At 32.4% G+C, this 63,076-nt stretch overlaps 8 protein-coding genes across 8 annotated transcripts; 2 read left to right on the top strand and 6 right to left on the bottom strand.

Moving 5' to 3' along the window:
* The first annotated feature begins 5,358 nt into the window (after positions 1 to 5,358).
* LOC137921685 (uncharacterized) lies at positions 5,359 to 6,813 on the top strand. The gene is made up of 3 exons (XM_068764496.1): positions 5,359 to 5,653; positions 6,407 to 6,533; positions 6,642 to 6,813. The coding sequence occupies exons 1-3, from the start codon at positions 5,359 to 5,361 to the stop codon at positions 6,811 to 6,813; spliced, it is 594 nt and encodes a 197-aa protein (XP_068620597.1).
* Positions 6,814 to 7,761: 948 nt separating this feature from the next.
* Positions 7,762 to 12,256, bottom strand: LOC137921653 (ejaculatory bulb-specific protein 3-like). Its single transcript, XM_068764457.1, has 4 exons — positions 12,170 to 12,256; positions 8,693 to 8,888; positions 8,360 to 8,486; positions 7,762 to 7,840 (listed from the first exon to the last, which is right to left on the bottom strand). The coding sequence occupies exons 2-4, from the start codon at positions 8,886 to 8,888 to the stop codon at positions 7,768 to 7,770; spliced, it is 396 nt and encodes a 131-aa protein (XP_068620558.1). The 5' UTR covers positions 12,170 to 12,256; the 3' UTR covers positions 7,762 to 7,767.
* A 5,511-nt stretch (positions 12,257 to 17,767) lies between these two features.
* LOC137921673 (uncharacterized) lies at positions 17,768 to 28,304 on the top strand. Its single transcript, XM_068764483.1, has 5 exons — positions 17,768 to 17,871; positions 17,979 to 18,172; positions 18,924 to 19,116; positions 25,457 to 25,647; positions 28,114 to 28,304. Exons 2-5 carry the CDS (start codon positions 17,980 to 17,982, stop codon positions 28,302 to 28,304), a joined length of 768 nt encoding a protein of 255 aa, XP_068620584.1. The 5' UTR covers positions 17,768 to 17,871; position 17,979.
* Positions 28,305 to 30,832: 2,528 nt separating this feature from the next.
* LOC137921658 (allergen Tha p 1-like) lies at positions 30,833 to 31,915 on the bottom strand. Its single transcript, XM_068764463.1, has 3 exons — positions 31,874 to 31,915; positions 31,617 to 31,800; positions 30,833 to 31,142 (listed from the first exon to the last, which is right to left on the bottom strand). The coding sequence occupies exons 2-3, from the start codon at positions 31,798 to 31,800 to the stop codon at positions 30,940 to 30,942; spliced, it is 387 nt and encodes a 128-aa protein (XP_068620564.1). The 5' UTR covers positions 31,874 to 31,915; the 3' UTR covers positions 30,833 to 30,939.
* A 4,685-nt stretch (positions 31,916 to 36,600) lies between these two features.
* LOC137921657 (allergen Tha p 1-like) lies at positions 36,601 to 38,011 on the bottom strand. The gene is made up of 3 exons (XM_068764462.1): positions 37,948 to 38,011; positions 37,678 to 37,862; positions 36,601 to 36,884 (listed from the first exon to the last, which is right to left on the bottom strand). Exons 2-3 carry the CDS (start codon positions 37,859 to 37,861, stop codon positions 36,682 to 36,684), a joined length of 387 nt encoding a protein of 128 aa, XP_068620563.1. The 5' UTR covers position 37,862; positions 37,948 to 38,011; the 3' UTR covers positions 36,601 to 36,681.
* Positions 38,012 to 41,383: 3,372 nt separating this feature from the next.
* LOC137921659 (allergen Tha p 1-like) lies at positions 41,384 to 42,390 on the bottom strand. The gene is made up of 2 exons (XM_068764464.1): positions 42,207 to 42,390; positions 41,384 to 41,586 (listed from the first exon to the last, which is right to left on the bottom strand). Exons 1-2 carry the CDS (start codon positions 42,388 to 42,390, stop codon positions 41,384 to 41,386), a joined length of 387 nt encoding a protein of 128 aa, XP_068620565.1.
* A 4,231-nt stretch (positions 42,391 to 46,621) lies between these two features.
* On the bottom strand, positions 46,622 to 48,075 carry LOC137921662 (ejaculatory bulb-specific protein 3-like). The gene is made up of 2 exons (XM_068764471.1): positions 47,871 to 48,075; positions 46,622 to 46,877 (listed from the first exon to the last, which is right to left on the bottom strand). Exons 1-2 carry the CDS (start codon positions 48,055 to 48,057, stop codon positions 46,690 to 46,692), a joined length of 375 nt encoding a protein of 124 aa, XP_068620572.1. The 5' UTR covers positions 48,058 to 48,075; the 3' UTR covers positions 46,622 to 46,689.
* A 4,831-nt stretch (positions 48,076 to 52,906) lies between these two features.
* LOC137921654 (ejaculatory bulb-specific protein 3-like) lies at positions 52,907 to 53,910 on the bottom strand. Its single transcript, XM_068764458.1, has 3 exons — positions 53,851 to 53,910; positions 53,584 to 53,770; positions 52,907 to 53,156 (listed from the first exon to the last, which is right to left on the bottom strand). Exons 2-3 carry the CDS (start codon positions 53,768 to 53,770, stop codon positions 52,954 to 52,956), a joined length of 390 nt encoding a protein of 129 aa, XP_068620559.1. The 5' UTR covers positions 53,851 to 53,910; the 3' UTR covers positions 52,907 to 52,953.
* Between the last annotated feature and the right edge of the window lie 9,166 nt (positions 53,911 to 63,076).

Raw genomic sequence — 63,076 nt, 5'->3', positions numbered from 1 at the left:
AAATATGCAGAACAAAATAGAAAATCTTTTGTAAAATAAATCATGTACAATAGTAAGTCAAAAGGCAGTATTCTGAGAAATATGCTTATTTATATTTTTACGGTCACTGATCGCACAAGTTTAAAAGCAATATAACAAGTTGCTTGAGTTTGTAGTCGGCAATGGATATACTATATGTCCATATATACAATATAATAAAAAGCAGAATTATAATTTTAGCATAAGCGGGGACGAATTGTAAAATAAATTGAGTCGATCACAAAACATGAATAGAATTTGGATATTCAGAAATGTTGAAGTCACACCTAATACAGAATAAGAGACTCTTTTTTTATTTATTTACTTTGTTGGACATAAACAGTAACAAAAGGCAGTTAGAAAGTACAAACTTAGAAAAAAAAAACCACACAAAACAAACTATTGATATAGATAAAACAGAAATGTTTTATTTATGTCAAAACAACCAATACCGTTTACAAAAGCTATATGCCATCGATATTCAAGTGCTATTGACTGTTTGAGGTATTTAAGGGGCTTCGAAGGAGGGTACGATTGACAAGATGCAAAAAGATATTAGAAAACAGGCGGCTTGACATTTGTCTATCTCAACCGTCCTTTTGCTCATGTATCTCTGGAGCTGTTTTTTAAATTTTAATTTGTATCACAAGGGTGGTTTGCTTACAATATATTATTAAACAATGTATTCGAAGTCACTTCCCATGCGCAACAGATCGTTCTTCATTATGGCTCCCGTCGGGGACATCTCCTTCTCCCTATCCTGTGTTGTAGGACAGGGTACGGTATTCTGATTTTTTCATTTACTTTTCTTCTTATGATCTATTTTTCCTCTTCTTTCATTCTACAATTTTCTGTCATTCTGTTTCATATTCATTTCCGATCATTCATCACCTGACTTCCTTCGCCTCGTTCCTCAAATATCACATATCCGGGATATATCACATTTCTTCAAATTTAATTTTTATTTTGTGCTATTTTACATACTTATTCAATATAATCATTTTAACGAATAATCACAGTTTCCAGTTGTTATTGTTCTTGGTTTTTGTTATTTCATTAAGAACTAGGATTCTTATGTTTCTAATTTTATTTTTACTTTCTCTACCTCCTGCGAAGACCGTAAGATACCTTAAGGTTCAAACTAATCTGCCGGCCCAGCTCATTAAAAGATTCTGCAGTAGATTCTTCCATGAGGAGGCTGGGTTAAATGATAGGTGTTATTAAAGGTTACGTGGTGACATTTTTTTTGAATTCATTGGTAGGCGTTGAAAGGTCTGTATTGTGGAGCTGGTTGTTGAGCTGTGGATTAGAGCAGCAGTAATAGTTGTCGTAGTAGTAGTAGCAGTAATAGTTGTCGTTTATTTTAAAACGGTGCAGTATCCATCCCAGCTTAGCAGTTGCATATAATGAAAAGTTTTGATGAGTTTGTGTAGTTTGGTTATGTCGGAGAGTTTGGGAAAGAGTCCAGTGTATCGATCCTGAGCAGAGTTAGCACAACGTGTGCATTTTATCTTGATGCGCTAGAAACCTAGCTATCTTCTATATCTTACGGCGTCCAGGAAAAATGCCGGCACAATAACGGTGTGAAACTGTGGGATTTTAGCCGGTAGTAGTCCGGCATAATTGTTTTATTGCTTCTTTCTGTATCGGTTTTCCTATAAGAAAATATAGGGTGGTTGTAGTACAGGACACGCTCAAAGAAGTTTATAGAAGTCTTAGTATAAGTTTCTGTGGGCACTATAAGGAGTATATTGAAACTATACGACACGTTCTAATGTTACGCTCTCTGAGTTTACAGTCACGGTCTTTTGAGAATAATTAACAGAAGACTTACAACTATTCTACCGATGGTCAATACACCCAACCTGTTTTATGCTGTGGATTAAAACGTTTGAAAATAATGACCCAACAAATTACAGATAAAAATACAAAAAGGTATTTTTTATTCGCTGAGTAGAGACTTCATGTCTTTTGTGAAAATAACTTTTAGCGTTAAAAAATACTAATCGTTAGCATGTTGAAAAATAATGTAATAAAAAAATGTGTCAAATTGTGGTCAATGATCTGGTCTAGCGATGATTGTAGTTTATATTTATATACTTAAAATATGGTCAGTATGTATGGCAATTATATTCTAATTTAACTGTAATATATCAGTTAAAGACGGCAGAAGAACAGGTTTGAAAATTGAAATGTGGCTTAATTATACAAATACAAAAGGCGTCAGGGATAAATTACAAAAACGTCGTAATAATGTTTTTTTATATACAAGGTAAAGTTTGTTCACTTATTCTACGTTTAATCGAGAAGTATGAAAGATATAATTTATGGCAATAAGGTTCAACGGATGTACTCTTAATTGAATCCACCTACAATGTATATGTCACTCGTCAATAATAAACCTTTAGCAATCCGACTTGAGAGCGTTCGAGAGGGCCGACACCGCTGACACGACATTTGGTTATCTTGGGTAGTAATACAACTATTGAAAACGTTACTGCTTGAAAAAGTGGTAGAAGAAACCACAGCAAAGCTTCTATCTAGAATGATCGGAGATTGGCAACCCCTGTGATACATGAGCCGACCTCGTTTCCGACGTGGCCGGTTGGGTTTCGAACGGCTGTGAAATATTTTGTACGATGCCTATGTTAAGGTCGTCACGTCCTTTAGTGACAAAACGGCACGGAATTTGAAGGTTTTGTTAGTAAAGAACCGATTAACATTGGTTCGATTGGTGCTAATTCTACTTGCAGGTTTTAATTACGCACATTTCACTACGCGCTCATTACCCTGCGTCGAATGATTTGAATACTGTGAATGACACGCGGGCTTGCATGCGCGAAGCCCATGCTGATTGTGAATGTGAGTACGGGTCTGACTACAGCTTTATAGTGTCACTTTATTTGACAGACATAAGAAAGTTGAAAATCCTTTCCAGAGAAATGAAAATCCCACCGAGGACACTTTGTCTTATCAAACAAGACTTGGGTCTAGGAGCTTACCGGAGACACACAAGACATACCTTAAATTAGGCACTAAAACAAAAGACAGCCGAAAGATCAAAATAGCTGTTAGTTCCATACGCGGACGAAAAACCAAAAAATTCTCTTTACCGATGAAAAAATTTTTACAATCAAAAAGCACTGCAACAAACAAAATGATCGAGTGTATGCACACAGCTCTAAAGAAGCTTCCGAGGTAGTGGATAAATTTCAGCGTGGCCATCATCCAGGACGCATCATGGTTTGGTGGGGTGTCTCCTACCAAGGGATTACAAAACTCTATTTTTGCGAAAAAGTGAAAACTTCAGCCAAAGCGTATCAAGATACCGTCTTAGAAGTGAAGGTTAAACTTCTCAACAACACCTTATTCAATAACGAAGTGTGGACATTCCAACAGGATTCAGCCCTGGGCCATAAGGCGCGCACTACCTAAATTTGGCTTGAGAAAAATATTCCACTTCATAAAGACTGATGTATGGCTTTCGGCTAGCCCGGACTTAAACCCTATGGACTATAAATTGTGGTCTGTGCTAGAGGACATGGTCTGCTCTAAGCATCACCGAAATATTGAGTCGCTCGAGGAATCTTTGGAGGCAGCAGTGACCAAGTTTCCATTGGTAACCGTTCGTAAATCAATTGACGAATAGCCCGAACGGGTAAAAGCGTGCGTTAAAGCTAAGGGTGGCCACTTTGAATGACTAGTTTAGTACGTTAACATATCTTTTTCACTCTAAATAATCATATATAAAACTTTAAATAAAATTATTATTTTAGAAATTATCGGATATTTTCTTTGTAACACAACATATGGCTAGAATAGGTAGGACTTTGCTTGCGTTCTGGAGGCGTTTGATGATGATCATCAAGTTGCGATAAGTTGCGATGATAGAAATATATATGCAGGTGTCGTCTGTGTATAGGGCTAGCTCTCATGCGTGCATCTCGCTCTTTGGTGCAACAGGTCAATAACTTCTGGCAGTTCAAATTCAGCAGGAACAGATAGTAAACAATTTTTGAATAATATACATAGTGTAATAATTCAGAAACCATTGAGTTCTGGATAAGGTGTTCCATAGATTAATTATTGACAGCAAATGAACTATGTACTTGCCTCTTAAACAACTCTTTAAGAACTATGTATTTGCCTCTTTAAAATCTTTAAAATTCTGTGTAATATTTGCTATATAAAGAAAATATATTTGATAGTACACTTACAAAATTGAAGTTAACGATTTGTTGTAAAACGCGTTTGTGTAAAACAGTGTTGTAAAACAATTTGTTGATCTGGAAGTTAAAGAATTTTGTCATATTTTATAAGCATTGATTAAATTACCCGTGTTTATTGTTTACTGCAATTAGTATGGTTGTTGTGTAGTTATGAAGGTTGTTTGATTACCGCTACAGACGTGCGCCCCGAATACGTAAATATCAGGGGTTATGAACATTCGTTGGCATATTCTAATAAGTAACACTTGATTATGTAATAAAGATATTCATCCCTGAATAACATTTATAACTACGTTATTCTCATGAAATAGTTAAGTAATATTAAACAAGTGTGTAATAATTCAACTATTATAGTCATTGCATGTTGCTTTTAAGACAACTTGAAATGTGAAGTAATTGTTAACAGTAAAAAGTTATTTATTAAATAAAACGTATACTTTTAATTTTTCTTTATTAAAAATTCTGATTTGAGCTATTTACCATCAACTTGAAATGCTGTTAAAAATGTTTACTCACGTACTGACTTCATTGACCTTTTTATGATTTTAAAAATAGTTGATTAGAAAGTTTGTGTAAATGCCTACTTGAATAAAGTAATTATGAATTTAATTTTGAAAAAATACTAGATAATGAATGTTCAAATGTTTTAACTTACCCATTTGATGAATTTGTATTATATTGAAGCGGCGCATCACCAGACCATAAATCAAAAATAATTTACATTTTTTAAATCGCGGCAGAGTGAAGACTTACGAAATGTCTTTCTCATAGGAATTAGGACTGTGTTGCGTAATTCTGAGATATTGTCGCTGGTAAAGTGTAATATTTTTAATATTATGTTGTACTTTATTCATTATATTATTAAAACAATGTGATGTTCGTAGTCGCTGATATGTATCATATGTTATATATTTAAAGACAATGCCATTGTGTCTACTTTTAGTTATGAGATAAGACGTACGTTCTAAAAGTTGTTAACCCCTGGTACTTTTCACCAACCGTTTACAACAGTTGCTCTTAAAAGAATAGGTATCAATCACACTTGTTGCAGCACTGTGTATTACCTCGTCAATTGCGCCACTTTTCTTAGTACGAAATTGTAAATTTCAGAATGTGGAGAAAAATTTTAGTAATTTCATTCCTGTTCAAGACTATATTTTCAGAAGTTACAATAGGAGGCATAGATAGAACGATGAGTGAAGGCGTTAAAAGTCTTGGATATAAAATAATTTACGGTCAGGATGATATAGAGGAAATTAACGAGGTAATCAAGGACACCGAGAGAATGAAAAGCTTGAAAAGCAAAGTTAACATTAATGAGGCGGCACCGCCACTGCCGCCCCAAGACGTTAAATGTTTGATGTCAACTGACAATTACTGCACCAGAGATATGTTCAAAACTAAAGGTACGTTAATTTCCAAGGAAAAACCTGCATATGTTAACGTATATAGAGTTTTACTTGTTGTGCTGTTGTTTTCAGCACGGACGTCTATTGTTTATCGCGGTTTGATGGCCTCGTTACACTGCTGATATATTCTTCAGAACATTAATGGCCAAAAACGTTTTAAATTACTTATGATAAATGTTTCAGTGTTTTATTGTCAACAGTAAAAGATGAAGTGAACAAAAATATTTTTTGAACACTGTCATTTATTTTTAACAACACACTAATATGAACATTGTATCTATTGATTTTTCCCCGTTGTTACCAAATTATGCGAATTAAAGACATGATTAGTAGGACTTATATAGTATTAGGTAGGATAGCCCAGCGGTAGAGGACTAAGACTTGAAAACGTTGGTTGTGGGTACGGTTCCTGTGATACCATCGCATATAATTCAAAGCGCATTGCATTAATTATATAGGATTGCCACTGCCCGTAAATAAGTTTCCAGAGGATAGGCGACAAAGTCCTCTGCGTACCACAATACGATCGGTAACCCGTCTGGCAAGTGTAGCGATTGTGGCATATTCCCCTAAGATATCTTTAGAGGAGGTCTACGCCTTGCAATGAACGTTTATGGGTTGAAACGACGACGACGATCTGTCTTAAAATGATTGAAGTTACAACTATGAGAATATGATCTACTCACTTTTTGATACTGGTGTCAGTGTAATAAATCTTCATAACCATTTGTTCTTATTTTAAAATTTTAGGAATTCTTATTCAAGCAATGAAAAACGATTGTGCAAAATGCTCGAAAAAAGAAAAGGATCGTGCCGGCAGAATAATTGCTTCAATGATGGCCCACGATCCTGTTGCTTGGAAAATGTTTCTCACCAGGTATTACAGTCGGCAAAAGATTGAGAGACTAACAGGATAGAAACCTTGAGGAGACATAATGAATTCATTACTTATGTTAATTTATCTGCGTTATTTATCAATTTTTAGGTATGCAATAATTACGAAATTAGATGTAAAGCCTGTATATAATCACCCAAAACAGGAACCAGTAAAATTTAAGCTTATTGGATATCCAGAAGAAATTGAAAAATCAGAAAATAGGTTCATTTCCCCGGGTGCTTCAGTAAGAGTGAAGAGATATTTAATGGAGAAAGTTTAAATTTCACAGATACTAAAATGTTTGTTGATAAAATTTGTTAAATAAAATTTACCATATATGTTATATGTTTAGAAAAATCATATGTATCTGTGTATTCGTAAGTTTGTTATTTTGTTTCTAGGTTGTTTATAAATAAACCAAAATGAATTTGAATTATCTACTTTTATTCGTATTAAGTGTAACTATTGTATAATTAGTAACACTTGTGTATTACGTCATCGGCAATTCAATCACCCACTTAACTAAACTGATTTAAGGATTTTTAAAGTTGCTAAATTATGTAGCTCGTTTGTCACCAAAAACCTTTAAATCTATAACACACATTTCCAATGATCTGCATAAAGTGATCACGCTGTGACTCCATCGGTATTCGATAGCCCAATAATTTTGGTAGTAGAAAATCTGATAGTAAACATTAATTGATTCTAATGTGTAGTAATTCGAATTTTGAACATGCTTTTTCCTACTTTATTATTTCTTTCTCAAACTATTGATTTCTGGAACAGCCTATCCACAGAAAATTTGCTATCCATTTCCTCTTTTAAAGATTTTATACCTTTAACTAATCCCGATGTACAAATTGGCTAGAATCTTTTTGCCACTATGACTGTCAATTTACTACATAGATTTTTCAGGATGAGTTCTAAATTGGTCCTCTTTTTAAATGCGTTTTCCCGCTAAAGTATATGCATCATGAAGTTTGAGTTTATAAGGTGTGAGATTTTCGCTTTGTTATTGCCAAAAGAGATAATTAAATAGATTTTATCGTTAAATATCTTAATACAAAAAACGTCAATACTTAAATAAAACCAACACTACTTGCTTGTTATTATATTGTAACTTTTGTTAAAATTAAAACCATGTTAAGAATTAAATCAATAGCGTAAGTGAGTAAGATAATAGTATAAGTGATTTTTTTATGATCAAAACATTTTGTTCTTTGTGTTTGTCTCCTCATGCTTCAGTACTGTTCCTTTTAATGACGCTTTCTAAATACTGCTTCTTGTATGTGCCATCAGACTGATATCTGAAATACGCGACGTTATATTAAAATCTAGGGGAAATGTTACGTAAAACGAATGATAAGTGAGTCATTCTACTCTTGCATTGAATATTTTGTTTATAGTTATTTTTTTCTGTATTAGGTTTTTATGCCTATATCTGTTAGTGGTTCATCCACTTAGTGCAGGTTAATTATTTTTTGGTAAAAATATCTAAAATTGGTTATTTTTTGTTTATAATATAGGAATTTTTACTTAATTGCCTTCATGTCAAAACAGTAGTATATACTATTTAAAAGTATCTTTAATTGCTTTATTCAAATTTTACCCGAGTTTTCTTAATACTAATTTGAATTATGAATATTTTTTTACTAAGAGTTGTTGGCTAAGATATTTAAATGAATTATTTCAAATTAATACAATAAAATATCACTTTTTTGATTATCATCAAATTGTTAATAAATATCGTTTGATATAAAAGGCGAAGGAATAGTAATCAGTCAAAACATTTGAAGTAAAAATCAACGTAATAGAGTTAACTATACTTTTGCTCAAGCTTTTCCCAGTCGTCCGGTCTGTTGTCAATGATGTGATGCATTACTTTGTCAGCGCCATCTCGTTGACGTTCCGTGCAACTTTTGCAATTATTGGCTATTGCATCAGGTAGGTTAGCTGCAAAACATGTTCAGTTTTTACCTTACTTGAAATTATAATTAGTTTGAAATATTCTTGGAGATCAACTTACGTACAACGTAAATTTTGTTACTTTTGCAAGTTAATTTTCTGTTTACGGGAATAGTTATTTTTAAAGATTAATAAAAGTAAAAGATAATTTTTGGGGCTAAAATTTTTGGAGAATAATTTTAATAGTATATTACTTTTTAACTCTTTTCCGTCGGGTGTGCAAGGTCCCTGATCCAGAAGGCAGTTTATGTACCCGGAGAGCAAGCGTTCATTGGAAACGACTTCATCTAAATTCACATTGTCGTACTTGGAAGTGTAAACTGGGCTTGAAGCGCTTAAGTGGTAGCAAATAAGGAATATAAACAGTAGATTGAATATCACTGATGCCATCTGAAAGAATAAATTCAGTCTCAGCTTAACCCGATATTATTAATATTTTATAATTTAAGACAAACATAGCAATGTTTAGTATTGATATATTGAAAATCGTGCCTCAAAGGCGCTTTCTATAGAAAAGTTTGTTTCATTACTTTCGGTTTTTGTTATAATATTTTTATGATTAATATATTATGTGACTATGAGTTGTTAACTACATTACATACGAATGATACAGTAAGCTGAATAATGGAAATATTGGCATTAGGGTAGGATTTTGGAATGTTTTGTATGTAGTTTTCATTAGAATGATTAGGTTCAATTTTATGATATTGAATATTGTGAGAAATATCTAGATTTGCAGTCAGAATTATGTCACATATAAGTAATTTAACTTATGTCTTTCAGAAGATTGTGACGGCCATATTTGAACCTTCTTATATTATCCACCCAATTGCTAATCCGCGTGTTCCGATACCGCGATACTACACAGCATGACACCAATCAATAAAAGTATATTCTTCTTATTGGCAGACGAAAGATTTGAGGTAACGGCTATAGTGCAACAGGATTAAGATTTTAAATTAAATTATGACAGGAAACCTCTCTTTACCCCTAAGGTTTTATTTATTTAAAATAGCAATATTTATTATTGACATATTAATAACCGAGTTTTGCAGGCGCCTTTAAAAGAAATGTTTGCATTTATGACATGTTTAAGAGTTGAAAACATTTTTATTTTAATATTTTTTTAATACCATGCAGTGACAATATATGTTGTTAAATAGTTGACATGACGTGCAGATGATATAAGTAGCTATATTATATAGTGTCATTGTTGTTTCTCAATTTTACATGTAGCTGTTAACTATATTCGGAAGAGGAGGCATATAGAGAGAAAGATGTGTCTTGTATGTAACTTTGTCCTTACGTTATTTACAATCGGAATTATGTTATATTTAAGTGTAAATTGCATTCTTTTGATATTTTATTTCTTAGCTTATCAAAATACAAAAGTACTGTGGATGAATTTCAAATTTATAATAGAGAGTGATTGGTTGCAGCTGTAAAAGCTTTAAAGGATGAATTCTACACTCATTTTCAATCAACCTGTATTAAGTGATTAGTCTGAAAATGTTGCGTCGCTTTATTTTTTTTATAAGGGGTTTAGATTTTGGCAGTAAAAAGTCAGTAAAGACAGATAGTAAACAATAATTGATTTTAAAAGTAGTTATTGGATTTTGTAAACGTATGTTTTTAATTACTATATTATCATTATGTAACTTATTACTTCTGAAACCATTGATTTTTTCAAGCATTTACACCTATAACCAATCATCCTCTAATGTGTCAGATATTGTTTATAAGTAAGAATTGAACATATTGGTGATTTGCGTTTTGAAAGGTTCTGTTGATGGAAAATTTCGTTATTAAACAAGCAGAACCATCCTATTTTATGATCTTGTCAGCTGCAAACAATGTGTTACACAAGATTTTGAATACCAAAACCCCTGGTAGCGCCATATTATCACTGATAAAACCTAATATTAGAGTGAACATTTGTGTCGTCAATTTATTGTGTTTGAAAAATAACAATTACATTATTCTCTTCTAACGAATCCTTTTGGTCATAAATTTAAATAATTTGTGTATATTTTACATCATACCATATCACAGTTTTCTGTTTAAATTTGATAAAATTACTAGAAATTATCCGACTAAATAGACAAATGCTCGTTTATGTATTGTGAATAACAGAGCATACATTTCGCAATAATTCTTCGAACTCGCTATGTCAGTCAAGTAAATATTTCTCGAGTCGTTCTTCGACGTTCTGGAGTTTGATTATGTAAACAAGTACCGACATACGTTTTGTTTTATTAGCATTAAAAGTCATGATTTTTTCTTAATAATTTGTCTGGTTATTATTATACATTTGGTCGCCAGAGTTTTTAAGTTTTCATATTAAATTGTACATGTACCATATATGTTTTCATTATATTGTTAGCCGCGGATCATTAGCTTGATTATCAGTAACATCTAAGTTGACTCATGTTTTATTTACATTGTATAAGCATCTAGTAAATATTAATAATATACGACATTTTTGTAACCAAATTATAAAAAAGCAACAGGAAAACCAAATTTTTGGTTAATTAATTGCAAATAGAGATCATATGATTTGCCTAGTGAAGTTCCATTTCGGCAATTCATTGTTAATAATGGATAAAAGTAATGAATTTAAAATCTCCGAACAATCTTTTAGTAATAAAACATAACAGAGCGCTTTTTAATTAATTTGTGTTAATAAAAATATTTTCCTGTTTATAAGTAAAAAAAACCAGTCTGGAACTCGATAGTTCATTACGAGTTCAACGTAATATAAATTCACACAATACAAAAAGTTGATTGTTGGTTATTAGAGACAGGTTCTGTACTTTTTTGCTGTACATAAAGTCTTCGCCTTGTTAATAATTAAAGGATATAAAATGATTACAGCATTAAGTAAATTACTGTATTTATTTTTATAACGTGAATTTTATACGAAAACAATCGAGGTATTGTTCAGTAAACTTAAGTATACACCGTTAAAACAGTAAGGAGTTAACAATTATTAATATGAAATTCCAATATTTCTTTAAAAATTTTGACTAGACACTTTTTTATAATAAAAAATTATAAGGTGGAAAAATATTAAGTGGAGAAAATATCGGCGGACTTATGGATATAGATGCTTATAAAATGTACATTTGCCAATAGAATTGTGAAAAATGTCGTATCATTTCGTTCGGTTGTCAAAATATGGCAGTACTTGATTTGGAGAAATTATTATTAATAATAATGTTTATTAATAATATTTACTCTTAGTCTTGTTGAAACAACTTGTGTCAAAACGTAATAGTTTCTGAACAACATATTTAATACTTGATAGAGCTATTATGATTAAAAAACATATTTTAACAATTTTTGAGGTTATTTATGTTAGTTGTTATACTATAATACATGTTTATTACAGCTGCCAACATTATTTCAAAGTTTTTTTTTCATCATAATCCATAGATATGAACTAAATTAAAAAGGTCGTATTCGTAAATTTTTATTACAATTTATATTTTGATGTATTATCAGAAACCTAATTTTTAGGATTCTCTGTTATAAAATTGTAATGTTCGAATTTATTCATCCCAAAAATAACACCGTATTAGTGACAATGAAAGTATTACAGAGATATTATATTTTAAAGGCAAATGTTACAAATTTTGACAGTTGTGGAATCACACATATTATTTACTTACGTTTTAATTCGTTGACATAGATGAATATATTCACAAATACTCTACCGTAGAAAATACACACAAATATTGGATGACTCTTTATTTGCTGTTATATACTAGGCTATGAAATTTCCAGTAATAGGATAATGTTGTAAATTGTATCAATTTATTTGTTCAAAATTGTTTTCAGACACGCAATCTTTAGGGGGAATCATTTCACAGTTATGAAAAACGAGGATAAAACTGCATATAATAATTTTTGGCGTTTAATTTATATTATATAACATCGATGGTCATAGCACCGGTCAGTAACGTTTAAAATAACATATATCAGTTTATTTGATTTTAAGGCAAAGATTTTTTATTGTGATAGGATTTTCATTGCCGCCCGAGCGGCATTTGCAGATTCCATGGTTTCTTGCTATGAGGAGGGCCCCTAGCCTAAGCCCTTTTTTTAAAGCAACGAAGCTTTAAGGCTCTTGATGGGCCTACGGCTCGAGCCGCTACAAACTACTATTATTAATTAGTATTTCATCGGATTGGTACCAAACATGTTTTTGAAAACTATTAAAAAAATAATGACGTCAACTCATCATCATAATTTAAGATATTGACTTGAGATGACTGGTCTCTGTGGCAAAAAAGAATGACACAGTGATTATCAGGCTTCATACGTTTTGTATTTATTTTTTACAACAACATTTGTTAATTTTGTTAGATATAATTGTAAAATGTGATTTTTTTACACATATAACACAATGACTTTTATTTTATTCCCAGGCGTAGTTCTCAAGCAGTATTGTGCAGAATTTAAAATTCAAGGTTTAAATGTAGATATATTGAATAATGTTTTCTTAAGAAGCTTCTATACGGGGTCATGTTAAATTTGTTACTGCTTATGTATTTTAATGGATGATAAGTTTTAAATACATTACATACGAAATAAATTAAAAGTTACTTAGTTTATTTATTATAGATAATTGAGGGGCTACAAGGAAAAGGCTGGGAAATGAAAACAAAGATTCACATTACAAAGAACGTAATTAGCATCCTCAATGACTTGCGAGTGCACTACAATTATTTTGATATAATGTAATGTAAAAATAATTATTTAAAATATTTGAATTAAGTTCTTAGCCATTTCCTACACGGAGTACATGAGAGTCTACAATATATAGAAGAAGTTACTGAAAAACGAGTATGCTTAAGAACCAGTCGAGCTGTGGTTTGGCCATCTTTCACACAGCTACTCGTACTTCAAAGACACGTCGGTCTAGACAACAGCTGTCCAAGATAAAAATTTCTTCCCAGACGCTGTCTCGGCCTACCGCGCGCTCCGCAGCATCGAGCTGGATACGGTCTTGGCTCAGTTCTTTACAGGGCACGGGAGATTCTCCGAGTACCTTTACCGGTTTAAGCTAAAGGAGAGACCGTAGTGCATCTGATAGTCGACACTCCCGTATTTGTAGAACCTCGGTTTGACACTGAATCCTAGTTGACAAGAAAAATAGAAGAGACGAGCATTGCTTTAGTAATAACAGATGAAGGATATCAGAGTAACCTTCATCAGTTACTGCTGGAGAGTCACTGAAAATGTAATTTGGAGTAATGTAAGTTAAAATTAATGTAGAGTCAGGTAAACAGATTAACATAAAGATTAAAAATGAAGTGTAATGTAGTGTAAATAAAAATTTAATCTTTAGAATAAGAAATATTGTGATAAACTGTGATAAAAACCCAGTACTGTGATAATTGAAGACAGGATAAGAGGCGAAGGAAAGTAAGAATAAACGAGAATGTAAGATTTTGTGATGTGTGATAGAAAAATTAATGAATGATAATATGGAGATCTATAGAAGAAACAAGATAGTAAAAAGAAACGTGAAAAAATTATTAAAGACAATAAATTCCTGTTCCCCAAAATAAAATAGGGTATACGAGAGGTCACCAATAACGGAGGCCATAAAGAAATCAAAATTTTGCACGTTCCGGTGGACTCTCTGCAGCCACATTTCTATACACGGTATGATAAAAAATACGCCGACTAATTTTGTTGTGAATAACGTATTAAGTTTACCTGGAATTTAATTAATCTCCTACAAAGTGTTCTCCTTTGCTAGCGATGCACCTATCCAAATGTTGATTCCATGATTTGAAGCACTTCTAAAATGTTTTTTTTTCTTTTAGAAGAGTAAGAAATCGCATGACAGTCATATGTTTTTTGTTGAAAATTCACGATTCAGAAGCGACATGTGGCATGGTGCTTTGTCGTGATGGAGGGGGAAAACGTTGGCTCCTTTTCATACATCATATCGCAAACGTTTTTGTAAGCCCTAGTAATATTTTGAAGATCACATTTGTTCATCTTGATACGAGTTCTGATCGCACTATGTCCTCACTATCAAAGAAAATAATGAGCATGGTAGTCGCCTTCCATTGGAAATTCTGCATATTTATTTTAGGGTTAAAGCCATGTAACCAAATTTCAAATCCCGTTATAAATTTGCTCATGAAGTTAGGATCTGTCCTTTAATTCTAAGCAAATGGACACACGATTTTCATGATATTTTGTTCACATTTTATTTTTTGATCACTCGATCACATTTTTGCTCATCACTATCGAAGACAGATAAATTTTAGTGGACTCCCGCTTACAAATTGAAAAACTCCCACTTTTTTGACACGCCAACGTAGACACCCCGTCTACTTTCCCGTGAATCCCTGCGTTCTTTCCATTTAGACCACTTCTGAAGTTAAATGCTTAGTTGAGTTGTTTTGAAGCTTATAAACAGTGCGGAGAATATAACGTAACAGTCCTAGTTAGTTGATGTCAAGAGATTTAGGGTTTTGTAAAAATATGGCCTTTCATGTCTCCTTATTTGCAATTTTTTTAGACAAAAATCTGGTTTCAACTCGACTTTAATTAAAAAAAAAAACAATCATGTAGGACTCGTTGGAATAGGCATCCAGCGTCTCGTCCCCCGGATTGAAAGGATAGCGGGTGCCATGCACAGACTGCTGCCTAATCTCGGGAGACCCACGGAGGATGTCCGCCGCCTCTATGCAGGGGTCGTACGGTCCGTGGCCTTGTACGGGGCGCCCGTGTGGGCAAAAAGGCTGGCGATTCGACGCTGTAGAACAAAGATCTACATCGTCCAGCGGAGGATGGCCATACGGATCGTACGCGGATATCGCACGTATCGTTCGAGGCGGCGACAGTCCTGGCGCGCCTTCCGCCCCTGGACATTCTGGCGGAGTCGGATGCGAGGGTCTACGACCGAGTCCGCACCCTCCGCCGAGACGGCGGTGGCGAGACGGACCGTGTGCTCGAGGCGGTCAGACGGAAGGAACGGCGCAGGGCGCTCGTGACGTGGCGCGCTAAGCTCTCGGAAGAGCGCCATGCGCGCAGACGCGTCGTTGGAGCGATTCTGCCCGTCTTCGAGGCCTGGATGCAGCGAGGAGACGGAAGGCTCACCTACAGGCTTACGCAGATGATCACCGGGCACGGTTGCTTCGATGATTACCTGTGTAGGATTGGACGCGAAGCGACAGTGAACTGCTTCCACTGCGGAGGGGCTGCCCAGGATTCCGCCTTGCACACGTTTGCGGTTTGCCCGGCGTGGCAGTCGGAGCGGCGAATTCTGGCGGACGAGATCGGACAGGACCTTTCCTTGCCAGCAGTCGTGTCGGCGATGCTGAGGGGGTCATCGGCGTGGAGGGCCGTGGTCTCTTTTTGTTCTCACAAACCGTCATGGTCCAGAAGGAGGCAGCCGAACGGGGTCAGCAGAGGACAAATCCCGCTCGGAGACGACGCTGTCAGCGCAGAGACGTGCCTCGCGACGGCCCTCCGATGAATGGTGCTCCCCTACCATAAACGGAGCCTTCGGCGTCGCGGGAGTTTAGGGTGGGGGCCCTAAACTCCCACTAGCTTCGGCGACTCTGAGGCGGACGATGGTTCGACGTGGTCTCGAACCATCGTGATAGCACCACGAGGGTTTCGGGGGTAGCGTATCCACGCATACCCCGGGACGGGCTATCGAAAAATAGCACGGCGCGGGGGAAGACCGCGTGGCGATCCCAGACCGGGAGATACCACGGTCCCCTGTTTAGCGCAGAGGGAGACCACCAGGGGGGGGGGTTAGTGGATAGGAATCCCACATACCCCTATCCTCACCCCAGAGGCAGGGCATCTTGAATACCGGAAGATTTCCCCCGCCGAAACAAAAAAAAGGCATCCAGCGTCTTCCGAAAACCTTGACACGGTCATCAATCCGTCGCATGTTTCTACTCCAGAATCTGAAGGCTCCTGCGGTCCTCCGTTCTACGCGTTATGTGGCTGGCCTAAGGATCTTGTTATTCTAGTAAATAAATTCCATTTTCCTTAATAAATATGGGTTTTTACATTGTACGCCACACGTAAACACTTTACATTTCCGAAGCACGACGCTTCAGAAAACATTAAACAATATCAATTATATGTTCATCTTACTGCTTGTAATCTTGATGTATTAATTCTTCCGTGGAAAAAACTTCTTACTGGAAAATATTATGTGACACTTTGTAGGAATAGACACAACCAGAAAATAATTAATTACTAATTGGCATTAACTTTATCTAGCGCCAAGATATGTTTGTGTACAATGTGTTTTATAATCATAGCAATAGAGGCTGGGTTGTTATTATCAATAGCCTTGTTGGTTAGTCATCTCTTAGAAACACAAGCGCTATGCAGTACGATGCCCTTGCACTGTCCGCGGCTAAGGTCGGGTAGCAAGTAATTTGTGTTGAATTAACGGCCGTAAACAGATTACCTTACAAAAGAGTAATGCCTGCAATATTTCCTTAAGCCTATGTTTTATTAAACATTGTATTATTAACATGTGATTTTATATTTACACATTGACTATACTTGAAAGTTGTTCTTTATTATTTTATATCGCTTACTTTTCGTATACAAGTTGCTGAATGATGCCAACGCTACTATTCGTATGATGTGTGTTTTACTTTTATTTGATTAATAAGACTAGTCAGTTTATAGCACAAGAGGATAGTATAAAATTAAATTATATGCCAATTCGTTGAGTTACATTATTGCGATTGCATCCAGTATAAGCACAAACCTTGACTATACTATAGCGATACTGTTTTGGCAAAAATCAATACACCTTTTATGTTGAAACAGACAAGTTATTGTGGATTTTAAGAAATACTTAAGATAAAAAGTTCGTATGTAAGCATATAAAACTACAAAGTATATCTTGACTGGTATTCTTTGCTTACAATAAAACACAATATTTGTTAAATATGTATAAAAAGATTTCACTTTAATTAATACAATGACGAACTAACGTAATAAAATTGTTAAAATAACATACATAAACATACATTTGAGATTTTTCTTGCGATGATTTATACAATTAACACCATGAATATATTGAAAATGTAGTGTCTCAAATGATGCTTTAACAGTAATATTAGTAAAAAATATCGGATCGGAAAATAAAATACGAAGAAATAGTGACTAAGCGTTTAGATCAATTAACGTCAAGAATGACGAAAGCAGGTTCTGCAAGAAGGCTTCAATTACAGCCAAAACTAGTTTTCGTATTGCCCAAAAATATATCCTGTATCGGTATAAAAAGTAAATCATCTTCGATCGACCAATACATCGTCGAGAGATCATTTAGCAACGAGTTGTCTTACATTTCTATAAAAAATTAGAGGTAAACATTTTTAAAATCATTTACAAAATTAATATATATATTTTTTTAAATGACCAGTACAAATGTTTATCTGGATTATTATTTTAAAAGAAACTTTTGCATTACAGAATGAATAGTTTTGTGGTTATATGTCTTTGGGTTGTGGTGGGTTTGGCATCAGCTATTCCCACAGATCAATACACTGATCGTTACGACAGCATCAATGTTGACGAGATCCTGGCTAACCATCGACTCCTTGAACCTTACATAAACTGTTTACTTGGCAAGGGTAAATGCACCGCTGAAGGCAGGGAGTTAAAATGTAAGTATTAAGTTTTTTTTAACACTATTTCACATACTTAGGTAATATTATTAATTTTGTTTTTAACTGAATAAATTATATTATAAAATTTAACATAAAATTTTTGTAGTTATGCAAACGTCTTTGTTAGGTGCTTTTAGCATGATATATTATTATTTGTTACGGGACTAGCTTATATTTTTGGCACCTAGCCTAAGACCTTTATTAAAATAGCGAAACTCGAGAGCTCCCGGGAGAGACTCGGCTAGGGTCGCTACACAAAACTATTATAACGGGTTGGGAGACCGACTAGCTCTTAGATCACTTAGTCGGACGGTCCATGAAGTGACTTGGCTTAAGGGCCCCCACGAGTAACCTTGACTTGGCATGTCACTCGTCGTAAGTTCGTAATCATTACATTTACACGCAAAATGTAATCATCAAAGTATTATTAATTAAAAAGTAATTTTTCCCGCTTTAATTTACTTATGTCAAAATAAATATTTTTATTAATGTTAAAAAATATATATTTATTCAATATCTTTTGATTATAGTTTAACATACACTTAATAATAGTTTAATATTCCACAAGATATCTAAGGTTTTTCTTTTCTTAGTTTTAAATTTAAAATTAAATGTCTATAATTAAATAAACCTTATTACAGCATATGACCTGACCTTATAAGAGTATTAAGAACAATTAATCATTTAAAAGTTTATGTAAATGGTTGTTGGATTTGATTTTCAATAATTATATTGTCATAATTTTTAGCACATGTGGTTGAGGCGATGGAGAACAATTGCGCCAAGTGTACTCCGGTGCAGAGGACTCGCTCACGACAAGTCATTGGTCACCTTATTAATCACGAACCTGCTGCTTGGACTGAATTGTGCCAGAAGTTCGATCCAGAAAACAAGTTTTCGCATATATACGAAAAAGAATTGCGCGAGTTAACAAACGCTTAGTGATATCGTCAAAATCTAGAATAGTATCTATTTTTTCTTTTAATTTTTGTTTTACAAAACTTCACCTACAGTTTTGAATTTTACTTGGAACACCTATTATTAATTTAAATTCAAAATTAAATAAATTATTAACATCATAAAAGTTCATTTTACTTTTCCCAATTTACGATAAGCTAATATTACTATAACTACCATTATTGTTATGAATAAACATTACTTAGATTATACATAAATAATAACTTTCATGTTATTAAATATCTTAAATTAAATTTAAATTCGTCGTCTGCAACTGACACCGCAACGTCGCCTTCCCTGAATATATCTATGGGGGAATATACCATAATTGCCACGCTAGGCAGAGTGATATTATGATACGCAGAGTACGCTGCTGCTTATTCCTTTGGAAATTTGTTTGTGAGCAGTGACAATTCCATAAGATTAGTGCACGAAGTCTAAATTATATAAGACCGTACCCCATGAATCAAATCGAATTTTTATTCTATTAGTATATTAGATTTAAATTTAATTTCAAACTAATATATAAATTAAAGTTACAACTTTGTTATCTATTTGTGTAAAAGAAATAAAAAAGTAGAACAAGTTACTTGCATTCTAATTGTATTTAGCTCTATGGTTTAGCAGTGTTTCATTTTAATAAGGATTTATTGTTTCTTATATAAACAGCTACAAGGAATATTTATTTCTAAGAAATTGGCATTGAGTAACTTTTGTGAAACGATTAACCTTAAAGTTTATTCCTTTTGCTCGTGTTCAAATAGACGTCAATATCAGGTTTATGAAACAAGCGTAAACTTGAAATTACACATAATTAACAACTTTGTGTCATTGATTATAAGTACATTTTTAATAAACTCATTAAAATGGTAAGACGGAAGTTTTGGCTTAAAGTTAATGGCAGGCGTATCAATTGAATGTAAAACTTGCGCACAAGACACTTGGTATTATCTGTGTAAGAAAAAGTTCGTACGTATCTATTTCTGAGAAAATAAATAAATAATTGTAACTAAATATAGAAAGCGCTATTTTTATATATTTATAAAGAAAACACAGAGGTAAACGTGTCATAGGATCGTGGGAATATATCAAAAACATTCGAAAAAATTATTCAAGAAAAAAGTTATGTACTTTCACAAATTTAAAGTAAAATACGCAAGTTCTCGAAATATGGGCAAAAGTCTTCTGAACAATCCGCTATCCATAAGGCGGGCTTAACTTACAATGACAACATATAATGTTGTTTTTAATCTTGATTTTCAAATATAAAGAGTTGTTTTCTACCCTTAGTGATTAGCGGTAATGTATTATTATTTATACAGTGTGCGCTACATTGGGGTCGAACCTGGCAGATACAATCGCGAGCTAGTTTTCAACATCTAGATTTGTCCAAGTGTAATATTATCTTATTGCACTATATTACAAGCTTTCAAGGTTAACTAGCTCGTTGGCAACAAATTCAAATTATTCTTTCTTTATGTTTTCATAATACGAAGGATTATGTTAATTAATCGTTGCTATTTGCATTGTAACTATTAACTGTTAAGTAAACATATATTAAGTTTTTTTTTTATTTAATACATTATAGGTTCTAGACGCTTTTTTATTAGCGTTATGAAGTTAGATGTCGTACAACTTATTTCATCCTCATCATCGTTCCAGCTGCAGGATGTCCACTGCTGGACATTGGCTTCACCCACATATTTTTCACAGGAACTGTTGGAAACAGTGTCTTTCGGCAAACTTAACAAGGTTGTTTGTCCATTTTGTCGATGTTTTACGTTGGGATTACCTGTTTGTGGACGGAACCTTAATGTCAAACATTTTACGAGGAAAGACCAATCAATAATTTTGCGGTAATTAAAGGTAACTTTTTTGTCTCGGTTTTACTTGTAAATAGAGGCTATTATATAATTTTTATGACAAAAATGTCTCAGCCATCGCTTCGCATTTGTATCTCACGAGTTGAAGGCGCAGAGAATGACGGCGCTAAATGCACATAGTTATTATTTAATTACTGTATCAAGGTCTTCAGACACAAGGTTTTCTGAAGTCAAGTGAACTCAGGCCTAGGATTGATATGACATTTTAAAAATGAAAATAAACAATTTGCTATATTTAGACGAATCTTAGTATTATGATCAATAATAAAAATTAAATAATACCATTAATATAAATTACAGAAGATTCCACCAAACATACATTTTAGGCTTTAAGATTTCATATATTGTAAAGGTTGAAATCCCTTGACATATGAACAAAGAAAAAAAATACTTTTAATATGCGGCTTTTTTTGGTTTCTTGCAAACGTCAAGAGCAGGACTTAATCAATAATTAAAAATACTTCAATCTTTCTTTGATTTGATTACATTACTATCGTCTTTTAAAATCAAAACCAACTATACTGTCCGCAAATCTTGTTAGAGGGTTTGTAAAAATAATACCAATCTTTTCACAATCTTATAACAATGATGGGTAGATTCTAGTTCTTTAACCACAAAAATGGTGTAATTTATAAATAATAAATAGTTTTTCTTTACTAAGGGATGAATGGAAGATTCAGTATGTATTTACTGTCAAAAAAATTGTTATTGTACTTTCGCTGTATTCCGTAATAAGTCGTATGTGCTTTATAAATAAATATCTAAAAACTCGGATAAATTTGAGTTCTCCAAGTGTACCGTGATAAAAAGACAATACGAGATGTACAACTGCTCACATGTCACATACTTATCTACTTTTGTGATTTATGAGGTGTTGTAATTATGATGTCCTAGCTAATTTAACTCACGGCTGTAAACCCTTCTTGTTGGTAATATTAAATGAATTTTATTATAGTGATGGACTCTGACGTAATTTTTAAACATTATGGGTTTAAGTATGAAGCTTAAGAAACCTCAGCTTTTTTTTTTAGAAATAGAGTAGATACCTAATTAAATTTTTACTACATAATCAAATACATCGTATGAATATGTCTTGTAAAAGGTGTACAAGTGTCTGAAACAGGATGAAAAAGCGTAAGAAATACCACTTTTAATATTATAAATCAATGGAATCATTATTAATTGAGCATATTTAGGACGTCTAAAGACGCTGGATGGGTTGGGTTCAGGCCAGTTTCCTACCGTCTCTATTAAAAATCTATGGCAGAGACCTACATCCAATAGTGAACTTACCACGGCTTAAATTATGATAATTTACTGAAGATATACTAGGAAAAAAAAGTATAATGCTAAAATAATTAAACTCAGTCCTCTATCGCTGGGCTAGCACTTCTCCTTTCTATGTTTAGCTTTATATATTTTTTAAGAATGTTGTTAGATATTGTTCATAAATACATCATATTTATTTAAGGGTAAATAATATGACTTTTTTAAACGAGCGTTATTGTACGTAATATTTTATTTACATTTAATGTAAATTACACATTTACTATATTTACGTAATAATGTAAATATATGTCAATTTAACAATCATACTAACCACGAACAGATTGAGTTACAATAATGCTGAACTTACTCACAGGATATTATTATGTGATATGTTATGTACAATACAATAATAAAATAAACATTTACACTAACATTATATACTAAGGACATTGACAAGCTTACAGCCGCTGAACCAGCCACGAAACGGACTATGTTCGGGAGTTCACTACGAGATCAGGATTGAAGAGATTTGTAGTGAATTGGCAAATTGTAGTGGCAGTGGAGAGGCCTAATAGCGTGTAGAACAGATGGTCGCTAGGGCTTTAGGGTTATGGGATAGAGACAACCGATTAGAAAGCGTAGCGAAGGTCGTCCATCCATAAGGTTGATAGAAGACCTTGTTATCACAATGTCATTTTTCATCTCTAGAACCTATGGCCCCATATCAATATCAAAAATATTTAAGATTACGAAAGTTCCCAGGCTTGCTAAAAAAATTCACAAGCGTCTTTTTTATAAGAACAATTTTTGCGAGAAAATTTCTCAAATCCAAACCATAAAGATTATATCCAAAATATCGAAGAAGGGAAAATAGGTTTATCACTTTATCCTATAGGACTGGAGTTTGCTTACGGGTTCAATTGAGATATTTTTGCACAGTGTTTACACATTATCCCTAATTTTTATTGTATATTCAAACTTTTTTCTTAAGAGTTTTATATAGGTACTTTCTTTATTCTAACTATAAGGCCCAGCTGCATTGTGTTCTACGCGCTGTGTGGTCTAGTCTGCCCACAGACACTTTAACTTGCCAATTTGCTGGGCTACGTGAGTGGCTTTCATTCGTTTATTTCTCATACCTGATTATACCTTGATAAATCCCTTTGCTTAACTGCAAGTTTGACAATGTAGCCAGAAGTAAGAGATCATATTTCAGTGTAATAAATCATCAGTTTAATAAGGTAATGCACAATTGCCGTAGACTTTCGTTTTAAGCTACTAAAAGATATCAGATGATACATCCAAAAATACATTTCGTTCGTAAAATACTCCTCAAGGGGCACTTCCTTGACCTATGGCTACAACAATAGTAAAGTTGTCACAATGAAATGTTAAATATTAACAGAAAATAATATTGTTATTCTTATGTATATTACATCGAGGTATATAAAACATGGTGTAGGTAATGCTCGTTTAGTCGGAAAATTTTAATGAGTGTCAGATTTATTAACAGGTATTGTCTTTACGTTACATTAATCAATAACTCAATTACCTACGTCGTACGTAGATATATTAGCCGGGTTGCAGTGTTGTGAATTAGTTGACACTTAGTTTGCTAGTAGGACGCGTCTTGGTCCTGCATTCGTCTTGATCCTCACTCACGGTTCTTCGTTTGATTATCAGGTAAATCTTATAAGATGCAGAGCTTCAAAGTCCATAAATACTTGTTCATTCATTGTAAAAAATAACGAATACGTCAAGAATATTGGTAGGATATCACCACTGCTTATGAAAACCTGCAACAAGTGGAATAATTGTTGTCTCCGTTCTGAGAGATTAGTATAAAAACTATAGAACGGCGTATAAGAAAGATCCGTTTCATAGAAACTTAAACATTTGCGATAAAGTGTTTCATCAAGCTACATACACATATTTCATAGAGCTAAATTTCATTTAATGCTCTCAATAGCTTTTTTTTTTGGAAAAATATCTGTTCTTTATAATAAATAACAATAGCATAAATACTGATCCATTTATATAAATATATGGCGTATAATTCTTAATTCTATTTTTAACTGGAGAGATTAAAATCATATTTCTGTTACTTTTTTGGGATAAATTAAAAGAAAATTAATTTAAGTATTCTATGGAAAGATCCGTTGCTTAGGCTTGTATAAAAGTGTTTGTATATACGCAATGCAATACGGTGTTTTCTCAAGTTAATAAATAACCAAGAAATAGTAGATAATTAATCATTAAAACTTATTAAAAGCAGAAAACTGCAAACATTATTATCTTAAATATGGTATTTTTTAGTTTTTCAAATTATTAGTGTGATTTTAATAAAAATAAAAAAAGGAAGTATTCTTATATTTAATTTTTTCTTTATTGATTTGATATAAGCTCTCTTGAATATCTTTCCTCTTCTTTTTTATTATACATGGCAGCTGGTTTATTTTAGGCAGGTGATAGCTCGGTATTTTTTTACCTTTTTTATGATCAATTTATTTGTAGGTGAGTGAACCAGTAATTTCATTTAGATCCACAAATAATTTTTAAAGTTATAAAATTGTAGATGTTTAAACGTGTTGTATGTTTTTGTTATGTTAATACAATACTAGTATAATATATTCGTATTATAAAACTACCTCAATTAGGTATAAAATAAATAGATTCATTCATACTACAAGATTTTAATTCCTATAAGCAGTAGAGCTAAGAACAGCGGTAAGTGATACGACGTTCTTATAACTAGAGAATTTCTTAACTTTGATATTTTATTTGGGCTTCATTGGAAATCTCACTGTCGCCCAAAAAACAACTATGGCAGAAGAGGGCAATGCACTAGATTATTCTACAATATCGAATCCGGAATGTGTAGATTCGAAGACAAACGAAACTAGCTAACAGACAAGTGACAGTGGGAGGGCCACATAACGCACAGAAAAGATTGCCGCTGGGGCCCAAGGTGGATTTGTGAGGTCTTCAGAATATGACAGATCGCTTTCAACCGGTCGTATTGAAAAACTCTCTGCGAAAGATCTATTTCCAAAAATAACTTTGAGACAAAACTATTTAAGTAGCGATAACAAAAGGCAGAGCTACGATAACAAACTTTATGTTAGGAACATTTTTAATTTAATTTATACATTCATATATTTTTGTGTTACAGCTTTAAGATGAATAGCTTCGTGGTTTTATGCTTATTCGCGGTGGTTGCGATCTCCGCCGCTGAGCAGTACACCGACCGCTATGATAATGTCGACCTGGATGAGATACTTGGCAATCGGCGCCTTCTCGTGCCGTACATCAAGTGCATTCTCGACGAGGGCAAGTGCTCTCCTGACGGCAAGGAACTTAAAGGTAAGTTTATCCATTATAATAAGAGAAATCGGTTATAGATACGTTATGATGGACAGTAGTATTTATATATTATATTTTTGTTATTATTATTATTTATATATTTTTAGTATTTATCCATTTTCGTATAATTGTTATCAGATTTTTATCAAGTGCTGAAACTGCTTTTGTAAAGTTTAAATAAATCTCAGCTAGAAATTTTTACTTTACACATATGCACACTTGTTCTATCTGCATCAGCTGCATTCAATAAGTGAAAAGAGTAAAATGAATGTTTAACGTTTGTGATTTTAAATAGTTTGGATTTTTACTGCTCTATTTAATAATCATTGCGATTTCATAATTTAGATGCTACTAAGTTAATAATGCTTGAAATATTATATTTGAAGTCAAAAGCAAAAACTCGAAGCTTTGCATAAATTCATGTAAAGATATCTTGCGTTGTTTCTTATCGATTAATAATTTAAGTCTATCTAAAATTGAGTAAAGTTTTTGATATCAAAAACAATTAAAGGTTGGGATTGGGTTATGTCAACAACTGGTTGAAGCTAAATGGTATAATTCCAAAAATTTACTTTAATGCGCGCGCTGGTGGCTCCCATGTTTTTTTACTTCGTCGCATTTTCCTAATACGCTGTAAATCGGTTTCAGCGAGGCATTTTAACTGAGTTTTGGCTTTCTCAGGCCACCCTCAAATTTAAATGCTTTACGAATATCGAGTGAACAACACGTAACGACGTATCCGTCGGAAGCTCTTATCACCATGTATTCTGTGCAGAGTCCACTTTTGCGACCCCGGAGCAAATAAATACAATAAATACTCTTGTCGTCATGTAATATAAAAGAGTACAATTGTTTAATACTCTCAAGCTCAAAAGTTATTGTCCCATAGAAAAAATGAAAAAGGGAAACTTAAAGTGAGACCAACTCCAGACTGGTCACTTTACTTATATGTTTAATGTCTATGAACAATAATTATTTACAATAACAAGTTTTCAATTTCGTACATTTTAATATTTTAGTACTAAAGTGTGAAGCAAACATAATGCTTATATATTTTTTTGTTTTGATTGACGTCAAATGTTTAAAAGTTAGAAAGTGTTTAATAGTGATGTTTTTACTATTCTCCTCGTGATTTTTTCATTTTTTTTCCTCAACTTGTTTTTACATACTTTGTACTTTACAAATAAAAATAAATAGCTGAATTGGTCGATCCGCTCGTTAGTTTTGCGCTTAGCAATATATTTTGGTAAATACTTATTATTACGTTTATTCATTAACTTATTTAGCGACATATTTTTTTTCCATCGACTAACAAATATTATTCGTCGACGAGTGTAAGATAAAATTATGCTTTATGTGATATCTATCCAAATAGTTGCATCGTTACGTACGAAGATATTTTGTTATTAAATTATAAAGACACGTTTAACACTTGCATCAGTGGACCTTGACTTCAGAAGTCATTTGTGCCTTGGAAAACATTGATCTTTCTATGACGCATTACTGTAACCGGCTTAAGTAGTAAATTTTAAACTTTAATAATTCAGTTTATAATTGATTGTTTAAAACCATTAATTTTTAAAAGCATATTTACTACTTTTATTATAACCGAGAACTGTGTAGAAAATAAGTATTTACTTTTTATTGAATTATTACGCATCAATTAACTTTAGTGCTGGATGGAAACAGATATTGTTTAGCCTTGAAAAAAAATTCTAATTGAATAAGCTCAATCAAGATATTATTGGAAGTACACGCAGTTATTACAACATTCATTTAATACGCGCGGTATTAAATTAATACAGAATGCGAGCAACTATACATTGTTATAAAACGAGAAATAAGAGTAACAATGTATTTATAATGAAATGGATATATCAACCACTGTTTCTTGTAATGTTTAATAATATCGTAAAATACTTTATTGAATATATTCCTGTAAATCAAGTTGGTATGCTTGTGTGTTGTTGGTGATATCATATTAATCTGAAATGTGATCGTTTACAAATGGTCTTATAAAAAGGCTTATGATCATCTAAGTGCAATGCCTATCCTTTACTCGGTGCTTCACTGCAATCCGCAGAAGAACCAAGGTTACCATTGTAGAATTTTTTGTTTGAAGTTGCAGTTAGCGGGGCACATCGCTCATGTACTGAGAGCTGTTGGGGCCGAATGGCCCTAGAATAGCGATCAGGAGTCGGTAAATTCGAGGAAGGTTGGCCCCTTCTAGGTGGACCAAAGATATAGTCAAAGTTACGAGAAGTCTCAGGATACGGTCAGTGCGAGACCGATCATTGTAGCAATCTTTGAAGGAGGCCTTGCAAGTGTGCATCTATTGGCTGACATGATAATGATGATCATGAATTTTGATAATATCGAATATGTTTTCAGAATTGAATTGAAAAACAGTCATTTTATATTAATGAAAGAAGGCAATTAGTAAATAATTCATTGTTTTGTTATTAGCCCACATCAAAGAAGCACTGGAGAACAACTGCGAAAAATGTACCGACACCCAGAAATCTGGTACAAGACGCGTCATCGGCCATTTGATCAACAATGAGAAAGAGTACTGGACCAAACTCTCGGAAAAATATGATCCCGAAAGAAAATACGTCGTAAAGTACGAAAACGAACTCGCTAAGATTAGTGCCTAAATCCATCAGCACCCGGTTCCCTATATTACAAAATGATGTAAATGTTCTTAAAATGTTTTATTTGTTAAATTATTTTGGTTAATAAAGGCAATATAAAAAAAATTAACAAACTTTTTATTTCTTTTTACGGAATGATGTTTTCTTGAAAGGCATTCAATTTGAAAAGCCTTGATATATAATTTTTAGCTGCTTAATGCATGAAATGTAAACAATATGTTAATAAGTTATAACACAATATTGTATTAAAATTTCAAGTTCCCAAAAGTAAAACTAAGAAAAAGTAACTTTTTTGTTGAAATCCTTCCGCATCTTGTTTTCAAAGTTTTTATGTATTCTTTTTACGTAATTTATATAAATTGTTATATCTGATATGGCAGTCGCACTTATGGGCGAAAATGTCAAGAGTTATATCATTATGAGGTATTTATTTATAAACTAATCAAAAAATAATTTTTATTGGTTAAATGGATTAAATCTCTATCGACGCATGTTAATTTTGGTCATGAAAAAGCAATATGTCCACTACACTTAGAATAAAACAATAATGCTCATCATCACTTTTATCTCTAATTTTCAAATATTATATTAGGTAGAGGGAACAATGTTTATTTATTTTATTTGTAGGAATATGCAGTACAATCTATTTGATTACCCTGTTTCCATCTGGTATTAAAATAGTAAAATATGTAGTTAATATGATTTCCTCTTTGTATCTGTATCTGTACTCTTATTAATGACAATGGATTAGATAGTAGAAATAATGGATTAATATCATAGAACCGTCTATTTTAAATAAAAACCTTCAAGAATTTATTATAACATTGCTTATAGCTCAATAGCAGAAGGAAAAGACAGAGATGGATAAAGATAATAAGCATTCAGTTCAAACAGTAAAGTTGTCTTTTTATGAGAAAATCTTGTTCTGCGTTCGAATCGCCTTCATGAACGTCACTCACTGCAATGGATGACGCAGTTCGAGGAACGCCGCCGCAACAGGACATCGCGTTGACAAACGTCGCCACAATAAACGGCGTGCCATATTTTATCTATATATTTATTCCAAGGTACTTCACAGCTGACAGATTCATATAAAACAAAACGTTAACATTAATGGACAAATTACGTCAATTATGAAATAACTCTTAATTGACAACAATTTAAATTAAAAATTACGAAAGTAGACATAAGAAAAACTTAACAGAGGATAATGTATCATAGCGACAGTATGAACGGAGTGTGTTTGTTTAGGCTATGTGGGGTATTTGTTTAATAGCATAAAGAACATATTATGTAGAATATTTAACTTATTTTTTTTCTTTACATTTAATAGAAGTATTGTGTGGTACCAAAAAGGTCTAGTGAGGGGAACTCGGCGTTAAAAATATCCAATATGCGGAAAAAGGAGATATTTTCAAATTTTTGGTTTTAACTGAAGGAACAGCTAGTAAAGGGTATGTCTGAAACGTTTAGTAGGTACACTAAAATTTTATGATATTATTCCTCCCGCGGTTGTAAAACTTAGCCATGTAATTGTGTCAGTTCAAAGTATTCCGTACAGAATGCGTTTTACTTCACACAACAGTGATTCAATTCAATTAGTATAGAGAGAATCCTCTATTCCTAAACCGTCAATAACTTTCACATTAAACTAAGATGAAATATTCGTTATTTCATCGTTATAAAGTTAGATCATTTCCTGCTCGAACGTCTATCAAATATTGGCGAATCATATATTAAACTGTTTTCTTATAAGATCCTTCGATGTGTAATTTAATTTCTCACAAAAAATTTAATTAAAAAATTAAAATCAAAAATCAAAATTTACAACAAAATATACAAAATGAACTTCTATGTTTTTTTACAATAAATTCTGTGTTTTTCTATAGTAATCAAAATAAATCACAACGTTGACTATACTGATAAAAAGTTTACAAAAGAAAACGTTTATGAAGAAAAAAAAATCATTGACTAAAATATTAAAAAGTTTTTTTTAAGATTTGAAGATTTCTCACGATAAATAACCTATTTAGACTACTTAATAGGCAAGTAAATAAGCAACGGAGAGTATATTGCTTTTCGATGTTGTTGTGGAGTTTCTTCTTGCTTCTTCTCCACAACAATAATACCTAAAAAACTCTAATGTTGATTAAATCAATTTTCCCTTTTATCTATAACGACCAGATTTAACAATTAAGAGAGATTATTTCTGAAGAAAGCAAATGGGAAAGAAAATAAAGTGCAAATAACGCTTAACGTTAAAGGCAATAAAGCTACAATTGTGTTTACAATCAAACGGTAAGGATAAATAATTACTGTTTATTAAAAAAGAAAGTTATTTTCATATTATTGGACCAGTGCACCTATTCATGCGTATATTCACAAAGCTCTGATGGAAAAATAAAGTTTTGGCAACAACACATGCAGGTGTATGCACCTCTAATGGTCCTGTATGAGTTAGAGGTTATTTAATTAATAACCTTTCTGATTTATTTATTGATAAAAGAAATAAAAGTATCCAAATCGCTATCACCATAATTTATTTCAAATTCAGTTTAGATTTCTATTATTGTTGTTTCAAATATCTTTAATATTGATGGATACATAAGTTCAGAGGATGCACTTTAGTATTTCTGATTTATTGAGGAATAATAATTCCGTGGGCCTTGGCGCGTTCTTCGTATTCTTTTCTCCATTTGCCTGTAGGGTCGTACTTTTCTGCCAGTTCATGCCAAATTTCAATTTCTTCTTTGATCAGATGCTGAATCATGTCCTCTGTACCTTTTTTCTGTGTTTCTGTGCACTTTTCGCAACCCGTTTCCATAGCTTCCTTTAAATGTGCTATAAAGAACACAAAATTTTAGTATAATAATGCCAAATATCAATCAGTTCAACAAAAAAAAAATAGTTACATTGCTCTGTCTATATCAATATGTACATATAAAAGAGATTTTCATCTATGTGTACTGCCTCATCACAATATCTACGAAGTCACACGGTTCAGAGACTTGGAATATTTTATTTCTCAAGTAGGAGTCAACCAAGAACGGACTTTACAAAATGTAACCCGCAAGGAAACAAATGCATATTTTCAAACTATTGCTCTGAAAGTGATAATTTTTTTTTAAAATATGCTAGCTTGATAGAAATTATAAACAATAGATTTTATCAACCACTAAGAGAAGTGCAGGTCACGTGAAGAATGTCGGTGATAGCTAGTTTAAATTAAATTTTTGGCTTTGTTTATTTAAAATATGTATCAGTTAATAAAACGAAAGTGATTAAAACAGGTATGGTATGCCAAGAAATACTTACATTTAAGCTCTTTACCCTCGGGACTACATTTTCCTTTGTCCAGCACACAGTTTGCGTAAGCAGTTAGCAATCTCTTATTTGTCTTAATTTCTTCCAGATTAATGTTGTCGTACTTGTCGGTGTAGGTTTCTGCTAGAGATGCCGCCACAACGCACAATAATATAAATACTCCTTTACACGACATCTGGAAATTGTTACAGATTTAATTATTTACACCTGTTTCATAAAAAGAAATAAAATATTTATTCGTTACTCACGTTTTAAAATTTTAATTTTAACCAGAACTGTAAATAACTGCTAGCGAAATGATATCGATGTAGTGCAGCTAGCGAGATATATATATACCGTATTATGTTCCAAGTATGTGAATGTCGCTCCCCACCTTTTAATTTTTTGTAATAATCTTCTTACGTGTTTACATCTAAAAAAAATGTGTGTTTTTTTAAGGAATATGGCTTATATTATTGTTCTTAATGAGATTAATTGCGGAACTCATTATTTAGTAACCCTACGAAAAAAATTTTGTTCTTAAAACCATCTGTTATACTGTTGTTGTTGTGTTGTTGCATTGCTACGTTAAAAATTAATTTAAAATTTTTAACATTTTGTAATTTCGTCGTTTTGGATTTTGAGTATAATTGCAACACGCTACAAGTACGCTCGAAGTATTAAACGACTACGTATGCCTGGGAAAAACCGTCCAGCTTGGTAAGTCCAACTTCGAGAAAGATATCGATATTCGAATCCAACTCGACAGGGCAGCGTTCGGGAAGGTCCGAAACCTCTTCTCGTCCAAAATACCGCAGTGTGTGTGTCGCAGTGAAGACGAAGGTCTTTGACCAATGTTTCTTGCAGGTACCGATCAGAGACGTGGTAACTTACGACGAGCTCCGTAGGAAGATTCAAGGTCACCCAGAGAGCATTAGACTGGGCTCGGTCGCTCGGAGTTTCACTGCGAGATCTAATTAGAAATGAGGAGATCCGGACAAGAATCATGATCACCGTGTTAACTCGAAAAGTTGCTCTCTCTCTAAGTTGGCAATAGGCGGGGTACATCGCACATGCAATCGATGGCTGGATGGATGAGGCCGAAAGGTTTTCGAGAGTGGCGACCACGACCCGATAGATAAGGCGTGGGCAGGCCTCCCACTAGGTGGACCGACGACATAGTTAAGGTCGCGAGAAGTCGCTCTAGTCAGTCAGTCAGGCAGCGCAGAACCGGTCATCGTGGCGATCTTTGGGAGAGGATAGATTTCCTTGCCTCCTTGCCTCCTAGGGTGTCCCATCCTTGTTATTGTAAAGAATATTTAAATAGTCCTGCTAGTTTGAAGTTGTTATTTTTGTTTGTTGTTCTAGTGTTTGTAGAACAAGATTTCGACCTTGTTCTTTTTCTTTCTTTTTATAGAGATATCTAAGTGCATTGTAAAAATAACGCTAATCATAGGCCTAAAACGAACTGTTCTGTCGTTAAAGAAGTGCATTGAATGCCAGTGGAAAAACTTGACATTTATTTCTCCATTCTTATTTTCAAATTACGCGAAATATTCCAGTCATGATTTTTATTATCGTTTCTAATAAAAAGTTTATCAAGTCGTAATCACTGAAGGCTACCATTACTTATATCCTCCTTATAACTTCCCAATTCAAGTAAAAGGTACTGCTATAAATCACCTCTGGTTCCTCTCTTAATGTTTTAGTATTTTTCCTCCTCACATCTCTTGAAAATTGGAAGAGCGCGTAAATCGGTACACGTTTCCGAAAGTGCATAATTTTTTTTTAACTGGGTGTCGATTTGAAATGGGTTAATATACATATAACTTATTTGTTTATATATAAGGAATTATTATCACGATAAATATGATTGAAATATGAAAATGATGCCACATTTCTCTGCAAAGTTAATACGAAAAGTGAATGTATCAAAGGCGGCTTTTGAAGGTTTTTATTCATAGGTTCAACGAATTTGAAATTAAAAGAAAATTTATTAGCGAAATAAATTAGGAGAATATAACACAACAATAGAAACTTGATATGGTAAAAAACAAAAGTGAATGTAAATAATGTATTAGTTTATTTTTAAATACACAAAGTATATTTAACATTGACTTTCAGTAGAGGTTCGAAAATAAAAATATATTACTTTCAGGAACATTTATTGCGTTTATGTAACGTGTTAAAGATATAATAAATATTTTTTTAATTCTTGGTAATGACATGATGATAATAAAATACAAAAAGGGCTATTGTGGAATGATGACACCATTGGCTCTGGCATGCTCCTCGTATAATTTCTTCAACTTGTCACTGGAGTTGAACTTTTCTGCGAGTTCATACCAAATTTCCGGTTCGCCTTCGATTAGAGGATTTACAATGGTATTGGTACTGGTTTATGAGCATCTGGGTATTTTTCGCAGCGTTTCTCAATTGAACATGCGCTTCCCAGTATTATGTTAATGTTTATACTTACATATGTCGACCTTGTTTTTTTTGGGGTTTATGAAGTATTTTTAGCTCTAAACCGTTTACTTGGTTTTATTTTCAGTGAAGTATCATAATATATAATGTTACCTAATGTTGACTTAACAATGTTTGTAATAAAAAATCTTATATATAGAGTCAAGTTTTTGATTGTCTACCGTTCGCTTCGCGGACTTAATGGACGCCTCCTTGCGTGTGGAATTTCATAAAATCCATTATAACCTGTCATTTCAGAGAAAGGAATACTTCTACGTATATAAATTTCACGTATCTGAGCCTTGTGATTCTAGAAGAATTGTGATGATGCAGAGAGCCAGCTAGGCATTTAATTATACGTACTATATATATATATATATATATATATATAAGTACAAAAACATGGAGACGGTTAGATGAAACATCAACGTAATACACTTTCAACAAGCAGAAGCCAACTAAGTAGCGGGTTTTATGACAGTCCGCTTGCAAGGCGAGTTAAGGGAGTGTTTTATAAAATAAAAGTCTAATAAGTATAAAACTTGATTAGATTTTTACGTCATGTTATAAATGACCATTAAGCGATTTTATAAAAGGACACACACAAAAGACAGTGTAGGCCACGTGAAGCAAACGCGGGATAGCTTTTTTTATAATAATAGAAGATTATTTATATTATCAACGCCAAAATTCTTTTACAAATCGATTATAATTTAATTAAATAAAATAAATGATTAATATATTTTAAGCAAACAATTCACGAGTGCCAACGACGAGTTCAAACTTCTATTTTATATGATTTCTTTAAAATTAACGTTATCGTACTTGTCCATGTAAGTTTCAGATAAAACTGTCGCTACAACACTCAGCAATACTTATAATCCTTTGGAAGACATTCGTAATTATTATTACAAAGTAAAGAAAGGTTATGGCAAAGTTTCTATTATTGATTGGATTTTGAAAATTACTAATAATTTTAACCAACAATGCAAATGTAATGTTATTAGCGAAAGTTTATTATTTGTACAATACTCGAAGTATATATACTTATTTTTAAGTGCTAATATTTTACACAACCTCCACATTTTATGTGCACATTTACAGGATGATTAGTCATAAGTACAAAAGCTTTAAAAGAATTGATTGCGTAGCTAATAGAGTGAGCAGTGGTAGCTTAGTGGTTGAGGACTGAGACTTACAATCATAGGTCGCGGGTTCGATTCCAGGGAGGCAATGTTATATAATTCAAATTTTGTGCATTAATTATATAGGATTATTGTATACTATTCAAAAATAAATTGCCAGAGGATGTCAGAAGCGTCCTGTGCGTACCATAACACTATACTGTGATCACTAACAACCCTGCCAAGCGTAGGTTAAGTTGCCAAGGTAGGTTATCAATCCCCCCATAGTTATCTTTGGGGAATGCTATGTTTTGCAGTGGGTGTCTGTAATACATCTTTACGTTGTGACATATCCGAACGTCGTTGATTTACTAGGAGAAATTCGAGAAAGAAGGTAAGTATACCCACTCCGTATAAATATCAGGCTCTCTACTATCTGCTACAAGCGATTCCGGGATACTTCAGCCATATAGCACGGAGGCAATTACAGTCTCGATAAGTTTGTTATTGCACTCCGAAATGCAGGTAATAGAGATTTCAGCAATGAACAAAAAAGAAAAAGAAGTAGGTAGAAAGAGAACACTCATCTCTTATATCACAATATGTCATGTTTTGGAATGAAATAATGATTTTTCAGTGTAAATATACTTATCGTATAAGAGGTTAAAGTATTCAAAACATCTATGAACGAACATAAAAGTGCGAAGTTTAATAACACATAACTTAAACTAACAAATCATTTTAAGATTTGGTATGAATGCTTGCGATAAGAACAATCTTACAATATGCTACAATGTGTACTAATGATCAAGTAATATATATTTTTGATTATTACTTAAAATACAGTTAATAAAAAGTCAACTCATGTGGTGCAGTACACTAGATTTAAAAACAAACAATGAATAAGTGTGATAACAAAGTGTCTACCTTTACTGATCCGTGAGGTGATTTTTTTCTTATTAAAAAAGTTTCGAAAAAATTTAAAATTAAATAGTACGTATGTCACCAACATTTATTGAAAATACGATATTACAAAGAAAAAAATGTCTATTTTGGGATGATACAAATAACCTTACTGTACATGGGGTTTCAAATGTTCACTGTGTTTGTGAATACACATAAGCGAGAGATGACGCAAATTTAATAGCTCATAAGTTAACGTGCGAAACAGGTTTTTTCAGAAAGTAATGTATAAGTAATTGCAAGCACGCGGTAAAAACAATCATATAGTGTGTTACCTTATAATAATTTGTTAATATAACTTTCACACTTGATGAAAATACTACTCATGCGGTGTAGTACACTGATTTTAAAAACAGATAATGGAATAGTAAACAATATACACCAACGCGTTAGATGATTCTATTAAGTTTTAAAAGAACTGTCGAAAAAAAAAACAAGGAACGTATATTTAACAGTCACCAACATTTATTAAAGACATGAAATCACAATATCTGTTGCTTCGAACTTTGTATTAAAAGTAAAGTCTATTTTGGGATGATGATGCCATTGGCTCTGGCGCGCTCTTCGTACACTTTCCTCCCTTCGCCAGTAGGGTCGAACTTTGCCGTCATTTCGTTCCAGATTTCAGGCTCTGCTTTGATAAGATGATCTATCATTGTACTGGTACCGTTTTTCTGAGCTTCCGTGCATTTTTCGCAGCCAGTTTCGACAGCTTCCTTCATATGTGCTATAAAAAATCAATACCTTATAGAAAATCGTTAAACATAATACATGTAAACTTTCTTAGTAACTACTTTAATTTTGAATCATTTCAACCCAAATTACTCAGTTGTACTACGAACAATAATAAATTGATTTAGCATTATTTTTAATCACTTCCACATACCCACCTTGAATATTAATCAATTATAAATCACTGGTTATCATGTGTAAACAATTGTTTATAAATATAATATACCGTAATGAAATAAAAATCAAATGATTTAAAATATTTAACTAAATAGTTTAACGGAATAGTGATGTATAAAACCAAGACCATTACTAAATAAAGACACTACTGCACCAGTAGATTGGTTAGTTTAATTTATTTTAAATTATTGTTATTTAAAATCAAGTTTTTTATTTAATAATTTATAGGAAAATTTTGTGTACTTTTATGTGCAAGTAAGACCGCAAAATAATTAGCTGCACTGTCGTTAATATGTACACTAAAACCTTTTTCTGTGAAACTGTTTCAGCAATGGTTATACCATGTTTTATATTTTGTTTTTAATTTAATGTGAAACTTTACTAAAAGTACTATGCAATATATTTAAAATTTTAGCCTTTATGATAACTTCTCTATTGTGTTTGATGCACAATATTAAATTACTAATTATTTTATACCTTTGCTCTACACAAATTAACGCAGAAATGACAAATTAATAATCAGTTTGAATAAACGCGATAGACGTATTGATCGAGATTGAGATTTTTAATTAAATAATTAGACTCGTTAATATTAAATTAAAGTAACATACCTTTCAGTTCTTTTCCTTCGGGACTGCATTTTCCTTTGTCAAGAATGCAATTCACGTATACCAATAGTAATCTTTTGTTTTCTATGATTTCTTTTAGGTCAATGTTATCGTACTTATCGGTGTAGGTTTCGGCTACAACCGCCGCCACCACGCACAGCAATACCAGTAAGCCTTTATGCGACATCCTGAAAATTAATTATATAAAAATTGTTATTGAGTTCCGATGAAATGATCTTGCTTTTAAAAAGTAATGAATATTTTATTACATACTTTTAAATATTATAATATATATATTGTTATATCAACCGAACGCGATGATAAAGTTTAACACTCCGATTATATATGACAAGTTTTAAAGGCATCGTACGTTTATGTAGCCTTCCTTATTCAAATTACAATGAAATCATACACAGAATGTTACTTTTTAAATTAATTAAATTTAATAAATATTTTTTAGAAACCTCGAATACGTGCAAATAATTAGTTACGGTTTTATAAGTAATAACTCTTTTTCATTTTTTAAACAAGCTATTAATAAAGTGCAGGCAAAATGATTTTTCTCATTAAGGACTCAATAAACCATATTTATTGCGTGTAATGTGTCATTTGATACAATATACAATTGTCATCACCATATTAAAGAATATATAAATAGAATTTTCGTTTCTTAACATTCTGATAAAAATAAAGTATCTTTATCGATCTGGCATTCAATGCTGTACAATGTGCAGCTATAAATTATGAATAAATTACAAGCAATTCCTGTATTCGTAGAGAGATGGTTTAATATGTTTTTATACAACCTGTATATGTGTGACCAGTACGTAGTAATATATGTAGTTTGAACATAATATCCGTTCAACAGTTTTTATAACCAAGAAACGTCTTATTTGTTTTTTGTCTCTTTTTTTATTCGCCTAAAATTTACATAATAATTACTAACTTTCATAGAGAAGTATTTTATTTAAAAGTTTTACAGGTTAAGAAATGATTGTCTTATTTCAGGACACGGACTTTCCTTTTTCACCTTCACATCTCGAACTTCATGCCTTATTGGGATTAGAGGTGAAGAAGAGTCTATATAACCGGTTCAAGTCTTAGGTCCAATTCGTGGCGAAGAATTGGCCAGAGATGTTCATTTCATCTACCCTTCATGTATACTTTGAACGCGAGCTGATGAGGCCTTGGCTTTTGCTACACAACGAATGTTTTTAAACGCAAAATCTTACATAAAAAGTCATTACACGTGTTATCTCATTACCCAGTATTTAATTATAATAAGTAAGTTTGTAAGCAAAATATACATTCAAATCTCCAAGTTACTTTTCGGTCAAGCGCTTTACAACCCTGTGCATTGTGTATTTTTCAAATAAGAAACACTGTCTTATAATTTAAGATCCTAATCTTTGTTTTGTTTTTAATTTTGTAATTTACTCCTAAGTAAATGACAGATATATTTTTCAGATAATTTATCAAGACATTTTATAAAAGGAGGAACCAAAGATTGTTGTTAAAGATTGGCCGATATTATAAATTTATTACAGTATTTATTTAAAATGAAAATGTTGGTTAAAACTATGTAATGAATATTAAAATGCGATATTATAGCTAAGATCATGAATTGATACATAATGTTTTTATTTTGTTATTAATATCATATTTATACACAAGGCATTAATTTTAATTAAATTATGTTTATTTATAATTAAATTATATTTAATTATAATTATATGTAATACACAGCCACATATTTGCGGTTTTCTTTCATTATAATATCCAACAGTGTGTTTTTATTACGTAAAAAAGTTTCAGAGCTAATATGTCTCCTGTCTGAGCACATAATGCAGTTATGTAACTATTTACACACATTGTATTCATGTAATATTGATATAATATTCCTGCCAATATGATTTATTAAATAAGTTTGGAGTGGTTATAAAATATTTACATTTTATTAAATTATTAACTATCATGACATTATCACGATACGTTTACAGCAAGAGCTAAAAACTTTTAGTAATTAATTGGGCAGTGCTGTTATTTTAATGATTTAGCAATTGAAGATCTATGATGATCAGAGATGTTATTAAAAACGAAAAAAATGAAGGGATAGAATAATTTTAGGAAACTATCCATGCGTGATGTTTCCATGAGACAGAAGGTTTGATTTCTCCTTTGGTTTGTAATAATACAAGATGACAGGACGAGTAGACATCTACCTGCTACTGCTTGCAAATACAGAGCTTTCGAGGTCACTGTAGGTTTGTTTAAGCATTTCATCTTCGTTTGTTTCATGTGGTAATGTAATGTGTTCACGCTAACGTTCCATGCAGGGGTTTAATCTTATAATATAAAATAATAATTGCTACTTTCATGAAAACCGACATAATTATAAAGTTATTTTGTTTAATAAATAAATAGTAGAATTTAAAATAGCTTAAATAGCTTTCATAGAGAGAATACACTGTATTTTTCCACTTCAGCAAAAATCTTGTTATTTTAATGTTCCATGATTATATAGGCAATTTACTATGGCGGCTTTCAAATTCATGGTAGTTATATTTAAGCAAACCATCATCGTTTTTCTTGAGTGGTAATGTTAAAGTTCACGTTAATCTTGACAACCTGCCTTCTTGATAAGACAACATTTATTCTTTATAACATCCATAGAGCCTCTAGACAGAAGGCCTTGACATCCAACTGGAATGGGTGGCGTTTGGGGAGGCTCGAAACACCTCTTCGTCCAAAATATTTTAATTTCTGTAGACGAAGGTACTTGACATATAGATCTGAGACATGGTTGATTACAAGGGACCTATAATAAGATGGCTTAAGATCTCCCAGAGTGGTATGGTGAGATCTGCAGAAGAACTAAGGTCACCTACGTAGTTCAGAAAATTGCTCGGCTTAAGTGGCAGTAGGCTAGGTTCTCGTACAACTAATGGTCGTTGGGGCCTAAAGATTTTTAAGTGGCGACTACTAGTCGTTAGAAGGGGCGTGTGTAGGTCCCTAACTAGTTAGACCGACGACATAGTAAAAGTCAGAGACATTGAAATGTAGATAAGTTCTTTCAATAAATAACATTATAGTATTATAAATCGCTGGTGTATTGAGCTTCTGTAACATTTTTGTTTTAATTTTAATCAACTTTAGCATTTTGATAACGATGATTTATCATAGTATCCCAAGGGATTGTTTAATCTTTTAGGAATAAATCTATAAAGTACGAAAAGGTAAAGAGAAAAAGCTAACAATATCTAACTTAACGAATTCTCGTTTTTTTATTTAAGCATGTTGAGTTCCAAAAACCACAAAATAATTTCTTGTTTATAATGTTAATTTTATTTCTGCAAATAACCTTACTGTACACGGGGTTTCAAATATTCACCATGTTTATGAATACAGTAATGTATAAGTAATTGCAAGCACGCAGTAAAAACAATCATATAGTGTGTTACATTATAATAGTCTGTTAATATAACTTTCAAACTTGATGAAAATACTACTCATGCGGTGTAGTCCACTGATTTTAAAAGCAGATAATGGAATAGTTAACAATATACACCAACGCGTGAGATGATTCTTTTAAGTTTTAAAGAACTATCGAAAAAATAAACAAGGAACATATATTTAACAGTCACCAACATTTATTAAAAACATGATATCACAATATCTGTTGCTTCGAACTTTGTATTAAAAGTAATGTCTATTTTGGGATGATGATGCCATTGGCCCTGGCGCGCTCCTCGTACACTTTCCTCCCTTCGCCAGTAGGGTCGAACTTTGCCGTCATTTCGTTCCAGATTTCAGGCTCTGCTTTGATAAGATGATCTATCATTGTATTGGTACCGTTTTTCTGGGCTTCCGTGCACTTTTCGCAGCCTGTCTCAACAGCTTCTTTCATGTGTGCTGTAAAAGTGAATATGTTGTGAATTGTAATTGTAATATAAAACAGAATTTATTTGCATTTTGATTACATTAATAGCATTGTTTAGTTATTCAAAAAGTCTATAGTTTTGTAGTTAGTAAAACTAAATGATAATAATTTTTTCCAATAATGTAAAATTGATTTACGGTTTTAATCACTTCCCCATACCTTTATGGTTAAACCATATCTTAATACTGCTTAATAATGTGTGTTAATTATTATTAATTATAATTAAGATATTACTTATACTTATTGATATGTATGTTTTTTTATGAGGAAAAACATATTACTGATTCTTACTACAACAATTTTACTAGAGTGATTTAATGAAATAGTTATGTTTAAAAAATTATACTTCAATTACAAAACTTTTTCTTTATCTCTCCTTCTATACCTCTCTCACATAAGAAGGTTTTTATATATTTTCATGCACGCGGATAGAAATTTTGCTGCATACGTATTTACAATGGAGAGGCAAATTAGTGATTATTTATAATTAAAGAAATAGACTTATTAAATATTATTGTAAAAGTTAAAACAGTTATTTTAATAATAAATTACGGAATGATTAGACTCGTTAATATTTATTTAAAGAACATACCTTTCAGTTCTTTTCCTTCGGGACTGCATTTTCCTTTGTCAAGAATGCAATTCACGTATGCCAACAGTAATCTTTTATTTTCTATGATTTCTTTTAGGTCAATGTTATCGTACTTATCGGTGTAGGTTTCGGCTACAGCCGCCGCCACAACGCACAGCAATATCAGTACTCCTTTATATGACATCTGGAAGATTTAACTTTTATATTTAAAATTCATTATGAAATTAAATATTATATAAAATCGTTAACGAGGGCGAAATAAAATGAGTTTGTTTTTACGAAGTAATAAATCCTTTTTACTTACGTCTTTATCAAATGTTATTATATCAGCCAAATGCAATGATAAAGTTTAACACTTCGAATTTATATGAGTTTTAACAAGCCTCATGCGTTTGAGTGACCTTCCATTTCTTTTAAATTACACAAAGTAAATTATGTACAGCATGGCAGTTTTTTAAAAAAAAATTAAATTATTCTGATAAGGTTTTTTTAACCGTTTTAATATCAATGATAGTAAACAAACATTTTGGCAAGGTAATTATGTTATTTTTAGATACAAGCTAGTCATGAGGTATAGTGAAAAAAATAATATTTATGTTTGATATTTAGGTTATAAGAATTTGGTTTATTACGTAGATTATTTGTTTATTGGTCGCGGTAAGTTGAGGGCATTGTAAGTCTGGTCATTTAGGGGATTTTCGAGGAGGCCTTCGCCTTGCTGCAAGTGTTTATCGGCTTACACGATGGTTAAGATGATTATGATTTGGTATAATAGACAAAGTGTTGTAATAAGTGGTTTGACAAATTATTATTAAATGATTATAAATGTTATTAAATAATGCATAGTTTTCATGTTAAAATATTTACTCATGAAATGGAATACATGTTAGTAATCCATTTCTGAGTAATCTATCTTGTACAAAATACAGTACAATGTACAGTTATAAATTTTGGATAAATGTTATATGGTTCGATGTGAATAAAACATTGTCAGATATCTGTAACCATAATGTAATATGACATATAATTTAGATTTCATATTTGTTTTTTAATAATAAAAAAAAAAGAATTTTGTATAAAGGTTAAATGGCTAATACCTTTCATAGAGCACCATTTTATTTTAAAATAGACAGGTTAGGAAACAATTGAAAGTTAATTCAGAATACAGAATATCCCTTCTTTTTCATATTCATATCTCGAACTTCATGCTTTATTGATACGTGGGGCCAAGAGGCGTCTATGTAGCCGGTTCAAGTCATAGGTCTAATTTGAACTCCTCAAAAGTTGACATGAAGTGGAAATTTTATCAAGTCTAGGGGCCAGGGTTTGAGAATAGTGAAAGCTTTTGTTTTTGTTACATAACAACTGATACCAAGTTATTTGAAAGCAAAGTTTTAAACAGCGATATCATTGCAGCCTTAGGACGTCCGCTGCTGGGTATAAACCTTCTCCATAGATTTTCGATACAACCGGTTTTAAGCCATCTATATACAGCCTTGTGGGTGGACATTGGACGGTCTTACGAGACCGTAGTTTTGCGTACTTTGTGGCCCGTCTTTTTCTTCTTTTCTGCTGATGGACGCCCACTGCAGGACATAGGCAAAAATCACTACGATGACCGATCTAGTGCTGTCCGTATACAGAATCTTAACTATGTCGTCGCAACCCGGGCCTGTCTACTGAAACTTTAATTTTCTTTTGCGCTAGTCTATGTAGGTAAATTTCATTCGCCTATGGATCTTCTCAGTTTTTAGAGAGTTCGTAAGCTATTGGTACATTAATATCTCCGCACTGATTTTTGCTTATTTATAGGCAAAAATAACATTAGCGGTAGTTACTATTATATTATTTACTTTTAGATGTTCTCATGAATAATAAGATTATCGTAAAGATTTATTGATAATTTAAAAAAAACACCAATACCTAAAAGTATCTAGTGCGTATATGGGAGTTCTAGCGCTTGAAATTTAGGAAAATTAAAGAAGGAAAATTAAGGATGTATTTAATCTTAATAAATTAACAATAATAATTGTAAATTATTCTAATCTTAGTGTTATTTTGGTGTAGCGTGAATGATGGGTTTGCTTACGTTTATTAAACATGGGATACATTTCCAAAAACAAAACCACAGGTTTATCTAGAAATAAGAATGTAACGATAATAAGGAAAAGCGTCTTTAAAATTCATATTACTACATGTCAAAAGTAATGATTGTTTACTGTCCATCCCTGCAGACTTTGTAATACAAGAAGTTTCTCCAATAGAATTGTACATCTGACTTCGAACTGTTGCATTCCAATAGAAGTAATAAATTAATGTAATATATTACACGGTGATCACTACATACAGAGTGTTTTAAAATAGGGGCTAAAATATAGGTTTAAAGTTTTACACCTCTAACCATTCTTTGTTTATGTTATCGATTATTTTTGAAGATTATTAAGTATCTAAAGTGTATTTTCACATCGGGGATAACTGGTAAATAAAAGTAAGTTAAGCATCTTTTATAACAGTTATCTTTATCTACATGCTGGATTTATACCAATCATTACCACTCTTGGCATGCGGGCAGTCGATCCCAGTTTTTTTATTTAAAATTTATGCAAGCGGTGAAGTTCATTGTCTGTGAATATTTTTTCCCTTAGCTGGCACATAACGTTACCTCGAGAAGAGAGGGTAAGGATTATTTCCCTCCGGTTCCACAACCTGAGGGATCTATATCAGCAATGAACATCCTTCGGCCAAAATGTAGATAATAGTAAACAGCGAGCTGCTGGCTTCTTTATTTTCTATGATTATCAACCAAATCTCTTCAGGGTCAGAGTGAATAGATACCTACTAAAGCTGCGTCCTTACCTTCGACCATATCATAGTTTTCTATCAGGTGAATTGCTGGCCAAACGCGAACAAGAAAGTATTAAAAAAAAAACGTTTTTCTTAAGTAGTTCATTGGAAGTATTTTAATGAAAAGCGCCTTATAAGATAAACACTGCAATTTGGCAACCATAGTTTAAGACTTGAAGGCCAACTTATGAACTACTTGATAACATGTACAAGATCATGCATGGATGTGGACAGCGCAAAATTGGTCAGCCATTGTGGCGATTTTTGGTAGAGGCCTGTGTCGGCATAAATGAACGAGTGAAAATCTCATCAAACTTACTTAAAAAGCTCTAATTGATTTAAGATCCAGTTTTCTTATAGAAATTACATATATAAATAAAAGTTTAAAGTTGTTTGTTGGAGTATTACACAAATGTTTCCTGTCCGCGTTAATGGTAATTTGCGTTCTTACTGAATATGTATAACTTGACTATTGCTTATGATAAAGATCTTATAAAAACACTAAAATGCGTTTATTATTATATTATATTTTACACGTACAGTAGTTTTTATCACAATTAGCCTTAAGCATATTCGTTGGAAATGATAATTCTCGGGGTTTGTTCATGAAACTAAAGCTTATCAGTGATCAGCGAAAAATATTAATAACATAATTAAGATAAATACTACTAATAGAAATAACATGTAGTTTACGAAAAAAAAACGGCTTTAAATCCAATGTTTCCAGATTTTTGACGAGTGCTCGAACTAATATAGCATTCGCATTTATGAATGCATATATATCTTCCTAGCATGGCATCATTTAATATTATAGTTCATTTGTTTTGTTTGAAATTACTTATAATTTTTATTATACATTATTCATATTATATAATTATACCTCTAAAAGGGTAGTTTAATATACTTACGTATAAAAATAATATTATTAACATTTTTTATTTCAGCTTTATTAGAGTTTTATCACAGAAACTATTCGCTGTCAAACAATTTTATATAATATGATATATTTAAGATAGCGATTATAAGTTATATTCTGTATTTTTTTTCTTTTTTGACAAATCCTGTGCACCACTGAATTTAAATAATAGTTGTTATAATGTGAAACGTTTGTGCTCCATGGCCGTTCGTTAGTAATGATAGCCTCGTAGCAGGTTAAAAGCCTGAGGTCATTGACGAATATTTGATAACAGGTATTTTAAAAAAAAGCATGTTTAGGGCAGTGGGTAGGCCTCATGGAACAGATGGTCGCCAGGGCCTTAAGATTCTAAAGTGGAGTGGCATAGTCACAAGAAACCGCAGCGTGAAACGTCCACTAACAAGGTCACCCTATTAAGGTCGTCGGAAGCTGGAGACAGGCAGTTTCCAACCGGTCCTATTAGAAATCTACGGGGAGAGTCTGTATCCAGCTATCGACATCTGACTGCTGAAATGATAATGATATTTAAAACAAGTTACTGTGGTTGTTAAAATTCTTTATTGAAATAAACTTTATCAATCATTTGTTTTTACTCTCAATTTATATTACGTAAAATCACAAAATTTCGCATAAATCAATAATTATTTTTTTTTGGATTAAATAAAACAATAAAGAAACGTAAATCACTTAATCTATAAATAGTGTCTCCCTAAACTGTTCATCTTAATTTTCACCAGCAAGGAAAGCTTCATACTTTTCTTTGTACTCATTATTCGGATCATATTTTTGCTTGATTTGTTCCCAAGAATCCTTGTCGTTTTCACGAATAAATTTAACGACTTTTCTAGCTCCGGTTTTTTGGAATTCCGTGCATTTTAAGCAACTGTTTTGGACAGCATCGATAAGATGGACTGCAAGAAAATATTAATCAAATAAATATACTAATGACATAAATATACTAATAAAAGAATTAATTATTTTGCACCCTCAAAAAAACACATTGCAAAAAACGATATTCTCTATCACCAATAAACATTTTCTATCTAGATTCAAAAAGGTTCTGTGACATCTATTTTCCGTTGGGGATCTAATTATATATTGTAACTATTTAATGGACAATTAACTGATACTGTATAAGAAGAAGCTCCTTATTTTAGAGTCGGGACGATTAGCCTAATAATTCCCATTACTTGAACTGAAATAGCGCCTCGATTTTACCTAACTAGACCATGTTTCTAACAAAAGAGACCTGGGATCAATGATGGAAAAATATTTTAAGGATTTGCGTTGATCTTGAAGTTAAAAATTATACTGAATTTTATTTCAAATGATTTACATGGGAATGTAGTGGAATAAAACTCAAAACTCTATTTTAGAGTATAAATTAGTGTTTTTCAATTATATGATGTTATATAACAATAACTAACTATTGTATATTAAATATACATGTGTTATGCATATAGAGTTACTATTCTCTATTTATTATATTTTGTAAAAGTCACTTCACTATCACAGAGAGGATTTTATGTTACATGTTAATGTACTAAATTTATAAATAATTTAATATGTACACGTTTAATGGCAATATCCGAAGAAAATGTTGCCTAAGGGATAGGTTTAGAAATAAAATATATGTAATATTATTGTAAATATTGATATAAATGTAAATACTAATAAGTAGACCTAGAGTTCATTCTTTTTTTGTTAAGCATGCAAGTCCATTAAGACTATTTTTACACTTAGAAAACTCTAATTAACATTTAATGTGGACCTTTGTTTTTGTATTCTTATAAAAAACAGTTTACTAAAATCGGGATCCTATTTTGTTTATAAATGGATATTTAATTATAAATGGATTATAATTTGATATTATAATAATTAATAAATATTATATTAATACTTACGTTTAAGTTCCTTTGCTTCGGGCGCGCATCGACCCTTATCCAAGACACATTTAATGTACGATGCAAGAAGTCGTTTGTTGGACATGATTTCATCTAAATTTAAATTATCATATCTGTCAGTGTAACGCTCTTCTGCGAAAGTGATAGCAAAAAGTGCCAAAATTGGCAAAAAAATTAGTCGCTTCATTATTAATTGAATTTAAACAGACTTCGGAATTGATAACCTGCTTGTTGTATCTCTTCTTAGGAAAATCTACGGTAACGCCTGCATTTATACCCAAGGTATGCATAATTGGTTGTATTGAATTGATGATGGTAAATGAGACTGAATCACGAACCAAGATTTAATTGGTATTTAAATGTTTGAATTCTTCACTGTCAATGCGAGGGTTTCCGGATTAAATCAAATCATCCTTAAACGTAAAGTAAGTTATTGCATAAAGTGATGAACTAGATCAGGTTTTTCAATTTATATGATGATAGTGGGGGTCGTGTTTTTGTAATTTATGTCATTATTTTATATTATTATTTCGATTATGTCTTGTAAAAGATGACTGCAGGGGGAGAGGCATAAAGTTCTGGAATGGAGACCGCAGTCCACTAGCAAGATAGACAGACGACACAGAAAACTGATTGAAAGCTGTTGAAAGTCTTTTCTAATTGGTCATGTGGCATGTGGCAATTTATGGGTGAGGCCTATGTCTAATAGTAGATATTCTACTGCTAAAATGACGATGACGATGGTGAAAAGATGACATGCCATTATAAAAAGTATAATTTAATGCAATTTTAAGAGTCATATAAATGATAATAGAGAAGTAAAACTAATAACAAATCAATTTTATTAACAAATATTTTTAAATCCATCCAAATATTTTGTGTAAGAAATCGCTGAATAATAAGAAGATCTCTAACTATAGGTATCACTGTTATCATGTTTGCAATTTATATTTATAAGATGTACAGTTATTTACTATTATTATTAAAACAAATGTAGAAACCTTTTCAGAAAGTTATGCGAAAAAAGTTTTTATTCATGAAACGCAGGCGAGTTATGTTTTATGATAAAAATTGAATAAAAAAAGAAAGTAGTTTTGTTCCATATTTCAAATGTACGTTTTAATCTTACCATTTTTGTATAGCTATAGCATGTTATAGGTAAATTAATCAAGGTCGAGAATGTTTACGTGCATTAATGTTTCACGATTTGAAACCAAGTTGAAACCAGGTCAGGAAAGTGTTCACAACCTTCTCGTTAACAGATTGATTCACACTGGGTTCCCTATTCCATCTTATTCGTGACGTCAGTGAGGGATTTCCTATACATGTCACCTGTAAAACTTTTGGATTAAAAGGCATATGGATACAGTTTCAATTGCCAAATGATGCACTCACTGCTTTTGTGAAGGGATTTAAAGAAGAACCTGTTGCAGACTATGAAATGTTCTAGAAAGTTATTTCATACACATGAAATCTATAAGCCCCGACGATAGTAGAGATATCATTCAAATGTTTTGAAAAAAGACCTGCACCACATTCCTATTTCTTTTCAATTTTTCCGCAAAGATATGTTAAAAAATATTACTCAAATAATTTGCCTATAATTATCGGTCAAGATCACGTTAAAAATTAAAGTAATTAGATTTTTATTATTTACATAATACGGATAAACATCCAACCGTGATTCAAAGTTATACGTTTAATTAGTTGTGTTACGGATCGCCTTTAATTACAACTTAAAATATTTCGTTAATGAGTATACTCATTGCAGTCTTATGTAAGTAGTTTGTGGCATTGTAAAAATATGTTGATTAATTATGGAAATTTAACAAATGATAAGCGAATAAACAGAAACATTTAATTAAAAGTTTATGTTACTTTATGTTATATGATCATCTTCTTAAGTTGTAAGTAACATCCTAGGGCAAACTTGTTATAGACGCTTACAGTTATTAATATGTACGTGATGGTTTCGGAAATGAAATTAGTACTATGTCATCAGAAGGTACCAATCGACCACTTGCGTATTCATACATTTAGTCATTTTTATTTCAAATTATTTCAACTTAAAGCTACGTTCCAAGCGCGATCTGTTTTGAGAAAAACCCATAACAAAGTCATGTCGTATATATTTATATATATATATATATATATATATATATATATATATATATATATATATATATATATATATATATATATATATATATATATATATGTTTAATAAGGTTCTGCTTTAATTAATTTATTGCATTTTTATTTCAAGATATGGGAATGTATTTTAATACCGTAAATAGTTGCCGACGAAAGAGTTACTTAATACAATATTTAGTTTTGTTGCTAGCCTTATGTACATCTTTATTCATTAATATTAATTTTATTATGCACATCATATTAGTCACATGCGCGTATATACTCACTATGTACCGGTTTAATATTTTCCTTAGAAATCTTTTCGTTTGGAGAGTTTATGTATTGAATAATTTAAATAAGAGGATTCTTAAAAAAAATGTTGGCTTTTTGATAAATTGAACAGATTTTGAACAACCTATTTGTGTACCTGAGGAAGTCTGAAAAAAAGACCAAGGATATGCTTACGTCATTATTTTGTAGTGAAGTAATGAAAAAGCAACGAAGACGAGTCCACCTGCTTTTGTTACTGAGGATTTCTCGTTTCTCGCGTTTTTTAAAAAACGAGAGAAGTGTAGGTAATACAGAGTAGGTATAGGGGTATTAATGACAGTTATAATACTTGGTATTATATGTCACCATAAAAGCGAGCAAACATGAAAACACCGCGTCGTTTTTTGTGGGCTCTTCTTAAATTAGAATGTTATGTTATACCCAAGAATGTTTTTTTTTAATTTTTAATTTGGGTGATGTTAATAACCAGTTTTTAACATCTCGCGTTTCTCCTGGCATACAAAAGTGATCCATTATAGATTATTCAAAGTAGATAGTAATTAAAATTCAAGCGAAATTCACATTCAAAATTGAGTAATAGTAGCCCAGTGATAAAAGAATGAGACATGCGATTTTTCCGTAATACAATCTTATTTAATTCATATTGAATTAATTATATAGTTTTGCCACTGCTCACAAACATGTTTTCAGAGGATGTCCAGCAGCATCCTCTTCGTACCATAATACCACACTTCGATAACCAACCAGCTTGCTAAGCGTGGCAGTTATAATATAACAGGTTGTCAAATATCTCCCTTCCGCTTTTTTGCTCTTTATTCAATGCTTTATAAAAAGTGTTACAGTGATCGGATTTAGTTCAAATATGCGCCGTTTTGTTCGATTATCTTTTTCCATCTAGACGGCAACTTCATAATACCTCCCTCGTAGAAGCCCCCCTCCTTATTTGCGAAGAACTCGGACAGCCACTTTTCACAAACCTTTTTTGAGTTCAACTTTACACCACCAAGGGCGTTCGCCATGGACAGGAACAGGTGGTAATCACTTAGCGCTATGTCCGGGCTATATATATGGCTATATATATGCTATATATATGCTATATATATGGTGGATGTGATAAAACCTCCCATCCGAGCTCCCGTAGCTTCTGACGAGTCATCAACGAAGTGTGTGGTCTGGCGTTGTCCTGGTGGAACACTACACCCTTCCTGTTGGCCAATTCTGGACGCTTCTGGTCGATCGCCTGCTTCAAGCGGTCCAGTTGTTCGCAGTAGATGGTAGAATTAAGCGTCTGGCCATATGGGAGCAGCTCATAGTGGATGATTCCCTTCCAATCCCACCAAACACACAGCAAAACCTTCCTGGCCGTCAATCCCGGCTGGGCCACTGTTTGGAACGATTCACCGGCTTCGACCACGACCGTTTTCACTTGATATTGTCGTATGTGATCCATTTTTCATCGCCAGTCACCATCCGCTTCAAGAATGGGTCGAGTTCGTTCCGTTTCAGCAGCATATCGCAGGCGTTGATATGGTCCAGAACGTTTTTTTGCGTCAAATTCTGCGGCACCCAAACATCAAGCTTTTTTTTGTATCCAGCCTTCTGCAGATGGTTTAAAATGGTTTGATGACTAACTCCCATCTCCTGGGCGATGTCACGAGATGCCACATGCCGGTCTAACTCGATGTAGTCCATGATTTGATCGGTATTTGTCGTCACAGGTCTTCCACCGGCTGGCTTATCCATGGTGTCGTTTTCGCCGGCTCTGAATCGTCGAAACCATTCCTCCGCGGTTCGAAGTGATAGAGTACCATCCCCCAAAGGAAAACTTTAAAATAGCGCGAATTTCGGCGTTAGTGAACTCCCTGTTTACACGTCTATAACTGTTGAACGCAATATCCAAACTAATCATGCATAGCGTCGTTTTGTAGGTTATGTCAAGACCTTTCAAATTATGTATAGTATTGCCAGATACGAGCTCTGTAGCGCTTTGTACATAGCCGCGAAATTCAAAAGACAAAAAGGCGGAAGGGAAATATTTGACAACCTATTATTTTAATAGTTATCTTTGAGGGAGAGGCCTTGCAGCGAGCGTCTATAGGCTGGTAACAACGGCAATAAATCGAATAATGTAAACTTATATTCGCTTTATTATTTACTTTGAATGTTACCTTATGTTGTTGTTATAGGCCTATCTATAGATGAACGTCAATCTAAATTCGTGTGATAGGGCACGCTAATTCAAACTTAGTGACGAATTTTTTTAACCGTTGCTTTTCAAAAAAGATAATATATTTTGCGCACCCTCTATTATTAGTTCTATTAAGACGAATACAATTTTTTAATTTTTACAATATTTTTCGCTTTCATAAGTCTTGTACAGGCTATATACAAAAATTCATACTACAATGTCTTGAGTTTGAAAAATAATTGCAAAAAAGTTCTGTGCAATGTTAGCGAGTGGCATAAAAAGACAGCTCGTTATTTTCTTTAACTTATTATATAGATTTTATTGGGTTAGCCACTGCTTATTCTGTCGTCTGATTTCAATTTCACATGATTTATGGGGAACCCTGTATACCAAAATGACAAAGTACGTAAATCAAACTATTAAATTTTAACCAAACATTTATTGATAAAAAATCACATACATTTGTAAGCTTTAGTTTGGAATATTAATGCCTTGTGCCCTAGCGCGATCCTCATACGTCTTTCTCCACTTGCCTTCGGGATCGAACTTGGCGCAAAGCTCATTCCAAATTTCCGGTTCATGCTCGATGAGGTGCTTAATCATCTCATACGATCCCTTCTCCTGTTTTTCTGTACACTTTTCGCATCCAGTTTCGATAGCTTCTTGAAGGTGCTCTGTAAATAAAACGTACTATATATAAGTATTTTACCAAAAATTAGGATACGGGAAAACGTGTTTTGTTATGTATTAGGAAGGTAGAGTACATGGTCCCATACAAAAGTTTCTGGTTGTAAGAAATTTCCTTTAAATTACATATTAATTGGCGATTTATTTCCTTGCAACTGGCTAGTAATTGATTATAAAAACAGCAATACCAATAACCAGTAAATTGAATAGCACTGAAGAAATTATGAGATTCATAATAAGAACTAAGTTCTACTTTTAAAGTAGTTTTGAATTCAACGTGTGAGATTGAAATAAAGTTGTAGTAAATATATAGACAACTGCGCCCTTGCATTTAAAATTTTGAGTAAAGTTATGATATTACAAGAGAATAATTATGTAATAGTAAAAAAGCAACAATCAAATAAACAATCTTACCCCTTAACTCCTTCCCTTCTGCAGTGCATTTCCCTTTGCCGAGAATACAGTTGGCATATGATTGAATTAATTTACTATTAGACTTCAATTCATCTAAATTGATGTTATCATATTTATCAGTGTATTTATCAGTTGCTAAAACAGCTGCTACCGCACAGAATAAAATGATCAAACTCTTAGACGTCATCTGAAAAATAAAGGAAAATATGTGTTAGACTAAATTCTATAGCACACAGTTAATTTTATAATATTGTAAATATAACCCACTGCTGGTTTTTAAAACAAGAGATTTATGTTTTATCAAAAAGGAACTACTCTGACGACTGATGGCCTATAGTGCAACAACTCGCTTATATATAGTCGTTTCCGTAGTGGACCAAACATCTAATTCACCTTCAGAATGATCATTGCTTCTTTGTAATCGTTGCAAAAAACGCATTTTTATACAGTATGCTCAAATTTTTGGAGGTATAACAAATAACAGACATCTATTATTTACAATTCTAATGAAAAATAAAGATGCCTAAAAATAATATTTTTCTTAAGGACGTTTACAAAATAGATTTTGATTTTTGAGCTAAAAAAAGTGTCAGTGTCAAATCTTGTCAGTTAGTTATTTTCATTTGTGCAGCTTCCTAAGATTTTCTAATCCACGAATGTTACATCCTCAATTCTTGATTAACTTCTCTGATTCCATAAATACATTTCTATCCGTTAGTCATCTAAAAAGAGTAGATATCTTATTCCAAAGAATAATTTTAACTTACAATAACTACAAATAAGTTGATCTTAGAAAGGTTTTTGTGAACTACCACTATACAAATTAAATGCGAAAGCATAAGATATTTTTTGCGTAATAAAAGTCTTATGTCCAATCACACAGTCACATTGTTACATTCTTGACAAACGCTTAAATGCAATAAAAAGTATGTCTTTGAAAGGTAAAACAAAATAAGTAATGAATTACATGTTAATAATGTTTTGTTCAGTGACAAAATGCATTATGTCAATATTACATCTCATAATATATAGGGTTTTGGTAGGCTCTATGTGAAAGGCACGATGGCTTCGGAGACGTAGATGTTTTTCCAGAACGCCGTCTTAGCCTACCGCGTGCTTTGCCGATTAGTGCTGGACACGGTTCCGGTTTTCAGGCTGTGTGGGATTTGCTGAGTACCTATTAAGGTTTAAACTCAACTAGAGTCCCTCGTACGATTGACCACAACGTGGCGAACCTGATCACTGGCTGTTCCCGTAGCTGGTGCGTTAAGAATAAATTAACAGTTTCGGTTGCAGGAAGGGGTCGAATTACATCTTATCACTTATAAACAAAAAGGTGAGCTGCGACTCGTTTTTAGAGTAATGCAGAAGGATCATAGGATAGACCATTAAAAGGAACAAGTTGGCAAAAAAACCAAAAGTGTATAAGACTGGTTAAGATAAATACTTAAATCTGCGGTAAATGTAAAGAAAATTGAAAGTAAAAATTTAATTATATAGGAATGTAAATGTAAAAACAAAGCAAAATGAAAAATAAACAAATAAAACTAAAGCAAAACAGAACAAAATGTAAAATTAGGATGGCAACGATAATGATCAATGATGCTACGATTAGGAGAAAATGAATGGAATAAAAGAATTTGTGAATAACGAAAGATGAATAATTAACTACACTAAGAAGGTTAAAAGCTAAGAACGCAAATAACAAAAAGTATCAAAAAATATTTTGTAAAAATAGACAGGGCAAGTACGAAAGGCCCCCAAAACACGAGCCATTTAAAAAAAAAGCTATAAATTGGCAACATTCATTATTCAGAGACTTCCTTACTTACTAATTTCCTAACTTTTATTTGTTGTCGTCTGAGGAATGAGGGACACCACGTTTCTGTAAAAAAAATCGTATAATATGTTTTAAATTTTTTATTTTATGAAACAGCCTGTATATTGCATTAAGAGGAAATACAGTATTCTCTTATCCTCGGTTTTCGGCACATAATTTTTTTTTTTTATAACCGAATGTTCACGGTTCTCTGAAAAAAATTCCAATTTTTTAGTTGTTATTCAAAAATGAATCATTGTGTTTTTACTAATTTTAGTTGTATGCAATTAAAACCACAAAGAGATTTATAGCTATAATTATCATTTGTTTATTCGTCAATATGGACGTTATGTATAGCCAAAAGAATCTTGTAATTTTTTGATGTTAACTCTTTTATAAACATGTCGCTTTTAACTGAACCATTTCATATATGATTATACAAAAATAACTCTTAGTGTTGATAAGAAGGTAAGTTCAGAAATTTGTGTCAAAAAGCAGAGGATGTCTATCCAAAAGGTGTACAAGTATGTCTTAAAGTCGTCTGAAGACGCTGAATGCAGGTCGCTTCCATCTGGTTGTTGGAAACCTACGGCAGTGGTCTGTGTGGACGTCTTACAGCTGAAATGATCATAATGATGATGATGAAGTAAAATAAATGATTTTATAAATTTTTTCTACAAATACTTGGCAGTTGAAACTTGTCAAAATCGTAGCGAATGTTGGTGCGGTTCTTAGTAAACAAGGTAGTCGTTTAAGCCCATCGCTCACTGCAAGCCCTCCCTTAAAGTTATCAATGGGGGAATACCTTGATCGCCATGCTTGGTATGCTGGTTGGTGAAAGCAGCGACTCATCCTGTGGAGACTTGTTTGTAAACAGTATCAATCGTATATAATTAGATTGTATCCTGGAAATCGAACCCGCGAACTGTGATCGCAAGTCTCAGTTCCTCTGCGCTACCACTGCTTGCGTATATTTCATAAGGTATTCAAAATTCTTAATCGTTTTGGCTGACCTTTTTAGATCATATCATGCTATATTACTTACATTTATACTATATGCATGTATAAGTCTTATTAAGTAAAATTTAAAAATAATTGCACACATATTACTGTATGATTGCATAAATATGCGGCTTTTAAAGTTTTATCAACGTCTCATACCAGAATCGATTACTTCAAATGTAACCTAGAAACTATTTTACTGATAATCTATGGTACTACGGAAATTGCTGAACCGCGCTGTATAGCAAATAAAGCCCTTTTTCTAAATGAATAGTTCTAAACTGATAAAATCTGAGCTAATCAGAGAAGTTAAAATTCTCTCGTGCTTAATTCACTTCTGACATATTATGGAATTAAATAAATAAGAAAAAAAAATTAGATTATTAGTAACCTACTCGTATTTAGAGAATGAATTAAATTGATGATAGTTGCTACGCTAACTACTAAAGTAATAAAATTTTTGTAACTCAGTAGTATTTAAAAATAATACAAGTCTTTTACTATAAACCTTATAATTTATGACGATTAGCCTGCCTTATTGAACTTCTGTTTGGAAAGAAACAATTGTTTGAGAATTTGAAAGAAAAACATACATAATTTATTCTGCAGAAAGCATGCTTCCAATGTAATTTCAGTGTAATAATGACAATATATCGAAGCTGCTTAAATGTCATCGCATAGTTATTTATATGTAAGAACGATGTTATGTAACTTCTTGAATTCTATTTACGAACTGTATTTCGTAAAACCAGAAATGTAGTGTGAAATATAGAATATGCTATTGTGTCGTGATAACACTCTGCATTCAATTTTACACAAATATTTGTACAATTTATACTACCATACGAGCGTCAACGTGATCTAGATATGATTTTTAGAGAAGATTTATTATTTGGTTGACCTGATTAAAAAATTACACATTATAGTATATTTTCGAACCAAAAGTTACTATTGGGTATTTAATAAGTTTTGATCTTTATGTAAATGAAGAGTAAAACCGCATCTTAAACAAGAATTGTGGGATAAATTGCAGTATTTGAATACACTCTAAACAAGCTACTTAGAATATTACGCTTTGACGAACATGTAGACCGCAAATAAATAAATTATTGCTGTATTTGTCTGAAGAAGAATGCCTTTGACCGATGTGTGCTGTCAGTGGTGACATACGGATCCGAGACGTGGTCACTTACGATGGGTCTCATTATAAGGCTCAAGGTCACTGCATATCTATCTGCAGAAGAAACAAAGTCACAGGCGTAACTCGAAGAATTGCTCATTTGAAGTGGCAATGGGCAAGACACATCGCTCGTGCAACGGATAGCTATTGAAGCCGAAAGGTAGTCGACGTAGCAACTATGAGCCAATAGTTAAAGCGTGGGTAGGCCGCCCACTAGGTATCTGGGCTGGATGCGGGCAGCGCAAGACCGGTCATCGTGGTGATCTTTGAGGGAAGCCTGTGCATCGCAGTGGGTTAAATGAAATCGGTTAAACGAAATAAACACGTAATCTACTCAGTTCATATCGCCTCAGTGAACCTTCTGATTATACTATTTGCGGAATGCTCTAGTAAGCATAAAAAATTGTTATTGAAATAAACATGAGTTACGCAGATAGTCGATTTGGAATTACCAATTTTTTATCTTATCGTAAACCTCAAAACTAATGTATTTTCGCGACGGGTCCCAAACTTTTTTATTCTATTGAATAAAAACATACTTAAACGTTTATCGTGTGCTCAATAAAAAGTATAACATTATTTAAGCTTTTTTTATCTCATACGGCTATAACTACCACGAGATGGAAGATTTTTTTGATACAGGTTAGACTTAACCCTTCTTTGCATGGTGATGGAAATTTCCATCATAACATTTAGTCAACAAAAAAAGATACTCAAAATCCTTGTAACGTAAATTTGTTGTTGCTCGCAACTTTTTAAGCGACTATTGCGTACAACAAAACGCGGTTGTCGAAAAATAGCAAAGGTCACTGTGAATTACCAGACCTAGAACTTATTATTCTGCTGTTTGTTGAGACTGGAAGAAAGGAGCGAGATTTTAAATTGTTTTATGGAAATAAACGGAGATATAAAATACAATAAAAAATGAAAATGAGTGGAAAAAAGGTTTGTTTTCATGTTTTTGTTATTTTATGTACAATTTATATCAAAACACTATAAATGAATTTCTCAAAACCTTGTGATAGAAATTTACATCACTATTATATACTTGTCCGTTTATTGTCCAAGAATACAATAAACATATGGGAGGAGTAGATCTTATGGATAGCTTTTTGGGCAGAAATCATATAAAAATGGGGTCTAAAAAGTGGTATTTGTGTATTTTTTTCATCTATTTGATCTTGCTATTATAAACTCTTGGATTGTTTGTAAAAAAAATGCTCAAGAAAGTGATGAACCTAAAAAGAGTCTGCTTACAATGGGCCAATTCAGAAATGAATAATCCTTTGTGCTATGCAACAAAGAAACCACCAAAGCTGCTAAAAGAGGGCGTCCTGGTACCAGTGTACTAGAAGAAGAATTACAATCAAAAAAAGAAAAGGTTCTCCAGCTCCACCACCTCCAAAAGACATAAGAAAAGATGGTGCTGAACATTGATTAAAAGTAGGTGGGTCACCCCGGTGCAAATTTCCCAAATGTAAAGGCTATTCTACAATTTCGTGTAATAAATGTGGCGTCAATTGGTGCTTAAATAAAATAATTATTGTTTTTTGAATTATCACTAAAAAAAGAAGACTAAGTAAACAACTTTTTTTATTTATTTAGTACCGGGCTAAATTTGTGAAACTGCATGATGATGTAAATTTCCATCATATTGTTTTTTACATAATACATTTTTTTTTCACACTAGGATTTTTTTAAATATTTTTCCTTTAATCTAGAGCATTAATTACATCACCCTGATTTATTTAAAAAAAAATAGTAAAAATCATGCAAAGAAGGGTTAAGTATAATATAAAAACCTTATAGGTTCGCTTTTACCTATAATTTTTCTTGCACTATAATTTGTGACGTCAAAAAGTGTTTTATGCAGCCCATTAAAACATAATTTCAATGATAATTTTTAATATTTGATAGTGCACGATTCATTGAATTAAAAAAAATAATTAATCATAACGCTAAAAATTATTATAGTATAACATCATAATTTTACTGTTTGGATATACTTTGTATAAGATATTTTATTCAAAAGAAGCCGCGGAGAGTCAAAATAAGTATAAAAAATTTATTATTTAGTATTAATTATTGTTAATTACGTTCGTTCCGAAATTTCAGACAAAAACCTTCATGTTTTTAACCTTCAAAGTTCTTGCTTACATTGTAATGACTTTGTTTTATTACAAAGAATTATTTCTAAGACGTTAAAGTTTTAAAAAATGTCATATAATGAGATTTTAACGATCTTACTCTTTGTGTATTATGAAATAAAAAAGTGTATTTTTATTCGTAGGCACAATTACGACAACGAAACTTGCCGTTGCATACTTTTGCACGAATTTAATGTTTTTACAATACTTACCGTATTAAACAATTAATCCACTAGAGTACAATATCGTGTAATGTGGAGTTAAGTAAAGTTATTTTACCATAATCTGATCAAAACTTATTTACCGCGAGATAATCAGCGCGCATATTTAATGTACGACACAGGAGACTCGGTCGGACTAATCAAATTATTGTACTCATTAGCAACAGGATTATTAATAAAACTAACTATTTTTACCGCCTTTTTTGACGGCCGTTTACTGTTTACCTTACTTATTGATTGAAAATTTGTGTTGTGTGGCAGGAGGGCACAAAGGGCGCCAACCCAAAGGTTAGTATTTAGTAACAAAGCACGAGTAAGTCGTGAGTTTCGGTTTGAGCCGAATTTTTATTTTTCAGGATTGAGTGTTCACTGAATTCTCAGATCACTTGGGCATATGCTCTGGAGTGATGCGTGTACAGGCTTCAGAAAAGAGTCCACCGCTTGAACTGTCAGTCATTACGCGTTTAAGAATTCAATTCATGGGTATCCGAGAAGACGACAAAATGTCAAGTAACCACGATTTGATTGGTTGCTGTTGACTATTTATGTTTTGATATAGGAAAATCCACTTTTGTATAAGTCATAGTAAGTGTTAGCGAGCGTGTGGACTGTATAAACGGATTAAATAAATTCAAATGATGGTGGTATTTTAAAACGTAATTTCACAAAATTAGATCAAATTGACGCGTAGCAATCGACTGACCGAAACAAAAGCACACGTAGGACGATCAGCAAACAAACAACAAAGTGTCAGACATAAAAAGTATAAAAAAAAAAACAAAATATATTAGGAGGTTTTAACCGGCCCAGTACCTCGTTAACAGTATACCAGAAGAACTTAATTTTATAGAAACTAAAAGCAGATTGAGCTTATGGCATCTTGTTACAATTTTATAGTTACTTTTGCAATTTCTTTATTGGAGAAATTCATTTTCAAGCTTTATTATGATTTAAAAAATCTTTCATATTATAATAGAATTTTTGACATGTTTTTATTTAAATAAATTCCTAAATTTATTACATGGTAATATAGAGAGTTGAATGACTTAAGAGTATTGTAATACCGTACACTATTTCTAAAAGATTTACTAAATTTATCAAGCAGTATTAAAAAAAATAAGAAGGAACATGTTTTTCTATCTATAGTTGAATAAATCCTGCCCGGTATGTGATGGTATTTTGTTGTCTCTGTCGGATTGTTGTTGCTACGCTGTGCTGTATCATGGTGTCGTTGCTAGATTATGGGGGTTATCTGGTTGGGTGTACACTATACAATAGTTTTTGTTTTTGTAATATATAATCATTGGTAACTTTATTATTATTAAATAGTTTTATTGTTCGCATGTTGAGTTTTTTGGTTATCAACATAAGATGCCTTATATTTAGTTGGTGATGTTGGCTACGGTGGCCTCATACTACAAGTTTATGGTATTAAGGGATACTATTTACAAAGTGAAAACTAGTCCAGAACCCGGGTTTCACAAATTCTGTACTAATTATTAAATTATTAATAGTTATTCATATTAAAAATGAGACTGTTTCAAAAATGTTTACGTAATTACAGTCAAATTTCGGTCATCGTTAGACATAAGCCTTGCCTATAAATTTTTAATAAGACCGAAGCAGGCTGCATTCAGTGTCTGCGGATATTGTAATAAGCATAAGAAATACCATTTAAAAATACTTTTCATAAGCTTTTCATTAAATGTTTTATTATTTAAGATGTGACTGCCACCTTTAATCTCACAAAAAATACTTCTTATTGAAAAGTTAAAAGTATTCAATACAAGTTATATTATGCGGCGGCAGGAGGCTCTTTATCAAATTAATTATAACTAAATTAGTTTTAACAATACCACTAATAATGACAAATGGATCACTCAGCAGGCTTCTTGACTAGTAACTGCGGAAATTGTTATTATTCCCAGTTTTAAACTTGGAACTGTTGTTACATAAGCATTATTATTTTTACTTCTCTTGTCTCAGTATATTATTTTTGAAGTAACCGTATGTATATATGTCAGATAAATGGTCTTATTCGTACAACGTTAGATGTTTTGCACGTACATTAAAAAAATAAACTTTTTCGAATAAACAAATATGGCACCTAAAACTTTGAAAAGCATTACGAAAGTACATCTTCTGCAAAAAATGTAGATTGAAATGAACATCAAGAATAATTAAAACTATACAACTCTTAGATATCCTAAGTGCAAAGTATAAAATTATATCTATATTTAATATAATGCCGTTTTTTTTTAAGATAAATGCAAACCAGTCTTGCAGCCCGTGAGTGATCTTTGTAGCTGAAGATTGTTTACATCGTCATTAAGAACATTTTTACCTCTTGTTAATTCAGATAAAAAAAATATTTTTAATTAACAACGATGTAGTTTTATTGTCAATTATTTTAATGATGTACTGGTATAGTTAATCGATCGTCAATATAGTAACTGTTATTGAATGTTGCTATTCACAAGCTTCTGGAAATCACTAGAAAAATAATAATTTTTGTAATAGATAAAAGTTGTTTTGATTCTCCCAGGTAGAGTTTTTGTTTCGATTGTTAATTGTGAGACATTAAAATTCGATATACAATAATTGGTGCTAACCGCTGTTGTAATTATTATCTTTTTATTTTTTAGGTTCAAAGTTACGAATTAAATTCTGTTAGAGATGTATCTATTTACAATTACGTGTGTTTCGGTACCAGATACTGTGTTCGGAGCTGACGATCCGCGTGGCAGGTTTAGAGAGATCACCTGCAGATCTTCATCTTCAGATGTAATAGACTGGTTTTCACACTCTCCTACCAGACTTTTCTCCCAGTTTGAATGTCCCTAACAGTGCTGCTTTATATATTAGTCCCAGAAGTAAGCTCATGTTTGATCATGACATACCTAAAGATATTTTGCTGTATGAATTTATTCTTATTTCTTTGTCTCCTTAATATGGTGTTTGAGTATATTTGTTTTTCAATGAACTAGTACTTCACGTTTGAATGTTATTGAAAATAGAAATAAGTCGTAATAGAAGTAAAACGTCAGCAACATATTCTCAGGGATTCTGTATTGTTTTTCAAACTTGGCTATCATAAATATCAAATTAGATAACATACGAAAGA

Source organism: Battus philenor, unplaced genomic scaffold, assembly GCF_028537555.1.
Source record: "Battus philenor isolate CCGP_79_NKW_IND1 unplaced genomic scaffold, ilBatPhil1.0.hap1 SCAF_19, whole genome shotgun sequence".
Classification (NCBI taxonomy): Eukaryota; Metazoa; Arthropoda; class Insecta; order Lepidoptera; family Papilionidae; genus Battus; species Battus philenor.
Note: the sequence above shows the minus strand (reverse complement) of the source record. Positions and strands in the feature narration are given on the sequence as shown.

Excerpts from the sequence above, each read along its gene's own strand:
- LOC137921662 (XM_068764471.1), bottom strand. The coding sequence starts at position 48,057 with ATGAAGCGACTAATTTTTTTGCCAATTTTGGCACTTTTTGCTATCACT. Across the intron at positions 46,878-47,870 it reads CGAAGCAAAGGAACTTAAAC|TCCATCTTATCGATGCTGTC; the intron begins GTAAGTATTAAT and ends ATTTTCTTGCAG.
- LOC137921654 (XM_068764458.1), bottom strand. The coding sequence starts at position 53,770 with ATGACGTCTAAGAGTTTGATCATTTTATTCTGTGCGGTAGCAGCTGTT. Across the intron at positions 53,157-53,583 it reads AGAAGGGAAGGAGTTAAGGG|AGCACCTTCAAGAAGCTATC; the intron begins GTAAGATTGTTT and ends TTTTATTTACAG.
- LOC137921653 (XM_068764457.1), bottom strand. The coding sequence starts at position 8,888 with ATGGCATCAGTGATATTCAATCTACTGTTTATATTCCTTATTTGCTAC. Across the intron at positions 8,487-8,692 it reads CGACGGAAAAGAGTTAAAAA|CTAACCTACCTGATGCAATA; the intron begins GTAATATACTAT and ends CATGTTTTGCAG. Across the intron at positions 7,841-8,359 it reads TGGGAAAAGCTTGAGCAAAA|ATATCAGTCTGATGGCACAT; the intron begins GTATAGTTAACT and ends CGCGTATTTCAG.
- LOC137921673 (XM_068764483.1), top strand. The coding sequence starts at position 17,980 with ATGAATAGTTTTGTGGTTATATGTCTTTGGGTTGTGGTGGGTTTGGCA. Across the intron at positions 18,173-18,923 it reads TGAAGGCAGGGAGTTAAAAT|CACATGTGGTTGAGGCGATG; the intron begins GTAAGTATTAAG and ends CATAATTTTTAG. Across the intron at positions 25,648-28,113 it reads TGACGGCAAGGAACTTAAAG|CCCACATCAAAGAAGCACTG; the intron begins GTAAGTTTATCC and ends TTTTGTTATTAG.
- LOC137921657 (XM_068764462.1), bottom strand. The coding sequence starts at position 37,861 with ATGTCGCATAAAGGCTTACTGGTATTGCTGTGCGTGGTGGCGGCGGTT. Across the intron at positions 36,885-37,677 it reads CGAAGGAAAAGAACTGAAAG|CACATATGAAGGAAGCTGTC; the intron begins GTATGTTACTTT and ends GATTTTTTATAG.
- LOC137921685 (XM_068764496.1), top strand. The coding sequence starts at position 5,359 with ATGTGGAGAAAAATTTTAGTAATTTCATTCCTGTTCAAGACTATATTT. Across the intron at positions 5,654-6,406 it reads AGATATGTTCAAAACTAAAG|GAATTCTTATTCAAGCAATG; the intron begins GTACGTTAATTT and ends TTAAAATTTTAG. Across the intron at positions 6,534-6,641 it reads TGGAAAATGTTTCTCACCAG|GTATGCAATAATTACGAAAT; the intron begins GTATTACAGTCG and ends ATCAATTTTTAG.
- LOC137921659 (XM_068764464.1), bottom strand. The coding sequence starts at position 42,390 with ATGTCATATAAAGGAGTACTGATATTGCTGTGCGTTGTGGCGGCGGCT. Across the intron at positions 41,587-42,206 it reads CGAAGGAAAAGAACTGAAAG|CACACATGAAAGAAGCTGTT; the intron begins GTATGTTCTTTA and ends TCACTTTTACAG.
- LOC137921658 (XM_068764463.1), bottom strand. The coding sequence starts at position 31,800 with ATGTCGTGTAAAGGAGTATTTATATTATTGTGCGTTGTGGCGGCATCT. Across the intron at positions 31,143-31,616 it reads CGAGGGTAAAGAGCTTAAAT|CACATTTAAAGGAAGCTATG; the intron begins GTAAGTATTTCT and ends TGTTCTTTATAG.